Genomic DNA, 72,089 nt, shown 5'->3' on the forward strand with positions numbered 1-72,089 from the left:
CCCAGGTGGAAACTCCTGTGTGATCACACAGGTGCAATGAGGATGGGATTCCCATCCCAGGGGCTGCCTCAGCTGGCCAAGCTGCTGAAGGAAACACTAAATGGAGGAGTGTGTCAGGAAATCATCATTTCTCCAAGCCACAGATCTTTAAACTCACTGCTCATCACAGGAAATACTTATTAACCTTTTCTGTGTTCAAGGCCTTCACACATCCCTTTGGGTGAGGATGTTTAGGTCAAGCTCACTTCTTTGTTCCCAGAAACCAGTGTTAATATTGCCATTCATCCTAAGCTTTAGCACAGAGGACAGAAGACTTCTGAAGGAAACCCACAGCACCCTTACGATTCCAAATCCATATATACCTCATTCAGCAGAAAACCCCAGAGTTCTTTCAAGTAAGCCTCAGTTGTTCTTTTCTGAGGTGAAAGATACAGCTTTGAACATTTGGGTGGCAGCTCTGACACACAGTTCAGTGTTGCACCACCAGCACTATCCACACTCCTAAATGGAAGCAGCCACAGCTGCTCATTTCTGTGCTCAAACCACCTCTGTCACCATTAACAGAACTACCAAACCCAAGCCTTCAGGAGATGTTAAATTAGAAAGTCCCTTTTGTGACTTCTGATGGTGCTTTCACCATGCCAGGATATTCAATCTTGCCAAAATGGTATTACTTCTGAGTAATTTAAATACTACTTAAAAAGAAATTATTTACAAAATTGTGTCTCTGGATTTCAGAAGCCATGATGACTACAGATAGCCTTGCAAACTTTCAACTTGAACTGAAATTTAGGCATCTGAGTCTCACTTAAGGGGCTTGAGTTTTCCTTTACCCAGTACAGATGAGCTTGTTTATGGCTAAGAACTCTACATGACCTTGTAGATTAAGCAATGTCAAATGTCTGTCCTATCAAAGGAGTGGAGCAGCCCTGACACAGATGTAGTGTGGGTCAGCTAGCATTTGGGAGAGTGCCAGGTTGCATTTAATTCCTAGACACAGCTCAGCATAGGCCAGAGACTGCTTCCAAAAGTCAGCTTGGGAGTTTTAAGTGTAGAAGACTTCAACACTATGGACACAAACCCTGCCAGTTGCAAATATATTTAGAGCTAAACCCTCTAACATGGCAGTGAGGGCCAGACACAGAAATCCTTTTGTGTCTCAGCAACTATGTCCCACAGTCCAAGTCAGCAAAGCAAAGAGAAAAAAGTATATGTGTATTTGTTACACAAAGAAGGTTTGTCCTACTCTGGGAACTTTCTATTCTTGGAGACAAAAAAAAATTTAAAAATTCTGCTAATGACTGGGCATACCATATTCTTAAGCTATAGAGTTGCACTTGTAAAATGGAAACACAGGCTCACAGCTGATAAATAACCAGAGAGAGCATTCACCAAGCTGATTATAAATATGTGCTCAGATAGCTCAGGGACTCTGAGGATTGAAATCATGAGATAGACTACATGGCAACACGGTTATTTAAATACCTCCTCATCCACGGGGAGTTCAACCATTATTCAAAGAGAGGAAGCATGTTCACTCCTGAGTGCTCCAGACATGGGACAGTTATGAAAAGCTTTCTGAACAAATGAAGCAAATGGTATCCCACGGGGAGATAGAACAACAGCTTCTGTCCCAGCCTCAAAACTGACTGTACCTGAATGAACAGGGGCTGAAAGGTAACTGGGATCATGGACAGCAGCATTTATTGAAGCCTGTCCCTCCATCTCAAGGGTTACTTATGAAGGTTAACAACTTTGTACAGTGGCAATAAATACAGCTGACACCAAGAAAACAATTAGATTAACATATAAACAGTTGAGGCTATAATGCTATTAAAAAGGACGTTCAAGGAAACTGCAACCATTGCTACAGCTGTTTTGGAAAGTCTCTTTTTGGCAAATTCTCCTGGATTGTCATTCTAAATGTCTGTGCTTCCCATGCTGGTTTCCTGAGGAAGGGTTTGTGGACGGACTTGTTTATTTATGACATTTTTTTTACCCTGCTTAGCTGTAGCTGTGGATTCCCCAGCCTTGTGAAAGTAATCATTAGTTGCCTTTTTTGGCTAGGAGAAATCAGTAAAGAAACTGGCTCTTGTCCAAACAGTTCCTGGAATTTTCTACTAACCTTGTGTAAGAGCTTCATAAAGTCAAATTCAATTTTATGTAAGATTTGTTCCAAGGCCATAGGTGTTTTGTGAGAACAAAGAGCAAAAGGGCTGAAATTCTGTTTGCTGTTCTGAAGTAAATCATACCAAATGAAATTCACATGGAACTCGCTAAGGTGATCATCCTCCAACTGGAGCAAGACCACAGGTATTGGACCCTGTCATTTTAAATCAGAACCAAAGCAAATCAGCATCACCTACATACACATACCCTGACTCTATTTTGAAGGCAAGTTCCTTGGCTCTGCCAGCCTAAAGCAGCAATAAACTCCCACAAAAACAATGGACAATCACAGCATTTATGACCTTCTGTCCCTCTAGTGTTGACCTTTTTTTTCTCTGGGAAACAGAAAGCAACCTTTTCTTTAATGTTTTAAAAACAAACACTTCATCGCAAATGCCTCCCCCTCTGGAGGAAGGCATAGAGAGCAAACACCTATTGGATTTTAGTCACGTTATTTAATATGCACTAGAAGAAGAACAGATGCTACAGCAAAAAGTGCATTCTGAACCCAGCATAACAGCATAAAATGTAGTAAAATATTACCCCTTCAGAAGACATTTATGCACTTGGCACTGAACACATGAAGCTTAAAAAAATACTGCCTTACACAGAGTGCAAGTCCTATTTATAGAAGTTATGTCCCTGACCAAAGTATCCATCACTTTCTGAAGTCTGCATTTCTGTGCTGATTTTCAGTCACATCCATAATGTCAACAGTTGGTCACCCAAACAGTGCTGTACACAGCACAACCACCTGAATGCTGTTGTTCTGATCACTGATTACGGAGTTTGGCCTCTATCATTCCATACTTATTGGGTGAGAGCCATGCAAAGTGCTTATTTCTCATTTCAGCTGGCTGGAAGGACTTGCCCATTCCTGACAATCATCTGCTCTGAATAAATTACAACCCCTCCTCATGCTTCAGGATATCAGGAGCTGTGTAAAAGTTAGAAAAGCACCTACAGTTTGCCCATCTCCTCAAGGAACCGGAACGACAAGTTGACATCAACCCAGTGTTTCTTTCTGTGGTATGTTCACATGCTGGCTGATACCAGATTCCATTTAAGATCTTGTTCTTCAGATCAAGGACTGGGCCTCATATATCTCATGTACTACCTTGCTTGACAGCTTACCATGACCTAGCATGACAGCTGTGGTCATCAGTAATCACTGCCAAAAGGGAGGATCATAGGGGAGTGGGTGGAAAGGAAATCAGACATTTCTGGCAGCTGGCCTGCAGCTCTGAAGCTTCCTTTCACCAAACATCAGACTGAAAACAGATCTCCGCTTGCTGAAAAGTTTGGCTTCCACTTTTCAATCACTTTTCCTTAGTGCAACATAAAAATGGTTTCCTTTCTCTGAAAAGGAGAAGAGAGGAAAGGCAAAGGGAAAAAAATACATGTGCTCACCTGGCAGAGAGAAAGCAAAGGGCCAGAGAAGGCTGTTACTCCCTGGTTTTATTACTGTCATTCTTATTAGCAGCCGTAGATTAGGCAGGCAGGGAATGATGGCCATTGGAAAGCAAAACAGAGAAGTGTTTATCATATAAACAGGGAATTAGAGTTACACAACACAGAAAAGTTTTAACTTGTTTTTTGATGAGCATACTACACAGAAAATTATATATTACAGCAGAACTTAATAGGTGATTTTACTGTTAAATTTTCACAGATTCAGTAAATACCTACAATGTGGTTCCCCTCAAGGGCTCAACAGAATTGCCTCTACCTCCAAGGAAAATAACCAAAGCTTTTTCTCATAAATAAACCATCTGAACCCAAGGAAATTCTATGGTGTTTAGTCCCATAAACACTTCTCTTAGAAATGTGGAAGAGTTTCTGCTTGTTTGGCTAAAATTTCATCTTTTTTTAGGGCAGATGGAAGAGAAAGTAAGAAAGAGGAACAACCACTGACAGCAATTGTGAAATCACACAGTCTACCCACTGATTTGAAAACAAATAAGATTTAGTGGCTATGTCCACCATGGTAAAACCCCAAAATTCAAGAATTTCCCCAGCTTCTGGGCCTGCCAATAATTTCAGAACAGTATTGTGAAATCCTATGGCTATTTTTTCCAGCTGAGCCTGCTTAATTGGAATTCCTCAGCATTTAGACTTATTTCCTTAACAGCATATGATACAAATAATCACTTCTGGAGATAGCTGAATATATAACACAGGCTCTTTTAAAAAAAAAAATATTGTTATTATAAAAGACAATAAGCAAGACAGTTCAACAGATTTTTTGTCAAACCAAATGTGATCAAAACCATCCCAAAGTTTTTGAGGTTGTATGCACTGACGGATTAAAAGCCCTTCTCTAATCCCATCGCCACAACTCTTTCAAGTGCACAAACATGCAAAGACATTTCAAGCACTATGACAATGTTGACTCGGAGCATTGTTAACTCCTACCAAAAGGCTGTGGGAAGCAGAGAAAAATGATGGAAGATTTCGTTTATTAATCTGTGATGAAAACCAGACTTCTGTTGATGAAGGGGACAGGGGGAGGGGTAGAGATAGGCTTGTCTGTTTAATGCTTGGCCCAGATATAGGTGGTTTTTTTAAGAAAAGCAAGCAGCTGAGCACATTGCTTCTGGCTGTGTCTTTCTGTAGGTTGCCAGTTGCCAGCACTCACAAAGCAAAAGTTATGTAATGAGCTCCTATCAGGAATCTGAGTTCAAAAACATTTAATGAACTCCCATGCTGTTCTTGCTGGAGCAATTGTTGCTGATAATGAAAAGTCTCTATCACTCTGATTCAGCTGTCTTGGCCCTCTCCAATGGCGGCAGCACTTTGTGCTTTCCCTCAATTTCATCTCCCTCCCTCACAACAACCTCTGCTTTTTTCTTAAGGGGACTCTTCCCTAAGCCCCTTCACTGGCTTTTCCTAGAGGAAAAGAAAAATAGAGGAGGAAACATAGTTTTTACCCTCCCATACCTCTGAAACAAGCTGGTTTTCCATGCTAATCATTTGGAAAAACCTCATTTCTTTGGAAAGTGCAAAAGAAACACCAGGTTTACAATCACAATGCAGTATTGATAGAATAGCTCATCTGACTTAATTTTGAGAGTAAAGACCTACATTTCAGAGCAATCTTTCTCCCAGAAATGTGTTTATTCCTGATGGAATAATTTGGAGTGCTTTTCAGGAAAATTCTGCAATTTTTCACAGAAATAATTATTGGGTGACTTCCTGAATGAGGAATTTAATTTGCAGCCACTTTTATATCATTAAAATCAATCAGGCACATGGATAAGAGCATGCAAGTATTTAAGGGATCTAAATTAGAGTGCATAAAGAGGAAATAATGCAGGACACTCTTTCAGTCTGGATTCATTGGGAGTTTTATGCCAGTACATGAATGTATTAATATTAGTCAATATATTTCCTCAGGTAAATAACAAAAATCTACTTCCTTGGTTAAATTTAAATAGAAGAAATAAATTTAAATAAAATTACAATAGAGTTAGAAATAATGTAAAATGTCTGTACCAAGTATCTCATCAAAATGGAGTCTTGAACTCAAAACACTATTAAATTGTGCTTCCTTATGATTCTGTTTCCATTGTAGTGGCTAATATACTTAACAAACAGCTCATTCTTTAAGAAAGAATGAAAATTTATTCATATCATTGTGTCTAAGTAAAGACAAAATTTAGGCCAAAGTATCTTTGGGAGGTTTGATCCAGGAGACTCAGTGAAAAGATTCCCATATCTTGCAGCAGACATCAACACAGACACTTGAAATCAGGATATCTGGGCAAAAAGTATTTAATTTTAAAGTAAGGATTTATAAGGTACTGGAAAAGTATACTGATAGGAACCTTCAAAGCACAATTAGACTGACTGATAAAATACCCATAACATAAATCTCAATGCATTTCATCACATGCCTTGAAATAAAGGAGATGAAAATTGAAGAATATAAAAGTTATTTCTAAAACAGCAACAGAAAGTTATATTATTCCATCAGACACAGTTAATTTTCAAATAATTGTCTTACATGTACAAAGAATTTTTTCTCCGTTTTACCTTAAATTTCAGGGATTTTGTTTATTTGTCAATTCTAGTTTCCTCGAGTTTAAATGATGAATTATGGAAAGAAGGGAATAAAAGTTATCAAGCACAGTTTGTTTTTAAAAATTCAATCTTCAGTTCTGTTAGCCAAAGATCACAAGTACTTCTGCTCCATTAATTTGTGGTCTAACAAGTCTCAAGCTGTATGTGTGGAGGAAGATTACCCTTTGTTTCAGTAGAAAGAACCCTTAAAAGTTACTAATATTAAACATAGATGGATAAATTATAATCAAGGTTCTTTTCACTTTAGTAGCTCCAATTAATTCTTGCAGTGAAGCTAACACCAATTAATTTATACCACTTTGAGGCACAAAAACATTGACCATCTTCCCAAATCAATGAGAGAATCAGCAACTGCAGTCAAGTGCTACAGGTTTAAGATCTAGAATGCCTTAGAAATTAAACAGAAAACAAGAACTGCCTATCATGACTCAGACCTCAAATCCCACAATCACTTCAAAAACCTCATCAGTCCTGTTGCCATGAATTCCCAGTGAAAACCAAGCAATACTGTTTAACTGTAGGTCACAAGGCTATACAAGACCTGTTTCAGTTTTTATATCTGTAAAATAGGGCTAGTGACACCAACCTCACTTAAAAATGCTTTGCGTTTTTCAGATCAAAACAACACAGAGCTACACTGATTTTGGAACTATGCCTACAGAAATCAAACATAGTTCACAGATTTAAACAGTGTTCATCGGCTATGTCATTCCAATCTAGAGCTCTGAGAAAACTGAATTGAAAACGTGGCAAGTGTCAGCTTGCTGCTTCACGAAAAAGCATTGTGAATGAAACATGTAAAAGCAGCAGCTGCAGAAGAAAAGGAATCCTGGTTTTTAATTTACAGTCATTGAACGTCACAGCATAAGGAAAATAAAATAGTTATTGCTCCAAGGTCTTATATAATTTAGTTAATTTTCTCCCTCCAGTGTATTAAACTTTGAAATCTTAATGACTCATTATGTTGCACAGGCTTTGCAAAATAATGCCAATGAATCTACATAAAACAGCAATTTGCCAAAGATTTTGTTGTCTTTGTAAAGCAAAAGAAAACACAAAAAACACAGTTATTGTGTATGACCAAAAAAATTTTCAAGTCTCAAATACAAGTTGTGGAGTAAATTTTGAACAAATTGTTGATTAGCTGCAAGAGTTATAATATAATGTTAGCTAATACTTGAAATCTTGCCTGGTATGCTTGAATTTGCCTGAATTTGAACAAGGCCTATGTTGATGTTCCTGGGCCTAGTGGCATTACTACCAAGCAGAAACCATGTCAGCATTGCTCTGAAGTGAGAAGATAATGAGACCATTTGTGCTTTTAAAATACTCCTATGGAAAACAGAAATTAATCAATTTAGATGTTCACATGAGTAAGAAAGCAAGTTATGACCTTATAAACCAGAGTGAAAAAAAAATGTTCTGAAATAAACCCTTTGCAAGAAACCACTTTCTGACTGGTACCGTTGACTTCAGCAACAGTCATAGAGAGAAAGGAACCTGGACACTCGTAAAATTGTTACTAAAGGAAGATACTTTATTTCAGTACCTAATCAACAAAACATGATTAGAAATGTTCATAAAGTCTAACTTCAGTTTCAGAAAATATTGCCCTACAGCCAAAAAAGATAATAGATTTCAGAAAGCTGGGTGACTGGTGGAAAGCACTGTTGTGAAAGCAGTGAAAGCAGCTATTTTCACCAGTTTGCTCCACTCTGTTTTTCAGCACCACCTGTTAAGGTTCACTGCAAAGATTTTCATCAGGACAGATGCACAGCACAGCAACCTCCCCTTCCCTGGTAAAGTTTCAGTCTTGTATTCTAAAACAGAAATTTTCCCTAAAACATAAAACATCTTCTAAACTGAAGTTTCTGCACATTATGCAAGTAGCAGTTCAAGAACTATCACCAGACTTGTGGCCCTATCTTATTCTAATTCCCAGTCAATCACATTAATTCTGTGCAACTAGTCAATGAGTTATAAGGCATAGTTGTGTTTGTACTTCTGTTGAATCGAGACTTCTTTTTCATTCAGAGCCATATATTGAATTAAATCCTTCTACATGCCTCAGAAATATGTGCATGTCAGTGGTGTCAGTTCATTCCTCTTTAAGTCTCACTCCACGTCAGAGTAGTAGAAGGTATTTGAGCAGTAGAGTTGATATTTGTTTGAATGCTACAGCTGTCTTTGCTGGCAGATTTATCCCATCTGTTTTTACCTACGCAAAAGCTGGGTACAACCTCTAAATCTCATCTAGGATTCCTGCAACCTATTCATCAGAAAAAGATTAGGGATCTACCAGAGATGAATTATTCCATCCTAATTTAGGTAGTTTACATAGCTCAGATGAATCACTCCCCGGACACAGTTTTTTTCTGTTAATGAAAAAAGAAAGCTAAAAAAGAAAATGACTCATAGGCATCTAAAGTCAAATTTTGACCATTAAATGTTGGTGAAACGCATTTTACCTTTACTACTTGGAACTCCACTTATGATTGAGCGATCTTAGACTTTATCATGAACCTTCCTAGGCCATGGTAAGAAAACCTACACTAAATCTCCATCCATAAGTGAGAAAAAAATTTATAGATGCCAGTGACTTCTATTAAAAACTATACCGGTCCCTATGGCATAGTGATTCATGATACTGCATTGTTTATAGCATCTAAAATAAAGAAAAATCTGCATTCTCCAAAATAAACACTTCAGAAGTACAATATTAGAGAAGAATATAATATTCCAAGTAGTTAATAATAAACAGGACAAAAAACATGTCCGTATGCTGGCAGAACACCACCTCATGAATCATGCACCTACTGTGAACAAATATTTGTTGGACAGCTTCACTGGGATTTTTTGATGTGTCATACTGCATTCATAGGATTGACATCTGAGAAGAGAGGATGAGCAATGAAAGAATAAATGTTTTGGGTTATAGTAATAGCCATTTTTAAACCTTTGGCTAGATCTTCTCCAAGGCCTTCCAGTAGTACTCCTAGTACTCCAGTACAGTACTCTGTCCACTAGTACTCCTAGATACAGAAAGTACCAGTCCCATCCACAAAGACACCCAAAAAATAAGAGAATGATCTTAAAGCAGAATAATTATGCATCCCAATGAACTGGCAATTTAAACTCATTATGTAGGAATTGACAAATGCACAGTAATCTCAACATGTGGCAGAAAATTTTGTAACTACTATCAGCCTCATTAACTGTCTTCCTCCATAATCTAATAATCTTGTGATCAGCATAGGAAAGGCATAAGCATTGTCAGATGAAAGACCTGAGGCAACTTTCTGACTGTTGGCCAAAATCTCCCCCTCCTCTTTTCCTCTTCGTAGCATTCAAAGTATTCTAGCTCACTGCAATGAGGGTACATGACCTCAAACAAGAGACCTGACAGAAATGAAACAGCCATCTCAGAATATGGACACATCAGATCTCCTAAATACTTCTTTTGCCCCCTCCATTCTATGTTACTATTGGTAACAAAATACTACAGAAGACACATGAATTTTTAATTAAAATAAAATAAAATTTAAATACAATATATGTTTAAATATTTAATGAAAAGAATAAAACATAAAAGCAACTTTTAACACAATGATGCTGCAAATATTATCTAAACATGGTCTGAAAAGGTTGGAAATGTTACAACAAAATCAGTAGCAAAATAAATTTTTCACTTAACATAAAGTCTGAAACAGGAATTAGGGTTATAATAATGGCATTTGGGGAAGAGAAGACTACTACAGATAAGGCCTGAGAAGATTGTGCATACCCAACATGAGGAAAGGATCTTTCCCTCAGGATTCTTTCTGGCCCTTCCTCACAGTGCTCCTCTCCAAATACAGCATTAGCTGCCTGTAAAGCCAGTGAACAGGCATGGTATTGCAGGGAAAGAGAGAGGACAGGTCAAAGCTCAACCAGAGTACATTCTGAGTAGGAATTATTTTATCTTTGAGATGGAGAAAGGAAATAGTTACTCCAGTGGCTGAGAAAATCACGACTGCTGCAGGACTTTGTCCAGTTAAGACAAAGACCATGAAGTCCCTACTGGTGTTGTGGACTCTGTGCCTTCCAGGATGTGCCTATGTGGAGGCACCCAGTTCTGGCAACCACTGGAAAGATACTTTGAGCAGCATGATCTGAATTTCTTCACTAGATATTCTGCTAAACCCTCACTGAAAGTATGGAGAGGAGGAAATCCAAGTTTGTTCTGTGTTATAGTTCTTCCTAAAGGATGTGGGGAAGTGGAAACGAATTTCCACAGATACTAGTGAACAAAAAAGAGGCACAGCCACTAGAAGACTGCACAAAGGTTGACTCCATCTGGAAGAATGTCCTCATGTATGCCCATGATCAGATGAACAACTCAAGGAATGAAGAACAAAGGACACCTAGGAGGGATTGCAGACAGGCAATAAACAACAGCTTGCAACACAGCTGCAAAGATCAATACAACTCTGTGTTGAATGCACATATGCATCTGGAGATAGTGCAGACTGGACATTTTAACAGTTAATACAGTTCCCATATGATCCTACATGGAATACTACAGTCAGCTGAGCATCAGATTACCAGAACCATATGATGAAAACTAGTGCAGTTTCTGAGCCAAGCGATGCTTTGTAATAGATTACTATTTAATTTTCTGTATAAGCATATTTATAGCACATCTAAGAGGACTCAGAGAAAGGACTGTAAACAGCAGCCTGGTAGCATTTGCAATGTAAACACTAAGAATGAAGAGAGCAAATTACAACTCTAGGCAGAGAAAAATAATGCATCTATAGAGAAAAAAAAAACAACTATTGAACAAAAAGTATCAGGCTTTGGGAAAATGTCTTAAAATTATGAAGGAATTTTCATTGCATGAAAACTAGCAGAACAGAAGACCAGATGACTTAATAAGTCATTTTGAAAATATGCTTTTCAGATTCTACCCTGTACTCATTTTCTAACTATTGATTGGAATGACGTGAAACCTAAAGGAATTAAAGACACTCACAAACACATTCAACAGAGTAATGAGGAACATGTCTGCAATTTTCTATGTGGACTCCTTTGAGGGTCTGCTTGCCAGAAGAGCACAGAGACACTGAATCCATGGTAAGACATGTGGGGCTAACTCAAGGGCTCCAAAACAAAGCCTCATTAAAAAGTTATTCTGCAGTTTCTTCAGGCAATAACAGCACTTCCCAGCTTTAGAATTTAATTTTTTAAAGTTCTGAATTAAAATTTTTCATTGTTTTGCATCTTGTGGGTAAGAATTTCTCCAAGGTCTGTTTTTTTCCTATCTTAGGAGGATACAGCCTTAAGAAACACAGCGAGTCCCACAGAGAGCAGGCAGTAGAAATCAGTCACGCAGTACTTGCCTTCAGCACATCAGCTGACTGACTGTACCTGAAGAACTGATTTACCCAGCACAGAGATTTATAGATTCCATGTCAAAATTTAACTGTTGGCACAGCAAAATATGTTCCATTATTCACCTCATCGTCTGCAAAGACATGTTTCTGCAAAGGCAAAGGGATGCAACATGCATCGTCCATCTTCAAGACTGTACTGTTTGCAGCGCCTGCAGACTTCTCTAATCACTGAGCAGAGAAAAGAATTCTAATTGCTGAGAGCTTTTCGTTTCCCAAAATAGTTGACCTTCTTCCTTTTTGAAGAAAAAACTTTCCTCTGCCTTTCTGCTGGCCTCCCCACCCCCTTCCTGCTGGCAGACATGAGAAGAGAACTGTGTTTGTTTTCACGGTAAATGGGAGGCCGGAGCAGTGACAAGGCTGATCTCACAGTTTCCAGCTGTAATATTTGATTTCTTTACAATTGCACATATGCAGAACTCACAAACTAAACTAGTCCAGTAAGAGCAAAATGCATAAAAGTCTCTCAGCTCAAAAAAAAAAAAAAAAAAAAACCCAAAAAAACCCTGAAAGGTTTGAGTGGCGGCAGCATGGCTCTTGACATGAAAGCAAATACTCCAGCTAAGACACAAGGATTATTTGGGCAAAAACTGCTGAACTGCAGCTGAGCCTCTACTTCCACAAATTGGGATATGTCAGCTTTTCAGGTGTTGAAGATCCCAGATTTTACAGTTAAACTAGATAAAATTCGTCATTTTTAGATCACCCGAAACTGCCCTGGTAGGGCTCAGGGAAATAATTTCAAGTTCCACTTAGAAAGAGGAGATAAAAAACAACTATTATTATAAACTTTCCTTATCTCCCACTGACAGAGACAACTATGTATCAGTCATCATGACAATGCTGGTCTTCTGCTTTTACATTTGTGTAATTTTAATGTACAGAATCCTTGTCTTTAACATTACATTGGTCACTTTCAGACATTAAAAGGTTATTCTACTTAATTTTCATTATCATTGGACAACAAGAAGAATGACAGAAAAACATCTGAACAGATGTTCAAACTAGATAAACAGGGTTTTCAAAATAAACAGTTGAATTTTTTTAAGTAATGCTTTTATGAACCATAAAACAGGTCTGATCTTCTGCTAGAAAAAGTCAACATTCCTCCAAATGTGTAAGAGCTGAAGTCCGAGGAGAAAAGGAATTAAATAAATTAAATATAATCACTTGAGTGTTTTTGACAGGATTGTTCAGAATGTTTAGATTATGAGCATCCAAAAGTGAAAATCTGACACTGTACTCCTAGCCCTGGCATTAACTTCATCATCTTTCTAGTTTTTATTAATGCTAAGTTCAAGGTAGAATGATTAATACATTTATTTTTATTTTATTTTAACGAAAATGCTTCTCTCATCCACAGACTTTCAAATTGAGATTCACCAAGCAACACACTCTTCTGGAAGACTGTGAATTCCTTTCTTTTTCTCTCAACCCAGCAGCTGGCAGCCCAACTATCCTGTGGCCCCAGAAAGTTAAGGCCAAGCCTGCAGACCCACCAGCAGAGACATAGAAGCCCTGCGACCTCTTGGCTCCAAGAGAGGCTCCCAGGTTCTTGACTACAGCAGCTCCCAAGCAGACTGGCACGAGGCAGGCTGTGTTGCAGACCATTAGAAGGGTTTCCTTAAAAAGAGGCCTATTTCATCAGCAAGCCTTTCTCACTTCTAACAGACCAAAGCTGACCCTTTGTCCTAAATTTTGTTTCATTCTCTTCAGATTCATAGCAGAAGGTGATTTGTTGGGAAAGGCTCTGGACACCTCTAGCTGTCCCTGTATTCTTGACTTTGAAAGAACTTTTGGTTTTGTTGCAAGATCAGTAACATGGAAAAGACTTCTTCCACACAGCATTGTAATTCATGTGGTGAACCCTACTGTTACTCTGCAACTTAACCAGGCAAACCTGAATTTTGTTCTTATTTTCTAGAGACCACCTAGACAGAGTTGGTGTATGATCCACAGCCTGGAATGAGAAGGTTCGAACAGCAGATTTTAAGAGTTAGAACATTTCTGCAGACCGGGGTTTTTCCAGCCTTGCCACTACTTTCTCTGGAGCATTTTTTCCACCAAGCACTTCAAGTCCATGGGAGCTATTCTCATCCTTCCTTGGTATAGATGCTTGCAAATGAAATTAAAGAAAACATTCATATTTCTTTCAAATCACAGAAACCTTATTTCAATTTGAATTTTGGAAAAAACTTGGGAAGTACTAATTACTCCAGCTGGTTCATTCCAGGACAAGCAAAGAGAAGAGAAAAACAAGGCTCATCAGCTCTTTTTGCAAAAGAGCAAAGCAGACCTAAAGCAGAAGCATAAAGAAGCAGAGGTATGAGGTAAACTCCTTGGATGCGCCTTTACCAGACATTGCAGTGCACTTCTCACCCTCTCTGTCTCTCACCAGCCCCATTCTGACATCATAAAGTAGAGCAACTTGAGGTGACCCTGGATTAGGCCAGCTGCAAGCAGTTTCCCCATAACTGCACACCAGCTGGGAACCGTTCTTACACAGCCACATCCACCCTGCCCCCTTCAAGGCAAACTCTAGGAGGCCACTGCCAGAGGTGCCATTCCCCCACTCTCTGCCAGCAGCAATTGCTTTGGGTCAACACAGCTCTCAATTAACTCCTTGAACATCTAGAGAAGCAACATGGAGACAATCTAGGATGAACCGTGTGCCGCAAATACTGACCAAACATGTTATTAATTTTTCATTAATGTGCGCTTGCTCTGTAAAAATGTTTCTCCTGCATAATATGTGGATCAGGTTACTTCCACACTAAGCTTCTACTTATAGATTTTCTAGTGTGATTCAGTAAATTATTTACTCAGTCCCAAAACACTGCTTTCTTTCTAAGTATGCATTTGGCTATCTTTTTGGATGTTTACAGTTTGTAATCTTTGAATAAAATTATTGAACTGCAGAGTTCATTATGGTAAAGTTATTTTGCAGCATGTTATTCCATACACGCGATTTCAAGGAGACGATAAAAAGGAAAATAATCAGTTTATTTTGCTTACACCCCATCCATCCCATTTTGCTCATATCTAAAAGTACTAAGATTTTCTAGAATAAGAGGTTTCATAGCTAACCTTTTCCTTATCCCTTTTTGGCCCCAGTCCCCTATGAAAACACAATCTCCCACACTGACAGAAAGAGTCCTTATGAATACAAATGCCTGTGGATAACTTTTTATTTGGCAGCTGTATAGCATTATGGATTTATTATCCATGAAAGAGTTTTATTTTCCTCAAACTGGAATTAAAGTGCATTAGAAAACCAAGAAAAATGTTATTGCACATCACACTGGGTCAGGCAGCTTTAGAAAATCCCCAGAAGCAAAGGAGAAAACCATTCACTTTTTTCCTGTACCATCAGTATCATCTGACCAACTGCTAATTGTACTGCTGAGGTTTTAAAGACCTCTATTCAGGTAAGTGCTGGCTAAAAAAAAAAAACCCCCTCATTCATCAAAGCACAAGTACTTTCAAGAGTAGCCTAGTAACACAGAAAAGACTTGAAAATCCTCAAAGTCCAGCCACCTATGGAGTGATCATGTGAAAAAATGTCAAAGAATCACTTTTGTAAACGCTTAAGACAACTGCTACTGAGTGGTAAATACAAAATACTGTTTAATTGCAATTTTCAAAAATTCTTCCTGCTTTCAGTCATTATATGTCTGTCCCTGTGATAGAAATGGGAATTCTTTCAGTTTTCAAGCCTGTGCTCTCCTTTCATTGCAATGAGGACCTAATTCAGAGCTTTAAACTGTGTTCTGCAATGCATAATTAATCTGGCTTCATAGAGATCTGGACAAAAGACCCCATTCAATCTTCAGCTCCTTCCCCCTGAGATATTGTTATTTCTAAAAACTCCTGCCAGCTGGGCTGGAGGGAAATCTCAGCACTGTGGGAGAATGAACAAACTACAGGCCTCCAAGGGATTTGAAGTAACTATCTGACTAAATTGGATTAGAAAGTAAGGAAGGGGAGGGGAAGGAGGGCTTATTCTGAAGTCTACAAAAGCTCATAAAAAATTCTTAGAAGATTTTCATATGGTGAAGGAGAGAGAAATATGCAAGTTTTTATAACAAAACTGAGAAAGCATTTTAAAACATGCGTGAGCCAATACACTTGGGGATATTGAAGGGATTACTGCTGGTATTATTTCAGGAAAACTGTTGTGTCTGCCTTGGAGCTTTGAAATGGCATTTCTATGCAAAATCTGGGCTTCCCTGCAATCCAAAATAGTCATACTTTCCTTCCAGGTATTTGATACACATCCTGTTTGAACCTAAAATGTAACCTAACCATAAGTCGTTTTAAGTTTCCTCCAAAGCACATAGCAATTAAAAGCCTCTGCCTATAAGGATTTCAAAGGGCTATGGAAAAACAACTTCGGTCTTGTTTAGAGAGCCAGCACCCTGCTTTCGTTTCCCCCAGGCTTATCCTCCAAAGTGTGTCAGTGACTCTGCCCAGATCACCTGGCCATCTCTCACACTTTTCACAATATTTTTAGCAGGCACATACTCAGGAATATTGCCCCATTTCCCTTTTGGAAGACAAGGTGGAAAAAGCTCACAGCCCTGCTGGGAGAGTGGGTGCCTGGAGGAAAAGATGCTTTGAGCTCTCTGTCTCCTCTGGCTGGCCCTGCTGTCCCCCCTGACAGGGACCGGCTGCTTGCGGGCTCTCTGCTCCTTCAGCACTAATGCTGTGAAGTTATGTGAGTTTAGCCAGGACAAAACTTGGCTCACTACCTGCAGAAATATTTTCAGAAGTCGGGTCTTTTAGCCACCCTAACCAACACTCCCTATATTAAAACGGGCAACCCTTACTTATAACAGCAGTGACTTTTCCATGGTCAAAAAGAACAAAAATATTCCCTAAAAGTTGATCTACTTAGAACTCACATGTTGTTATAGAGTAAAAACTGTGGTACTTTTCAGAGGTCTGGCACACACTGAAGAGATTAGCATGTACAATGAAAAATGCACCATGCTGGATGATGCATCTGTGTAAAGATGGGTGCACAAAAATTATAACATATCAGAGCAATCCTAATCAGTCCTAACCAAAATCAAACATTTGTAATTTTTCATTATCATCATTTGCTATTTCTAGACTTATTGTCACAGAATAATTTTCTATTATCTCCCTTTACCCTGGGGAGGAAGTTCAGGGAGGAAAGAAGGGAGCAGGATTAAATAAATTTTTTGAAAAGTAGAAAACAAGATTCAGCAAAATCTTTCAAAACAGTAGAGGCTTTTTTTTAAGGGTGTCACTTAGTAAAGAAACACTTGAATGTAGCTTAGCAACAGCAACAACAAAAGTACTGGTAGCTCATATTCCAGACAAACAGAGAAATGTTTAAAACATTAAATTGTTATATAAAATACATACAGCCCCTTTCCAGTTTCTTTAATTCCTGGGGTGCAGGAAAAGCAAGACATCACCATTCTTTCTTTCCCAGCAAACATAATGAGCCACTTTGGATTGTGTGCAACTGTTATCACAAGTGGTTGGATGTTGTCAAATGCATATCGAGGCATTGCATCAAAAATCCTTACCACATTAATCTAACAACTCTGAATAACACTGTGGCATTTCTTGAAAGGGACAATGAAAGGTTTCACATCTGTGAAAGTGAAAGCCTGGTGGAGGTAAAAAATAAAAATAAAAACCCAACATCATTCAACTAAACACATCCTGATTAGTGGTAACACTACTTAAAGTAAAAGATCTAGCTAAATTAGCCCTGACTTTTCTCAACTGACAAAAAATCTCAAGGTCTCAAAATTGGCAGTGAAGACTGCAAAGAGCAAAGGACAGTCCAAGCCAGGGCAGAAAAAGTCAGTGTTGAATCCCATCCCCACACTCTGAACTCTGCATTGCACTCCTCTGAGCTTGATATCACAGTGAGAATCTGCTGGCAGATTCTCCTCCGAGGCTTACCCACCACGGTCAGGACCTCTCCCAGCAATGCACAAGCAGCCCGCCTCACTCCCACACTGGCCCATCTTCTCCAGGCCACCCATGGAGCTGGCACTACATGGGGAGCCTGTAGAAATTCTGAAGTGCACCCAGGATAGGAACAGAGCCAGAGGAACCATTATGGGTGTGCAAGCAAAACCCAAATCTGCTGCTTCAGTGAAAAAAAAAAATAACTTGTTCTCTCTGCAAGGATGACGGAACTTTGGCAGCAACACTGGGCAGGTGATGGAGGGAAAAAGGGGAGTCTGGCAAGGCTACAGATTTCTGCAAAAGAGCTGAGGCTTGCCCCTCCTGCAAGAAAGGGAAGAGGGTGTGGCTGGAAAGGAAAACAGAAGAGACTGGGATTTGGTATTAGGTGGAGAGGGCATAGAGCAGAGCTTGTCTGCCTCCTAAGGAAGACTATTCCCACTCCTGTGCTAAAGGTGGAGAGGGCATAGAGCAGAGCTTGTCTGCCTCCTAAGGAAGAAGGCCCTTGCCCCCAGCCACACCACTTCACAGAGGAGTGTGGCGTGGGTCAAGACTTTCATTCATACACCTCCAAGAGTATTTCTTCCTTAGAGAAGAAAACCAAGGCATGACAAGAAGCAGGATTTCAGAATCCTGCATCTTACAGAAAGGGTGAAAGAGGAACCTGAAAGTTTTGGACAACATGTCTTCATCCCTATGCATTTGTGCAATGCTAGGAAGCTAAACAGACATGCTGCTGCTCTCCCTGCTCCCACACGCAGGTGATGCTCAGCCCAGCCCCTGCCTCACCCTGCAGCTCTCCCTAGCTTGCCCCGCTCCACTCACACACACACACTCATCTGTGGATAAATACTCCAGCCAGCAGCTGAAGCAGATCAGCCAAGTAACACCGCTGCAATCTGACTCACTCTGAGCAAGCGAAGCAGCCGGGCCCGGCCCGGCCCAGCCCCCGGGCACAGCGAGGGCCTCCAGCCCGCGGCTGCCCCTTGCCAAGGCTCGCACCCAGCCCCCTCTGCCCCCACAGCCCTGACACGCTCGTCCACCATAAACACGAAGGTTTAGCCCGGTTTTGTTAACTCTGCATCAGCTGCCACATTGAAATTCCACCAAAAATTCCCTTAAAATGGGATAAGTTAATATCAAAAGAGGAAGCAGGGCTCTGCAGCAGTAACTTTGTCTGCTATGGGGCACTTCAGCTCCACTCCTCCAAATCTACTGTCTGCCTCATCTCACAAAAATAGGTCGTTAACTTCCTTTCTCTTAGTGCTTACTCCATGTTTTAAAAGTGTATAACGCAAATAACTCAGAGATAATTTAGTTCTTTCTTTTCCTCCACTCCTCTTCTTCCAAGCCTTGGGCTTTAATCAGTAATCTCCAGTACAAAGTAAGAGCACAACTCAAAAGGGCCTGAGACTAAGAAAAACTGAGGCATGAAAGGCCATGTTTTCCCATCACTTACTCTGACATCACCTTGGGTTAAAAAAAATAAATAAAAAAAAAAAAAAGAAGTTTGAGAAATTTTATTGTTATATCCTCAAGAGGAGGCAGAAGTCTGTCTTCTATATGAATTCCAGAGCTAAATAGCCCAAGAAATTTCCATGGAGGGACTGCCACAGCATAATGAACAGAAATATTCCAGAGCACACCTGGTTACAATCCTGTGTCCAACCTTAGGAGCACAGTACTGAGCATGCACTCTGCATAACCCCTCTTGTTTTCAGCTGCCTCCTTCATAATTTACAAAGGGCAGTGACCCACCTATGCCACCTTGTCCTAATCTCCCTGTTGAAACCTAATCCTTCAAAAGTTTGTGTCTAGTAAATGCAGTTACTTAATGTCATCCAAAGGGTTTAAACTGGGCATCAAAACTTCAAAATGGTGCTTAAAGGGAATACAAAAATGAAAAAACGTTTCTCAGCTATAACAATTAGTTGTGCATAGGAAATAACTCAGGATAGAAATTTCTAACTTTAAAGTTCAACAGATCCTGCTTAAATATGCAATATATAGAGCCATGCATTTAAGCATTAAAAAAAAAAAAAAAAAAAAAGAAAACAAACCAGGAAGACAGTGGTGTAAATGTAACACTGGCTTAAATTTTGGGCAAAAGCATTTTTAAAATCTGTCCATTTTGCAAGTGTCCAGTATCATAGTAAGAGCAATTATATCCAGAGTAAATATTTTGGCTTGTCAGCTCTAATAAGAGGGACATTGCAGAGACTCAGGAGAGCAGAGATCCAGGCCCAGAGACCCAAGCCAGTCTCAGACACACAATGCTTAGGTCAGAAGATTTCCATTTGCTTGGCTCTATTAGTATAGGTAGAGCAATCTGTTGTACTACAGCTTTGTGCCCAGTCTAGGAAGTCCCATGCAACTCCTGCTCCACCAAAACTGAAGTGAAATAAGAACTCTGTTATCAGAAATGTGGATAATAAACCCTTTAAAAACTTTATAGGCAGCATTTTAAATGAAAGAAGGAGAAGAGGTGGGTCCAAAGGCAAACTAATCTGTTTGATCAAACATTGCAAAATATTATCAACATCCAAATTCCTTTTTATCCCAGGACATGTTCTTCAGATTACATAAAGGCATTACATATCCCTATATTTCAGCATGGGTTATTGATGGTTCACAGCCCTAAAATGCAGCTTAGACCTCTTCTGCTTATGCTGTAAAAATACTCTGTGGTCTTGCTTAATAACAGTTGTGGAGAGCACAAAAATAGTCGGGGGAAAGAGCTGGGAGCAGGATGTACTGTCTCCTGGCGTGGTGCTCGGTACACGTTCCACCAAAGTGCAGCTCGGGGAGCTAATGGGCGATGACACAAACACACACGTGTGTTCTGCTTCCCACCCAGGTGGTATTTTTATTTCTAACCTCCCTTTCCCTGGGTTGCAGGGAAGTTTGACAGAGCAAGCGTCACATGGGATGCTCAGGAGCTGGCAGGCTCTGGCCTGAACTTTACCCACTGACCACAAAGTACAAAGCAGTTTAAAGCTTAGGTCAAAGTTTTTGTTAATGAGATGTCATTATAGATGGGGGACATGAGACTGGGAGCATGTGATGAAGCCAAGCCTTAGTTCTTCTGACGTGACAAATCTAAGTCAGACCTGCCAGCAATAACACTCCGCAAGAGGAAGGTTTGAGGCAACCATGTGGGCCCAGGTCCCAGGGCTTTGTGTCCCAGCAGACACATCCCCTGCTGCCATCCAAGCACCCTGCAGTCACTACAACAGTCTTGGTGATCAGTTGGTGCAAAGACCACCCCAGTTAAAACAGCCTTGTGTGGGCTGCTCAATGCACTAAAGCTCTGTATGAACCTGTGGTTTACTGACTGCAGCTCTGCAGGCATCAATCTTTCTCCAGGCAATTCATGGTGCCTACAACATCCAAACATTTAAAGAAAAGCTGTCATGTAAGTTGTGCCATTGTGTATTATTCCAGATACATAGAAACTGATTAAATGGCAGCTTTAAAAATGTCTTTTTCTAGTAGATGTTTCATCCAGATAATGGGTTTTATTTCAAAAATCAGTGCTAAAGGCATATATGCTTCCCATTCCTTCACCAAATTGGAGAAGTACTAGCACCAGAAGACACTCCACCAAAACAGAACCTATTTTCTCCTCTGGAACTATGAAACCACAGCATGAGACTCCTCCCATGTATACCCAGACCAACTTCACGGATGCCATACCCCTGTAACTCACACTGAAAAAGAACTGAAGCAAAAAACCTACTAGTGGAACTCTTACATTTTAAGAGGGGGGGGGGGGGGGGAAAAAAAAAAAAAAAAAAAAAAAAAGAGGATAAAAGGGAAGGGGGAAAAGAAAAAAAAAGAAAAACAGCCCCTCCTATGCCCAAGTTTCTGAAGATTACTGGGATCACAGAGTTGGATAATGAATGAAACTTTAAAATGAAAAGCCATCTACATGTTATTTTGTGTGCCCTGGTAGATTTAATTCCCTTTTCAAGCACCCTTAAAAAGTGAATTAGGAAATGGAGGTTAGATCAAAGTTGGCATGGGAAGAAACAAGAAAACAAAACATAATCAAACACTCATCTGCTATTGAAATGTTTAATCTAAACCTTCTTCTGGTTTAAAAATAGAAACAATTTATAAGACAACGTGTGCTTTAATCAGAATGCAAGAAACAGGCCAATAATTAAAAGTTCAAAATAAAGGTTTAAACTCAAACATAGTTTTGCAACTACAGTTACAGCCAGATTACAAAATTCCTTTCACACAATGCACATAGCACCCTTTGAGACTTAATGACATTCTGCAGCTGGGGTAGTATGAATCTGAGTTCTTTCTGTTCTGACTTATTTACTTCTGCAAGAAAATTCCCCATGGCAACTGGCCAAAGGGGCTTGTCTCCTTAGTGTGTGAAATGTGAGCAGATACAAACTTGACACCATATTTCATCCCCTCGCCTTCCCTCGTGTCTGCATTCCTAACTGTAAATTAGGGGGTGGCACTGACTTTTCTGGGGTAGCAGGAAGCAGCTTATTCAGAAAGATAGGAAGTGACAAAGGAAGGGGAAAAAAACCACATTGCAATGCTTCAAGGCAGTTTCTGAAACTATAGTGAGATTCTTCTCACCCATAATCAGGACAAGCTGAAATTGTGCAACAGCTGATTCTCTTCTAAAAATGTGACAGTTTTTCCTTTTATTGACCTTTTAGATATGTATTTCTCTCCCCATCTAAACAGGAATCAGTAGAAATTTGTCAATACTTGATAATGCACATCTGTACTTGCTGCAGCACCCCTCTCAATTACGGTCTCTTTTCAGGAATGCAAGTTGGGTTTTTCCTGTGTGGAGGGTCCACTAAAACACAGAATACTTCTGCAGCACAGTCTGCCAAAGCTGATTATGAAAGAGGCAATTTGGAACATGGAGCTTTCTAAAGCTGGACTTTAGAAAACAAGAGGCACCTGGGAAATGATATGCAACTCTCAGAGACTAAATACACTCTGGCAAAACCAAAATTCCCCTAAGGACCTCAGTCAGCCAAGGGTGAAACCATGACCTTGGACACATGTTTACCATTCTTGGAGCTGATATGCATAATACATCTGCTATTTCAGCTAAGGGATACCATTATCCTGGTTTTCCCTGCAATTCCTGACTGTACAGCTATGTTTAATAATGACACCAGTAAAACTTACTTAAAACGCATTTAGTTAACAAGGTACATTTTCTGAGAAAGCCTGAAAGAGTCTCAATATACTTGGATCAACTTCTAAATACACTCTAAAAGGTACCATAGTTATGGGTCTATGTCTAGCTATTGTGTCCTACATACTGAAGACTTTCAGGCTGCAGGCTGCCCTGGAGAGAATCATGTGATTCCTTCCAGCATATGGAGACACCCTTCCAATTCTGTTTGTAGCCCCCAAAAATGTCAGTGCTATGGGTATGACAATATTTTAATCCATTTCAATTGAAATGAGGATGTCTTAGTAGAAGTTTTAAGGAACAAGATCAAAACCAAAAATTCTGACAGTCCAACCATGTTTTGCTTGTTGCTATTTTAAATTCAGAAACAAACAAGATCAAAAACTTTTATTCAGTCCTGTATGCTCCACCTGGACTGCAGAGGACCCAGCCAATAGTGTCAAGAGCAGCTCACAGTCACTGTGCTCACACCTCAGTTCCCCACAGGGGCTGGGATCTTGTTCAGACTGGCTGCAGTGAAGAGGCATTCCAGGGCAGGGAAGCTGAGCCAGGTGAGCACAATCTGCATCCACTTATCCCAACCTGCACAGCACTCCCCCATGCTAGCCCAAGCAAGTGAGAACAGATTAATCTGTGCAAAAATTATGCCAAAAACACTATCAATGTAATTAACTCTACTCAAAATATTTGCAAGGTTTAGTGATTTAATTCTCATTTAAAGACATGGAAAACGAGGTTGGAAATTTTGAAGAAAAACCCAGGAAGCTGTTACCAACAGAAGGAATCAACAGGCCAAATCCTGAAGATTTTCCTCTGCCTGTGCTAAGGCCTGCTGCAGAAAGTCTACCATTAACATCTGTGTAACAGCTACTGGAACTGTGAGATGTAGCAATCAAACATGAATGTGATTAAAGCCTGGTTGGCCAGGGTTCATAACAGAAACAGAAATGTCAAATAGTGAATAGCAAATTAGAGCACCCAGATTATTTTTATTGTTTCAGTAGTTCTCTGCAAAACACAAAAACGAGTGATGTAAGCATTTTAAGAGGCTCAAACTGTAAATTCTTTTGGTACAGCCAGAGAAGTGTTTAATACAGTCCCTTATGCTTCTAGGACAACACTCCTGAAGCAACTGCTCACTACTAAGAGAAGTTAACAGCTAACAAATGAAAGGAAAAGAGAGAAAAGCAAGCAAGCTTTTAGTGCAGTTTCATTCCTGAGAGGGAATGGAGGTAGGTGAAAGAGAGGGTTTTTACAAACCATCCAAAACAGGTGACAAGGGGGAAGGGGAGAGAGAAAATGATTTTTTATTTTTCTCTGGGAAGCAGAGCAGCAATGCCAAGATTTGAGATCCTAGGAACAAAATGAAGGAGGACATGTAGTCTAGGGTATTTGTAGTTGTACCTTGCCATACACAGCAGTATGGCAAAAGTCATCACACAGAGTTTTGGTATTGCCATCAGTGCTGTAAGGGTGTGACACAAGATTTGTTTATTCTGGGAGGAGAGAAAGGACTTCTACATTACTCCTTCAGCTGTTTAAGCTCCTGCCATGAAAGAACTTGTGCATCTTCAGAACTGCACACCAGCTGACAGCTGGCAGAAAACTATATAACTGCTGTTATCTCTGAAACGTTTCCAAACCAGACCCTCCTGCTTCTTGGCTTTGAGGAAAGAGGGAGATTGTAGTACTTTACACCTAAGGAGGTGTAACTGGCCAAACTGTAACCCAATTCTGCTCCTTTACAATAGCAAATGGGCCAGAAAAGTAATAAAAAGTATTGGCTGGGAGGCAGAGGGAGAACAGCAGAGGGGTACATGCTCAGAGAAGTCCTGCATCAGTGACTAAGCAGCATCTCTTGAAGGACAGGGTTATAGGAATTTACATGTTCTCATAAACTGCAATAGTAAAAGAACATTTTGAAAGAAATTATAAAAAAAGAAGGAATTAGGGACAGACAAATTGTTTGTCAGCCCTAAAACAAGAATTTGGCAATACTAAGTCAGCTGTTTCATATCATTTCAAAATAGATGGGTTTGGGTTGCTTTCCTCTTTTCAAAGGTTTTTTTCCCCCCTCCACAGCACCATTACTCAAGTTCGCATAAGAGGTCAAAACAACTAACAAATGGAAAAAAAAAATCACAAATATTAGCTAAGTTCAAAAGGCAATTACTCTATTAGAACATGATTTTTACTTCTATTAAAGGGACCTGCTTTACACAAATCTTAAGACAGCACAGTCTGGCACTACTACATTTCTGTCAGGAGGGCCACTTTGAGTCACAGTATCTGAAGATCTATTCCAACTACTCTTAAGTTGAGGCTCTGTGGGGCCTGAATCTGTAGAGCTAGGATGAACCAGATACTTTTTAAATGCTTTTGAAAAAACAGATCAGTAGTCAACTTTTTCAAAACAGATTTCATATTAAAGAGTTATCTGTCTGGGGATGTGGGCTGTTGCTTTTTGGCTTTAGAGAAAATTTTCTAAAGAAGTTGGCACTTGGAGAGTGGGTGACATGGGCTGACTCAAAAGCATACTCTGTAGATGCAGAGTCTCAAGTATCAGGCACCATACCATATATTCTCAAATTTATTTAAAACACAAGTTAATTTTTCATCCTACAAAGGTCTTCAAATACACTGTGCAGCAACTAGGATTCCACAAATGACTTAAACTATCCAACTCAATGTACTAAATGTATGCTAGCTGTCCTAGGGATTGATACACAAGTCTCCCTAATTTCACAGCAGTGTGTTTTACACTTTGTGCACCATCCTCCCAGAGCAGCTTTCTCTCCCCACACTTCTCTCGCATTTACCACTTCAGTACACCCTTTGATTTCATGTTCCTGAAGGCCAGTGTTTCACATTCACTCCAGTACTTAGGCACATGATGATGAAAGACTAAGCTGCTAATGGTCTCCAGCACAGGGAAGCCTCTGTCCCTTTCCAAGTAACACAGGAAAGTGCTGTTCCAAAGTGGTGAAGATTCAAAATTTAAGCCAACTTTTACAATTCTTGAACAGCAGTTGTCAGGTTTCCCTAACCTGGGAAAGATCAGCCCATAGGGCATTACTCTCCCTAACATTTCTTTTTCAAAGGGGGTGAGATACTGAAACCTCCATAGCTGTTCACTGAGGTTAGGCCAGCCCCTCAGAGGTGTTCCCATCTTTTGATAACTCCACTCAAGCTCACTGGGATTTTGCCCTCAGACCCCTACTTCAGCATGAGTTAAGCCCATCCAAACAGGTTCGTTGAAGTTCTTGGGACCTCTATGCCTAACAGATTCAGTAAAGATAGAAAGATGAAAGTCCTTTGAGGAGCTTCCACTTCCATTCATTAACCACAAGCATCACACTGAGTAAGGAATCTTGCCTGCATTAGACTTTGTTTTTAAATTATAAAATAAAAAACAAATCTCAGGTCTTTTACTTCTGGGACAAGAGGGTGGAACAAATTTTGTGTAATTTTCACTCTTCTTGATATTTTCAGCTGGCATTTATACCACTGAGACCCATATTATCATCCATGAGCTTGGCACCTCAGCAGCACATCACAGCTCAGCAAGCAAGTTCAATCAAAGCTGAGGCTTTTATCTCAGCAACATCCCACCAGAGTTCTCAGACAGCAGAAATTTACACAGGCAGAAGAGTGAGATGAATGGCACTCTTTGAGACTGATTTTGAGAAATGCACTGGAGTTTAGGCATTCCCCCTCCTTGCTGTCCTCTGGTGAACTTTTTTCAAATCAGTCTGCCACATTTTACCCTAAGAAGGACACTGTTACTGACAGGAGATCCCAAGCAACATCAAGTCGCTGAGAAATCAGTAGAGATGTCTTCCTGCAGAGTGAGAGCTTCCTTTCTCACTCATGGTGTTATAATCTCAGCTGTAGTAGGATTTCAGAGTATTTCAATTTCCATTCTGACATGCAGCACAAGAATGCCTATGGAGCCAAAAGAATTTGGGCCAAACCACTAAGAGTTTTCATCTTTACTAGCATCCACTTGACCACACACTGTTGGGCAAGGCATGTAGTCAGCATTGCTTATATCAACTTACTGTAAAGACCACAGACTTGTAAATTGTGAAGTTTAGTCCCACACAGAATTAGGAAGGAAAGGATCTTCTGCTGATGTTGTGCTGAGTAGCATTTTTTTTCCCAAAAAAGGAAGTGTCCTCATAATAGTAACATTGTTGGATGTATTTACTATCAAGATCACCAAGGCACTTGCTTTTCCTTTTTATGTTATTTGTATCTTTCACCACAATCATACTAGCAGCTGAGCAAACATCATTCCAGCTTTGAGGGAGCAGGTTAAAAATACTGTCTCCTACTCAAAAAATTGTTCTCCTCATTTGGAGCAAGTCTATGCTACAGCTCTTCAGCACTTCACACCCACCGATCTCAAAGGACCTCACTCTCAGAGTGAGAGCATATGTAACTTCAAACTTCCCTTCTTAATAGATAACTAGTTTTGAAAGTGAAGAAATATGTACCAATTATTTTTAAAACTGGTAGCCTAGAGTTAGATTCTGGAAAAGCAAACAATATCTAGGTTTATTGTTTGCTTTTCCAGAGGTAGAAAACTTTCATTATGCATTTTCAAAAATGGATATTCAACACCTCTAAATTTAAGCACTTTTTTTGGTATTAAGGTTTATTTTTAAAATATTAACACTCATATCTTTTTCAGAGAGTCATCTAGCTAAATAAAAAGATAATTTCTGGTACAAGTTATTTATTTAGGCATAAACATTAACTAAGTATTTATTCATGTCTGCAAATAGAGATGTAGTGATTTGCACTGATAATAGGAAGACTAATTATCACTCTTTACAACTGAATCTTAAATCTATATAAACAAAGGTACCCCAAAAGAAGCAAGATGATCTACAGACACAAACACACACTTGTGCACACACATTTTTAGGAAAGGCACCAAGGACAACTACCACCACCCAGCCAATTCCAAAGATTGCTTTCCCTACCAAAGCCTTTTAATGAAGCAAGAAAATTGCAAAGACTTAAAAGAAAATACAAAATAATAATCATTCTGGGTATGTTCTTATTCTGGATAATAAGAATTTCATCCAAATAAAGTCTGGCTTAAAATTCTCTTGCCAGAGAACATTTAAAATGATTTATCAAAATTCTGCTTCAAGTATCAGAGTAGTAACAGCACTGTTACAATCCCAATCCCACAAATTATAAATATCAGTTTAAACTATAAACCCAAAATTTCATCTTATTGTTCCAATAAAGCATGTTCCAGTTTGGCTGCTTCCTGAGCTTCCAGGCTTGGAAAAGTTAGACTTGAAACCCAGCCTGAGCATATGCAGAGCTCTTCATTTTACCTCATAAACACTGTGCTCCTAGACATTAGTGGAATTGCATGTGAATGCAATATTCTGGGGTAAGGCAAATGCAATGAAACATTCCCGTATGTAATAATCACTCTAACAGTGATATTCAAGTACATATCTCCTAGTACCACGACAAGGCACAGCTATAGCCCATGCCAGGCCAGCTGGATGCAGTATTTAGCGTTATCTTGGAGGACATAGCTGGATCTAGAACACAGCTCAATATACAGCAAAATGAACAGGAGAGGGAAATTGTTTGCAAAAATGCAAATCAATTTTCTCTCAAGACCCCAATAATACCTAATCCAGGTTTTGATATGAGCCAATATCCACAGCAAATAGCACAAATTAATATTTTTGCACATGATAAAGATCAGAAATTGCTGTCTTCATAGAAGCATTCATTGTCTCTTGGAAAACCAGAAGGTACAGGAACTGCCAGATCTTGGAAGAAAGTTCAGCTTTCCATCATGATCCTCCAACAATACACATCTATACTTGCCATCTGCAAGGAGTCTACGTCTAAATACATCAGTCCACTTGACTTTTGTGAGCACAGTGAACAGTTTTCCTTTGTCTACTTGCTTATTTAAATTCTAGGTTATAAAAATACTAAAAATTTTTTAAAAACCTAAGAATTCTAGACTTACACTTGTTTTCTCCTCTCAAAGGAAAATCCTTAAATAATTTGCAATCTTAATTAGTACACAAGAGCATAGTAAAGTACATGGAAATAAAAAATCCAGCATGAAAAAAGCAGGATATGTGGAAAATATAAACAACTTGATTCAGTAGGCATGCAAGGGATTGAGGCCTGTTTGTCACCAGATCTACCCAAGCTTCCCCCTGGAGTGAAATTCAAGAAGCATACATGGACAAAAGCATGTCAGGGCTTGGTGGGGAAGCCAATACAAGAATAGATGCAGTAGTAGCAGTGTTCCACATTCATGAAGATCTTGAGTTACCAAGATAAATTCAGCTACGAGGCTCACCCTTGTGCATTCTTAACCCTTTCACTGCAGGATGCCGTCACACACGGCTGTGGGGGGAGTGCAGTGAGTGACTGTTAGAGAACCTCAGGAAAGGCTGTTTCTCCTGGCTGATAGTGATACATCTGCTATCACTCAGGTTTAATCTTTCTAGAAATTTAAAGTCTTATTTAAGAGGTAATGGATATTGCTGTGGTTATAAAGTACTTTGCCATTAAACCATACTGGTGTGATTAAATTGGTTGTTTTCCTCACATACTGAGGCATAAGACCTGCTTATCCCAGTCTCCACAAATGAAAAATTAAAATAATAATTTTTTAAATGCTTGTTTATACTTCTTCCCGGCCATTTTCTGAAAGATTGCACTTCATTCAACTAATAAAGGACATAATTTGAGGTAATGGCTTTCTTTTCCAGTTTCCAGATGTCCTGTGTCTACAGTGTTAACAGGCAGCAGCTGCTATTTTCTTATCTTTCTGAATTATAATATTACAAAATAATTATTTCAAAATTTTCAGTTTTATGCTAGCTGGAGCCTCTAATCTTTGTTTTCAACAGTACATTAATGAAGACAATACAGAGGAAAGAACATTCCATCACCTAGACATCTCATTAAATTTCTTATTTCAAAAAGACATTAAATAAGACCTCTTAATAAATGCTTTATTGTGTGCTTGACTGTGGGGTTTTTTTTAAATTCCTATTTGTATTTGTTGTACAAGAAGCACACATTTGTAATATTTAAAAAAAAAGTTTGTATGCTTTTTTTCTCCTGAAATTGATCACAAGAAATAGAGGAAATATTGCAACAAAGCCTACTGATACAGTAATCAGGTCCAAAATATACCAGTGGGTCAAGTTTCAAGCTATGTTTCTGTCAACAGAGGCTTGCTGCATTCTTGCTCTTCCCGAATTTTATTTTGTGACCACTCTGTCAGCGTCACTGCCTCATGTGTAACATGGGGATCCATAAATAGTTCCCTTCATGACAAGAGAACTGTAGGAATAGAGCCATGAATTTCGGGATAAGTGAAAAACAAGCACTGAAGGGCGACATGCAATTATCAAGACAGAAAAACTCACAGTAAGTATCAGGACTTGTGGTCCACTGAGAAGAATACAGAATTAAATCAGGTTTATGCCAGATAACTGGCAAGAATAGAGAACACTGAAAGCTCCTTGCGGCTTCTCAACAAAAGGGTGGGTGTTGGTGTACCTTTCTCCTTCCAAACAGCCTTTCTAGGGCTGCAGTGGAAAAAGCCCTGATAATAGACTGAAATCAGCACCATGTACAAGAGCTGGGAAGGCCAGCTCGATCCTAGCAGCAGTTACTCCTTCCTCACTCAGATCCAAGCAGTCAGGTTGAATCCCACCCTGAACTCTTCACCTTCTCTCCAGCACGCTTCCCCTCTAAATATAAACTCCACTGCTGACATGATTGCAGCTGGCACTAATCTTTTCAGATGTTTTCCATGTTGCCCTTGGTTTTGTTTGCTATGTTGAATCAGGCAAAATTCTGGTTTAAGCAACAAAGAAGTAGCAAAAATGTATTTAGATGAAACAAAAAATATAGATAAAAAACATAAGAACCAACAGATGGGTGTAGGAAGGGAGGAAGAGATTCATTGAAAGCAAGTGTTTGATGAACCTGAATTAAGTTGAGCTAGTAATATTCATCTGAAACATTAAATATCTTGCAAGTGTTAGAATCTCTTTCATCTGTAATTCTAATAGAAACAAAGCTGTACACTGTGAACAAACATGTTTGCACCAGAGATATTTGAACTCTTATTACTCATTAACAAACAAAGCTGAGGTTCCCCTGGTACTTGAGCAGCTAGAAGGAAAACCTAGAAGGAAAAGGAGAAAAATTACAGACAGCAATTGCCTGCAGCTTGTGTAGTTCAGTGGAAGTACACAAACTTCAGCTAAATTCTGTGTACACAGCTGTGGGAGTACATAAAAATTTAAAAATTACAAGTCTTTCTAAGAACTCACAGCAAAATGCAAACTAGGATGAATAAAAGCAGGAAAGCATTATGTACCCTAACAGAAGAATTCTCTCATGCTATTAGTTCTCTATCTTCTTCATGAAAACCCACCTAAAGTGATAGCAATAAGAGGCTGCTGCTTTCTCTGTTGCAGAGTGGTGAACACTGCCATGGTATGCAGACAATCCAGGGGTGGTTCAGCAATCATCCAGAATTGCTCTGTGTCACTCCTGATTTTTCCATTGCCATAAAAATAGTGGAGGTGTGAGTTTTGGAGGTGAGGCAGCAGGAACAGGGTTCAGAGTTCTGAGCCAAAGAAAGGGAATGGGGAAAGACCTGCTAAAAAATTATACCAACCCAAAACACACGTGAAAAAATGCCAATATTAGCTGAGCAACAAACAGACCAAAGAGAGCTGAAAAATGCCAGAGCCCTGTTTTCCCAATATAACCAGGTGTCACTAACTGCAAGCTTACAAAAGAACAAGGTTCTGTATCGAAGGGAAGTTTAGGAGACAACGTGCCTGCAGTGGCATCCACTGCATGTTACAGTTCCTCCCATACAGAGCCTGCGTGGCCAAGCTGGAGGGCAAATGGTTAAAAGGCAAAATCAATTTTCATTAAACAGCTGAAGCCCAAGTACCTACATGCTCTAGATGTATTTAGTTGTCATACTGTGGGCTGCTGTGCTTTTCATCATGACTACCAATGAACAAGCTTTTCCATTAATATTTTACACCATTTTCTCACAATCTCCCTCTTCTTTTAACATTGCATACCACTTAATTCACCCAAATACTTGTACAAACATACAGGAAGAGGAGGGAAGGGGGGTGGTGCTGTTTGAACTAATGTACTGTTCATTGTAAAATGTTTGGGCAGAAGCTAGTGTACAAAATCATGTAACCATATCAAGCCATAATAAGCATAAATTTATGCATTTGAATGCGTTTACACATTTGTTGCCTGCTCAAAAGGAAATTCAGACTCATAGCTTTATCACTGTGATACCTTCTGTTTCTCTTTCTTCAGATGGACATTTATCTCAAAGACTGACCCTATGCACGTGAAAGGTCATTCAGCTGTAAAGACAAGTGAGGAAGAGGGATGAGGTAACAAAATAATATTATCAAAACAAGAGGATTTTGTTGCTTGGAAAACAATAATAATGTCCCTACATCTGTAAAGGGCCATGCCCTGTAAAGGACCATGCCCTGTGAGCTTTGTTTTGCTCCCAGTCCAAGCAGCCCTCTTTTTGCTTCCAGGAGCATAAGGATAACCAACAAAATCCCCACTGAGGGCTACTGTGTGTATGCTTGGATGAATGAGGACTCTTTAATGAATTTAAGAGTTAGTAACATTATGTACATTATAAATGAAAAGAATAGGAAAGTTTTGTGCCTAAAAAAAGTCTCTAAATACTATGTTTCAGGACACAGATTCCCTTCAGTAGTCAATCTAATTTATATCCTCTATACCACATTATGCAATGACCAGTTGCTCATACAGAGCCTTTCTTGCTGGAAGGCATTAGATATTCATTGCCACGTGGGTACTAGGACACAAATTGCTGGATTTGGAAAACCACAGTTCCTGTGTTTCTGTGATATGTCCTTTAGCTAGCAAAGGATAAAAGAATTCAGAGACTAATGTCCCATTAACTGTCCTGTTAGATAACTAGTACTACACCAGTAATTTCAGTTAACTCTTTTTAATGGGGTCCAGAAAGAAACCCCATCCTCCCAGCATATCCGCCTGCACAAGGTTACTCCCTTACCACAGCAAGATCTGTAAAAGAAAAGTGCCTGCAGCTCTCCTATTTCATTGCAAATGTCAGTGTTTGGCTGCAAATGCACCACTTCCACTGGAAATTTAAGCTAACAGATCTGTCTGTGTCTGGAAATCACTGAGGGCACACACTTCTTTCCTCAAACCCTGCTGAGAGGGGAAAGCAATAGGCAAGAAGAGTCACAGCTTCTGCAGCTTCAGGACTGCTGCAAACTATTCTGCTCTCTTTTCTGTTCAAAGCTGTGACATCTGGGGTTGCAAACTAGCACCAACAAGAATTTCTAATTTGTCTCTAATCATATACAGGCAAAGGTATCTCAGCTCTATAAATCAAGATTACTGACTCATGCACTAGCTTAGAAGTATTTCTTTTTGTGCTTTTAAAGGGAGGGAAGGAGGAAAGGAGGGAGGGAACAGGGGGGAACGGTACAAGATTTCCCGTAGGCTATTAATATGCATAAGCAATTAATTTTTCCTAACTGGCTGAAAAATGAACTGAAATGGAGTAGAAAACCAAAATCTATTAAAAACAAACAAAAAGCATAAAGAACTTAGACCTTGCATGTTATATATATGGTACAACTGGGGGATTTTAGGTATAACTGTTGATAATTATTGCTGATGGCAGAAGTTCTATTAACTCTGCTCGGAGCTGGCAGGGCTCCTGCTCCAAGGGCAGATTTCTGTGGACAGCAAAGTGCGGCGCTAGACACTCCAAGTGTGCCATGAGGGGGTGGAAGGACTCTGTGTAATTACACTTCTTGCCAGCCTACAAAAACAACAGCCATCCACCACTCCAGCCCAAATATAAAATCTGGCAGAAGGAGACTAGACATTCACACTAATCTACCGGCCTTCTGTTTCAAATGACATGTGCTTGTAAACAAACAAACAAAAGTACATTTGGGGTTTCAGGCTATGGCAAGAAGAAAAAGGAGACTTTTTTTTTAATGCATGGGCTAAAATCTTAATATGCAAACCATCAGTCAAACTCTAATTGCCTAAATTACTAAAAATGCCTTGCAAAATTACGGCAAACACTCTACCTAATGGCTAACATGAAGATATTAAACTGCAAATTAATGACAACTCTGCTGTGACATTAACAAAGGAGACTTCAGAAAAATGAAAAATTAGATCATTCTGGAGAGCAGACAGGAAAATGCACAGCTTTCATGCATTGCCTACATGTTTGCAATGAAAACCACACAAAATTTGCCTGAGTTCAGATTTCATTGCAAACATGAAACTTAGCTCAAGGGAAAATGTGCTAATGTTTGCATAACTATTCAGTCAACTGGGGCCCAGCCTCAAGTAAAGCTTTATGATCTAAAGAACTATAAGAAATGTACAGTTTCACATCAAAACTAGGTGAAATGGGGAAAAATGTTTGACAGTTTCATTTTGATTTTTGATGAGATTTTAAATAAAGCTTCAGAGGCAAATGTAATAACAACACAAACTGCACGAGCACAAGTGAAGACTGAGGATGATGTGCTGCCTAAAATAATCATAACAATTTTTAAAAGTTTAATCTTGCTCTAACAAAACCTATCAGAATAAAAGCTGTTCTCATGCTCACAACTCACCTTGAGGGACAGAGCAAGGGGCACCCCCAGTTCCATGTTATAGGTAAGAAATTAAGGCACAATGGTTACACATGAGCAATAAAGCTTGACTGTGAACTTAATTCTCATCTGCACATCCTTCCTCTCACTCAGATTTTCTTCTGCATGCAAAGCCAATCACATACACACACACACCTGTTTCAAGCAGCCCATTAACTCCAAAGCCAAATGGAGTCTCACCAGTCTCACTTTGTGCATACTCTGAGCATGTCACTCAGATAGGATCCACATGCAGTTAGTCAGTCATTTGGATATCCTCACATCTTCCTATCAGCATCTGGTGCCATCTATTTGCATGCAGTACTTTCTAAAGCAGTTTGCTTCCATGTTTCTGCTTCTACCTTATTGAGTCATTCTGGGCTTTGACATCACTGTAGTTGAATTCAGCCTGGTGGGGATATTCAGTGATGGAAATTCTAACGTGCAATCAGACTGGCCTACAAAATAGTTGGCAACCCTATAGCTGCCCAGAAAATTGTATTGAGTGTGTTCCTTTATACAGTCACTGAAACACCCTCCCACATACTGCACAACCAGAGGCTCCCCTTAAGCGAAGAGAAAAATAAAAGTAAAATGTATGCTTTTATGTCAAAGTAGGATTTTACAATGAGATAAGTAACAGAAGAAGCATGGCTTATTTTTATCTCAGTATGCATAATTACAGTCAGACGTATAAACTGTCAACACACTGCTGGGGAGGAAGGGGAGAGTAGAAGGGGATTTTTTTTGGCAGAAGGAAAGGAATTATTTTCTGGTTTGCTTTGGTTTTACAGTCAGCTAGTTATCTCAAGATCCATAGTCTTATGTCAGAAAAAAAAATAATTCCCCATTTTATGGTGAAAATATAGCTTTTAACCTCCACCATGTGAAGGTAATGGTGGAAACATTAAGAGTCACTCTCCTTTGAGAGTAATTTATTCCTGGAATAGAGTAGGCTCTGCCAGCAAGATTACATTCAAAAGTGAACAATATTAGAAAATCCCAATGACAAGGACTATTTATAAATTTACACAGCTAAGAAGTATTTTCTGACTAATTTTGGTCCCCAAGTTAAAAAATGTTAAAAGGTTGAATTCCCCAAATGGAAAGATCACTTGGCCCAGATTAAAAAATACACAATAGCTTCTTCTGACACTATTTAAACCAGCACAAAGGTTTAAACAACTTAAGAGAGGGACATTATTATTCAGAAGCATTTTGGAAAGCCAGAGTTGCAGTTCTAAAGTCTGGGGTAGCATGAGCTCAAAGCAGACCTCCCCACACTCTGGTTCTGCAGAGAGTCACACAAGAACATCTCTTCAGCTACTCAGTGGGTCCTGTGAGATCCCCTATAGCACCATTCTAATCCAGCAACAAATTTTCCATTTCCAGCCCCATCTCTGCTAACATGAGCATTGTAGCCCCCACCCTGTCCCCTTCAGCGTGGTGTGGACATGTGCTTTGCACTCGGTATAAATCAGCTCCAAAAGCAGACAGACCCTGGAGTCACTTGGGCGTCACAACTTTAAATGATGCCTAAATTTCATTTTAAACCTGAGCCAGGGTCACCGCCTGTCCTCATTCACTTCTCTATTGTATCACCCCAGCAACAGCTGGTAGATATGCTCTGAGCAGTTTGTCTCTTGGCACCTAGTGGAAAACACACTGTCCTTGTATGAGGAATTGCTTTAATTCTTCCCCTTGCTTTATTCTGCGCAGGATATTAGGTGAGCCTCACAGATATCACCTGAACTGAGCAGGACATTGTTAATACCCAAAGAACAGAAATTCTGGTTCTGGACTAAAGCAAAGTGTCAGAGTGACCTGTTGTAAACCCATCTATATCACACCCTGAATTGAAGGCATGTGATTCTGTCAAATGAAGTATCAAGTAAAGGGGCACTGTCAGCAGCCACTGCTTTTCTAACCTGTTTCAATAAATCTGCAGTGTTTCCTTAAACATCTAAACCTCTCAAAATCCCTGTGCAATTTTCTTTTTCTACATGAATGGAATGTGATAGAGACAATAAAAAATAAATAACTCTTCCTTGAGATGATGGGTACTTGGCAACAACAGCTAGAGTTTCTCAAGGCAAATTCAAGAGCAGACAGGCTAAACAGACTGTTTGAGAGTCATAAGCTAGACGCAAATGTAAAGTGGCCAAAGGGAGCCAAAACCCTGACACAGGGAGTGCATCCAAATTTTAATGAACTAGTTCAATCAGCAAATCCTGGACATTCAGAATTCCCCCAATAAACTCAGACTTTGTCCCTCAGATGTCCATTAACTGACAAGACATTTTAAAAAGGCCTTAAGTCTTCTTGGTGTGGCCATTTTTTCCTCTCCTTTTTTTTCTTTTTTTTTTTTTCGGAAGGGAATGAGTAACTGCAAAGCACCAAAGGCCAACCAGAGCTACGTGTGTTTTATGTGCATAAGTGATCACAAGAAACAAAACACAGAGGACCATTTTATATTATTGTAATTACAGTTGATAGACTCCAGAAGAACAGGCTATATGACATGTCAAATAAAGATGAATATGCAAGCTTAAACTATGCACTTGGTGTGAGCTTCATAATTATGCACTCTGAGTCTCAGAGCTACAGGCCATCAGCCAAGAGCTACATAACTCATTTGGCAGCAAACAGGTACCAAAAAAAGCCCATCAAAATCTGTCATCAGCTTTTTTCTTTTTTTTCAAGGAATGGCTTCAAGGTACTTTGGAAATGTCTTTAAGTCCTCTGGCGGCCGTAGCTAAGTCACCTTGCAGCCCTGACCACTGTTTCTATTACAAGAAGGATCTAGAATGAATCTTTTCTGCCATGTTGAACAGGCTGACTTTACCTCATAAAACATCTTTTCTTCCCCCTGCCCCCACTCATTCCTCACCACAGTACTAAGTAATTCTATTTTTAGCAAAGAAGGAAGTGTCAAGAGAGACTGTCAAGGGTGGTGTACCACAGAGCTGACCCACCACATTTTTACATACATTTAATAAAACAATTACCTTCAAAGATCTTTGTTTTCTCAAAATAGAAGACTTCAACCAGGAAGCACGATGAATAATGGGGGAAAATGCAGTTATTGGTGAGAAAGAAGACAGTAGGTGTGCTGCTGCCAGGATGGGGCAAACATAAATGCTGAAAAACATTTCAGAAGAAAAGGGGTTCTTTTTTGCTAGTATTTATATAAATATTAAGTGGGAAATTTTTTTTTCACTATTTTTTTAACAGACCATGGCATCATTTCAAAGGTGCTGGTAAATGTTTCAAAACCCATTTGAATAAAGTAATGCAGATCTGAATTTAGACTTTTGTTGTTTTGATCCTGTAAACCCTTTTTGTGGCAAACGTTTCTCTAGCATCATTCAGGTCTGCATCTGTGGCCCTACTCACCTATCTTGCTTTGAGGGGAAAAAAAAAAAAACAAAAAAAAAAAAAAAAAAACAAACCAACACCACTTTTGAAAAACAGGCAACTAAAACTTTGGAGTTCTGATCTTGTACAGAATCATGCAGACACAAAAGTTTTCAGTATTGCACTTGATCATGTCCATGAATTAAATGCAGAGGGACAGACTGTGACTTTACATTCAAGAACTGAATTAAAATTAAAGTACAAGAAAGGTCTTGCCAAATCACACCCTCTCCACATCATCCAAATAGGGAAAGGGCCTGAATTATAGAAAACCTCATAACTTTTATCAGCTGTAATCCCTATTGTCAAAATTCCCAGCAGAAAGCACAAGTGAGCTGAATCCTTGGTATCTAGAGAAGTCCGTCACCTGTCATGAACAGAATCCTCTTGACATCTTGATGATGTCAAGTTCAAATAAATGTGTTTTACAAACATTGTTAATACCCTGATCTTTTGCAGCTTTCCTAAAACCACACAATATACAAATACTCCAGAAAGAAATTTCACGCGTAGAACCCACAGGTTATACATATGAAAAACATATAAAAAGCAAAGCACGTTTCTGCAGGAGCGCAGCATTTTTCACGTTTGCCAGAGGCACATGAGGGAAATGTATCCCTGAGATCCCTCTCTTTTGGTCTCCAGTACTCCTGGTACTCCTCTCAATACGCCAAAAGATCTCTGCTCCTAATTTTCCACTGCAATGTCAGTGTACAATATTGGGAAGAAGAGATCAGATGCAGAACTTGTTTTCAGTATCTGCTGCGGGGTTGAGATTTGAGAGAAGTGCACAAAACCCACATTACCATACTTTGTATTATGTAAGAGCAAATGCAGCCCACATTTGACTGGAGCAGTGGGGTAGCTGCCACCACTCCCCATGGCAGAGGCACACACCACCACCTCCAGGACAAGAAGCTGATATAAACCCAGCAAATCAACACCTTCGCAGAGTAGTAATTATGGAGGAGGCAGAGACTTACTAAATTATTGTAATAGTGTAATGTTAACAACATACCCCATAGCATGACATACTTTTCCCAACATGACAGTGACTCAGTGCCATCATTGTCACATATCAGGTTCTTTCTAAAAAAGGATAGGATGGGTTGGCTTTGCACTCCAGCAAGATATTTGAATTTAAGCAGCTGTGTAGTTTCTTAGTCTTTAGTCTGCCTTTGGACAGCATTTGAAAGTTAAAGGATCAGAACAATAAATCTGGATGTCACAACAAAGGGTTCATCTGTAAACAGCAACCTACAAATCTGACAGACTAGTCTGGCAGCTATGACAAAATAAGAAATGAAATCTCCATGTAGATCATTTGCAAAACTGGCTGCATGAAACTTGTCTCCATGGTGTCTCTATATGTTTACATGTGCATACATATATGTATAAAATCACTTATAACAAGTTTTTAAACTTTATTTTCAGCCACAAAAATTCAGTATCATTTTAGATAAACCACTAGCAGTGCAGAGAAAAGTAACTTAAGTTTAAATAAAGCAAAAATCTTGCTCAGACTTTTCTTTATGCTTCTCCCAATTTGGAGATAATTACTACCATCAAGAGAAGGATTTATTTCTTGCACTCTCATTTTAATAAATAGAAAAGCCTACATGACAGATTGCATAGAATTACCGTTATATGTACACAAAGTTCTTTTTGCATGCTCAGAACATACAGGCTGAACCATGCATCCTCAGAACTGCTCCAGCTTGCCAAATTCCAGGATGCATGTTGTAACAGTGGTGCAATGAAGCTGTAGTGCCCTATAGTACCTTGATAGCAGGGATGACTCTGGTACTGTTTCCTGTGTCAAACCACAGCAACATTCACTCATGACTATTGCTAGTGCAGATGCACAGTCATAGGGGCTCCAGGCTTCTACATTTATTCTAAAATGCCATTTTAAAAACTGATGTTGGCAAATCTCTTGGCTTCAGATGCTCCCTCAGTCCTTCTGAGTCTCTAGTAGCAATTATAATAGCTTTCCAAATGAACAAACTGGTAATTACTGGACCAAAAATACAGCACAGAAATAGTCCCATGGAGATCAATGGACTACCCAAAAGCATTAAATTTGGCAGGAATGGTACCATAGGAAAATTCATTTGTCTTCAGCTTGATCAACTAGAATTCTCACAGTCTTGAAAGACACATTTACTTTTCACAGAAAATACCCCTAATTCTTTGCTTTTCAGGGGGCTGAGGATAAAAGAAAGAAGAATATTCTATATGTAAGGAGAGGCTTTTAATTTTGTCACACTGAACTTCCAGGACACACAGTGGGGGGTTAAAATTCATCCATGACTTGGATTTGGTTGTTTCCAAATAGTCATTAGTTGTACCTGACTGTTGGGATCTTAAAAAAAAAATAAATAATAAAATAACAAAATAATAATATAACCACGCTTTATTAATGAGGCTTCAGATACATGTCAAATTCCTCAATTTGTCAGAAAAGCCATATACAGAAGAAACAAAACTCCCTAACTAATCTTGGAAACATCTTTTAAAAACTGCAATTTGCGTAAGTTATTTGTGATATGGTCAGGTACACCTCAAAATTTGATCTCCATTTAGATGTCAAGAGTACTGTGCATCAAGCACCTACTAAATGAGGAACAAAACTGTTTTTCTCTTTTACAGTTCAATATTAGATGCACATATCAGCTATGCACTGCTGCATAGGTATCATTAAAAGTATGTTCCCAGTCTATGTCCCCATTTCACAGCAGGGAAGACAAACTTGCATTGGTTTCTGCTGCATCTGCCAAAAGACTCAGAACAACACAGATCTTTAAATCAGAAAACATGTGATGTGCATTTAAAACCTTGCTCAGCTCTACTTGTTATTGCTAAATTAATGAATAATAACATCCCATTTGTGTGTTTCATTATGAAATATAATATGCTTACATAGACCTAATCATATAGTCCATCAAGTAAGCAAAATTCAGAGGAAGACAATAAAGGCTGATATTAGAGTACAACAATAGCATAAGAACCACAGGGGACTTCCCTTTGAATTTCAAAACTTCTTGGTAACTGCCCTACAGCTATGGTAACTGCAACTGAAGATGGAAATGAGCTGGATCACAAACCTCTGAAGAACAGATTTGCAAACCCCTGCCCAGGATCAACAGCCATAAGATCTTCCATTCATTACAGGACCATCTAAATAACTAGATCGAAAAACACTGCTCTGTTTGAAGACAAGTTCCCACAGAGATTTCATCCACATGTATGAGAAGAGAAAATAAGATTTCTTGTATGATGAGGGCAGTAAACAGAGAAAGAACAGAACTGTGGAGAGATCCATGGATCAAGGTCAGTTGAGAGGCTGCTCACTAAGACTACAGCAAATCATGATGCAGGCACGCACAGCCTGTAGTTTCCAAGCAGTTCAAGCAGGGACACTGTGTAAAGCCAACACCTTCCTGAGGCAGAAGCTGCAGAACAACCTCAGTACCTGGCTTTAGGAGGCCCAGACACCACTCCGCAGCCATGCTACAACTCCAGGGTACCTGAGCACCCTCTCCAGTGACTTTGGGCCCTGCTGTCTTTCACTTTTCAAATGCTGCTGGTTCCCTGATGGTGGTACAGGTCTTGTGTCTTTTGTCATATAAAAATACTGTTCACAGGGCCAGACAGGTGGGTCACCACTGAGGCAGAGCCTCTTACAATTCTCCATGGAATTTGTGTTCAACAGCAAGTAAATTATGAAAAAGAAAAAAATAAGCTGTATTACAAGACCTGATCCTTCTTCTGTTTAGAGCTTCTCAGTTGCTTATGATGGCTAAGGATCCAGTCCTTTATTGCTGTCCTCTAGAAGAGATTCATCAGTTCTAATGGCTTTGGTGTGGATGAAACTGCAGTGCTATGTCATGGCTATTTGCAAGGACCATTTCCCATCCCCAGCACCAGGATCACACACCATGTGCTTTGGCTCAGTGTAAGGCAGGAGAGAGCACGTGGCTTCAGACTGCACTGAGCACACAGCGTGTTCTGTAGCACTACCTACACTAACACTGTGGACTCCAAACAATAGTGCCCTGCTAGGAAAATTAATTTTCACCAACTTGCAACAGACAGGAGCAAACAGACCCCAACTCAAGGGTCAGAAGAGTATCTGAAGGGATGAGGAAAGCCTCACTACAGTTTCCTGCAGCTGTCACTGCAAGCATTGACGCGCCTCATAAAGTCAGCATGGTAACTACCATTTTCTTTTGAGGTCTAGTGATAGCAGCTTTCTCATGTAACATTTTCAGACTCTTGCACCAGCCATATCAGGCATCTCTGCTATTTCAACAGCATTAGCACAAACACTTTCCTAAGCAGTCCTATACTGCCAGCTCAAAAAAATGGATTTGTTTACTCATTCAGACTCATTAAACTAGCTAAATGTTGGCTTTGCCTTAGAAAATACCCTACGATTATTAGGCCACAAGAAAAATGAGCATCAGTTTTCCACAAATCTGAAATTTGTACTCTTAAAAAGACCCTGTTGGTTTCTAGTGTAAGGCTGGAGGGATCAGTGATAGACAGCTTGCAAGCTCAGGATACACATACTGAGCTATTTAATGAGCCTACACAATTCTGTCTTTCCTCTTAAATGTAAATACTCTAGATGCAGGGAAGAAAAGACAGCATATCTGCAAAGAGTAAAGTATCCTTCATTCTTCCTCTATATCTGCAGATATTTAAAAGACATCAACAGATGCAAAGGTCATTTTTCCTAAAAGCATTGTATGAGAGTTCATGAATGAGGAACTGTGTTCCAGAAAACTGTCTCTCACATCACATGCACCACCACAACCACCAGGTTTAAGTACAAACCCTTTTCCCTTCCAGCACTTGATGCCTTCATGAGCTGGAATACCGCAGGCAGCTGTACTTGTGGTTTGGTATAGCGACTCCATCCTGAATACAAAGCTTTAAAGAAAAAAGGTGACAGAATTTTGCTGCAGGCACTATAACTAGACAACTTTGCTCTGCATAGATGGAAAATGTGGGGAATTTGGAACAAGTTCGAGAGACATAGTTTGGTTTGAGAAAAGTTTGGGTGCTTTATTTGGAGTTCATTCCCAAATCTTTCTGATATTTTGTGCCTCTTCATTTCAAGACAGAACCAGGACATATGCACTGATTTTTATTGTGCATTCCAACACATTCCAATGTTCCCCACATTTTCCTGGACACAATACCACAGAGAACACCAGTCTTGGCATCAATAAAACTCCAGGTTCAAACAACAAATACTGCATGTCATCTTGCAGTATTTATCTTACATTTTTATTCAAATCAGCATCAGGTCTTCACACAGAGGTAATCATAGCTAGCTCCCACAAATACACATTTAGCAAAGGCGTAATGTAATATACAAAGAAAGAAAAGTGATCGGACAATCCTACAAATTAAATTTGTTTGGCCCATGTCAGAAATCAAATATTTGTGACAATTCTCACTCTGTTTAACACCTCTTATCTCAAATTTAAAGAGGATTACAGTTGGCTTGACATTTTATTAGCTTTATAAAGAGGCAATACTTAAATGACAAAGTAAACAAGTATTTATGGATATTTTTCTCAAGCTGACACCCAAAACCAAATGATGTTTTTATTAGCAATTTAAGTAGCCAACTAATTTTTTGTCCATTTGGCCTTGAAAGGAAGCATTGTACTCACACTTTGCTTGCCTCTCCCTCTGTGCAATGCCATTGATTTTCTCAACTGAAAACATGGTGCCAGTGGGCACAGCTCCTGGCCATGGCCAGTGAGTCAGTATACCTGGGAGGCATCAGCTGTCACTTGCAAAGGGTAGTAGATCATGTCTAGAGCAAAATGCATGTAAGGAAGTACTTTTTTTCTAGAGTTTGGCAATGTTACACTACTGCTTAAAAAGGATGGGCAACTGATTATAGATTAACCAATTAACTTGTTGCCCCAAGGAAAGACAAACTCTGCCTATGTCTTTCCTGCCCGATGGCTGTCTAATCTACTGGGATTTCTGTTACTGGAGGTCCTTTACAGCTTTCCCAGACAATTTTTACCAGTTCCTTACCATATATCTGTCTTTACCAGTAGAACCAACCTAAGCATTTCTTGTGCTAGTTTATGCCCTTTAACTTCCTCTCCTACCTGCTAGGGCCATGGTTACCAAATTGACTTCTTTGCAGTTGCTTGGAATGTACATATTTCAGAATCTATTATTTCCTTTCTCATGTAGGTTAAGAAAATCTTATTTCAATATTCCATGCAGATGTTTCTTCAATCCCTTGAACCTCTATTTTAGTTCTTCTACCCAACTGATTCTACCTGCAACAAAAACCTAAATCCAGGAGAGTAGTGTGAGGTCAGAAAGTTCATTTTATGCAGCTTGAAAAGACCTTTTAGAACCTTCCAAAGCACCTGCCTTCATCCTCCTTGCAATCAAGCAATCCTATTGATGCCTGATCATCTGCTTAGCCATGACTGTACCAAACTCTTGTCTATTAAACCACCTTCAATGTTGTCTGTCCTGCATCTGTACTGCTGCCTATTCACATCATCCTCCTCTGCACTTAGTCCTATAGAAATACATCTAATTTCTTCAGAATGGTTCTTCAATTTCCCTTCAAGTTTTAGATGTTCCTCAGTTTGGTTGTTACCTGCAAACTTGAAATGTGTCATCATCCAGATTGTGTAAATTTTCAACCAAACCAAGGTCCAGAGAAACCTCCCCAGAGCCCTGCACAAGGGCACGCTGTTATAACAAAGGATCATTGATAATGTCCTTCTTTCAATGAGTTTGTTGCTGCCTGCAAGAATCTCATCTTCTGTTTCCCTCTCTTCATTATGAAGGTGTCATATAAACCAGACTCATAACTCCAGCAAACTCAAGACATAAAGCATTTTAAGTTATGTAATGCCTTCTAGCTGTTTTTAGCCTTCCCTCCCCCAGTCACCACCCAAAAAAATACACCAGAGACACTGTAACTGGACTTGTTACCAGAAGCAGCAAGAGCTTGAGTTTGTGGTTACACTTTCAGCAACAAAACTTTGCAAATAATCTTAATCCAGCTCTGCTCTCAGCTGCTCATTCACACCTTTATACTGCTAGGACTAGCTGCGTGCACCACACTTCTGTGTGGTAAACAGAATCTGAAAACCAAACAACCCAAGTGCCTGTGCAGGACAGGAAAGAGGCAACATTATGGTTAGTGCCAAAAAATAAAAGTTTCCTAAACTACACCAGTATTTTAATTACAACATGAAAGTCAAACCTAAGCTTCTGAGACTGACTTTCTCATGAACTAACAAGTTACAGGTTTCAAAGAGAAATCCAGAGCTGCTTAAGCTGTATAAAGGTATTCATTTTGTCAAGAACCAGACAAGATAAAAGTGGAAACATTCTTGTGGTACTCCTCACCATCTTCATGCTAGCAGTCACTAAGCTAAGACTCACGAGAGCAGAGGTGCAAGGAAATTCAGACAGTTTCTTTCCACGTGCCAGTGAAGAGCTATGCACACTGCAAGCTGCCACCAGCGGGCCATGCTGAAGCATAAGGAGCCTGTCTACAGTCAACATGGTTAGATCCTAGACTGAAAAAAAGCCATCCTTTTTACAGTTTTTGTGATCCTCCTGAATTTCACCTCATACCACAACAGGAAATTAATAAATTACTTCAATTTTAAAGAAAGCTGGAATCTAAAATTTATAGCATATAAACAGTCCCTCCCTACATTAATGTAAATTTCTGAAAAGTGCAATAAGTTTGCATATATGCTTCAGAATATAATGCATCCTTCCACATATCCTGTTACCCATATAGCATGTATATAGGACCCAATTCAGAAAGCCATCTTCACAGACAATCATTGCAAGTACCTTCTTTTTCAAGCCATGGGACAATTTCACAACTGAATTTAAAGTCAGTGCCAGAAAGAGGATGACAGAACTTGTTTTTGTTAATGTGACTGTTCTCCCTGTTGCTGGATTAAATGGTAGATCTTTCAACATGCTGTCACCTCAAACATCAGAGACAGAAACATTAATTTGCCTTCTGCTATTTTGGACATGACAGCAACTATTTTTAATTACATTTCCATTCATAATCTGGCTTCCAACATGTGAGTTCCATGTTCTCTATTTGATTATTTTAATGGTCCCTTATACAAGCCAGCCAAGGCTATTATCACTTTTATTTCTTTGTGTGAAAAGGCAAAGAATCATGAAATAGCTTACATTCCTAAAGCCTGTTGCCATTGGGCAGGAGTGCTCTGGATCATCACCACTGGCAACAATAGACAGTGCTGTAAAAATAGCATGTACACATGCAGCACAACAGACCAGCTGGCCATCTTAGGACAAGGGAAATGCAGCTCTTATGACCTCAGCAATAGTTGCCTGTGCCAGTTTAAATCTCCAGCAGAGGAATTTAAATGAATGTTGATAACTGCCCGAATAGACTCTACCTTCAGTAATGAGATTAAGTCTTACTGTTATTGCCAGTTCTGTCTATAATAAAGATGGAAGGTCTTTTCAGTAACATATGGAAAGTCATTACAGCCACAGTCCAAAAGTAATTGCTCGTGGGCAGTGTGCTGTTGACTCCCTTCAGTTTGTTGCTTCATCACTTCACCCATGACCTGGATGAATAATTTCTCCTTTGCCAACATAGCAGCAGCTCAGTTTCCATACTCATTAGTGCCTGATGTCTCTTACAATTATAGTTCTCAGCAAATCCAAAAGTCATAGAACATCTTAACGTCTGAAATTCTGTGTGCACCATGACCATGTGGTACTGAATTCTTGATTAATGTTAGATTTACTAAATTAAATGATACAACAGATTTGGCTTTTGAAAACAAATTTGGGAGATGGAATATTCCAGTTGCCATGAAAAAGCCCAGAGAGAAAAATCATGCTGTATTGGCAGAGAAAGATATGGACAGCATGGTTAGAGAGACCACAATATGCATAATCCAACTTCAAACTTCCCAAAGACAATCATGGATTACACCGTCCATGAATGAGAGCCAGCTGCAAACTTTACAGCCCTTATGAAGGAGAAACAAAAAAGATCTGAATCTGTGGGGTCAATTCAAAGCCAGAATGAAAAGTATTATATCTTTCACTCTTCCAGCTCTCAAGATTTTACCAGGCATCACTTAGAAATGGAAGGGAATGGGGTTTAGCCGATGTGGCTGTTCCCCTAGTGCCTGCACCCCTCCCCATTCAGCTTGGAATTAGCTGAGCATTTTCAAGTTTAGACACTGGAGAGAAACCGCAAAGTTCTGTAAAAGCAACTGTGAATAAGAGATTTCATTTAGTGCTCTCTACTTGTCAAAAAGCAGGCAGAAAGCAGCAGCAGCAGCAAGTCCACGTGACATGGGGGCAGTCAACACAAACACCCTTCTGAACTAACATGGCACAGTAGTGCCTTGCTCAGCTGGGCTAACTAGGAGTACCTAGGGAGGAGAGAAGAACCAAAGGTGGTGAAAGGTTACACAGACATAGAAAATATTGGCTTTCCTAACCCTATTCTCATGAATCAAATTTGTTTGCAAGTTTAAAATTTAAAAATATGAAAATAAGATGAACTCAAACTGCCTTAAAATGCTATGGATTAAATGAAGCACAACAAATCAAAGTGACTTATTTTTATTTTTAATAAAGGAAATCACTGCTTAAATTCAAGACTGGACTATTTTTGCCTGTATTGTTTTTGAAAGATTTCCTCTAGTCCCAAACAGAAATAATTCAAGGAAGTCTTACATAAGTGATCTGATTAGGTGATCCCAACAGTCCTCTCTGTCTTCAAAACCTATGAATCTGTTTTCAGACACAGCATAAAAATCAAGAAACTGAGTCTCATAAAAAACATCTTGAGGATTCTTATTAAAGGAAAACTGGTTTGCATATTTCTAAGTCAAAGCACATACATAAAAAGAAAGTGCATATACGAAACAACTGAGAGATTTCATTTTTAAAAATCAATATTAAAAGAGTGGAGATAAATTCACATTCTGAGAGGATAGATGTATAGGCTTCCAAATTTTTCCAATGATCCTCTTGGTTATCCGTACTTCAAACCAGGCTACCACCCCCTTAAGCCAATATACCCCCCAACACTTGTACCTGTCCCTTGCAGTGAACTTTATGAGAATGTTCACGTGCAGTCTGACCTCTTGAGCAGGGCCTAAGAGGGTCCACTGTGACCTGTATGTCAGTATTCACACACCATCTGTTCTTTCACAGGAGGAATAAATTCTTTCTTTCCGTATGAACTCAGAAATCTGACCAGAACATGTAGCTACCGCCGCCTCTTGCACTGAGAGGTGTAAGGTCAGGGAGAGCGTGACCCCCACCCTTTTCCTGATAAGATGCCGTAGTTCAGTGTATCCACTCTCTGGTGCTCTACATGGAAGGGAAATACATTGTAAATGAGTATAGATGTTAGTGAAGCCTGGAAAAACACGATACAGAACTGTGTCCTTAATTTGCCTACTTGAGGAAAGAACAAAGGCTACTGTAAATCAAGTCCCAAATATACTGTTTCAGTAAAAAGTCTAGGAATTTTTCTTGACAGTAATTTCCTATACCCCTAATATAAATGCAAGGATGCTCGCCTTTTTTTTTTTTTTTTTTTTTTTTTTTTTTTTTTTTTTACTTTCAAAAAATTCTTCCTGTCAAGCCATCTGACTTGCTTAAAACAGGGTAAAACAAGACAAAATAGATCAAGATATTTTTAGCATTCCTAAAGGAAGCTTCTTCCAAATGTCATTCATTATAGAGCTACGTGAAATCATCTCTCTGGACATTCACTCCAGAATCCCGGACAAAGTGAACAACTTCAGCCACAGCCCACCCCAGAGAAATACTGGATTCCCTGTTCCAGCATTATGCATTCAATTCAAATTGGTTTGTTCTTCAGCCAAGGGACACAGCAACATAATTTACTATTTCCCTTTTGAATATCCAGTACAGAATAAATCTGATCTGCTGGGGAAGTGTTTTGACAGTCTAGCCTGAAAGCACATCATCTGTTTCCTGGAGCTTCCTTCCAAAGCTTCAGCAGCTAATTTTACACCATTACACCCATAAGGTCTTAGGAAAAGGCAGGTGGAAGGGAATTAAATTGTTTACAAAGAGTAAACAACAACAGCAAAAGGTTCTAAAAACTTAGTCAACAGTTTATATCCATTATCCTTTTGTTGCAAAGCACCTGCAACGTTGCACCTCAAAAGTAAGATTGTTAGCTTGCAAATATCATTCTAATACTTATTTTCTTGTATACCATCACACCCTAATCCCTCACAGCACTTTTTGCATTTTGAACCAAATCTCCACTTGTTAGTGCAAGGAAATACAAACCAAATAATATTGGCTAGCATCAGCATGACTCATCTTTCTCTATAGTCCTCTGTTCCTTTCAGGGTGGCAGTTTTCTGCCTACCCAATATTTTACAGACACTGCTACATGATGAACAGCACATAAGAAAAAGCAACATTTGGATTCAGGTTGCCTACCTGCAGTCTTCTTCAACTCCTCCCTGCCAGCTGCATATAAATTACATATATTGGCATCACATCACAGCCTCTCATGACTGTTCAGCTGTAGAATGATGCCAGTTCAGCATTCACTGACACTGCTTCTTCAGCCTCATTGAAATTTACATAAGTAGAAGTTGGATGTGTGGTACCTTTTAGGAACCGCAAGTACGCTTTTAGTCTGCATGTAGTTTTCTCTACCATGAATTTTAGGTGGTTTACAGAAAAGGACCAATTTTCAACACAATCAAGTGGGCAGCCATAGAGAGGAACAGTTGTACAAAGAAAAACTCTTGTATGGACAACAAAACCAGCTGTGATAAGACGCACTAACAATGGCAGGTCATCTGTACTTCCATTTTATGCTGTATGACTCAGCTGCCCATGTCTGACATTCACAGCACAGAGGTCTCACATTGCTAAAATTTGGACAGGAAAAAAGAACAAAAGCCGATATTTTATTCACAGTCACACAAAAACTGTGTTTTACTGGTTTTTTCTTGTGAGGTAGAGGAGAAAGCCGAGAGAAATTATAATACTTAACTAGCATGCAGCTCTGGAGGAGGATGCATTACTCAATGAATACCTTCATTTACAGTGAAGGATGTATAAAATACTTATGTGGACCTTTCCCAGCCATCAATTTTTTCAACCATTAATATTATTTCACTTGCATTGTAATTTATCCTTCATTTTTTTCTGCCATTTTCTATTTTTTCCTCATTTTCCTTCTTTAATTCCCTAATTCTGCTTTATCATATTTCAAGAGGGCTGACAAACTGACCCATTTGGACATGCTTTAAAAGGTTTCTCATTTTTTTATGTTTTCTGTCCATAGCAATGTATTTGAAGATAAGTAGAGGAACAAGAAAGCCTGATAACATTAGTCCACCTCCAAAATCAACTGAAGGTGGAATAAAAGTCAAAGAATTTATTTTTCTCTATTTGTCCTTTAAAATACTCCTTCTTTCAGTTGTTTTTCTTGTGGAATGTACAAGTTTGTCCTGCAGGACACTGGATCCCATGCAGTTCTGTCATTTCATCAATCAGACCCAGAATGTGCACCCATAGATGGAAGGAGGAGGCTGTTTTCAACCAAGTTAGTGGACCCATTTTGAAGCCCTGTATAATCCATAATTCATATGCAGATGGTTTAAGCAGATCTTCGATATGGCTGCTACCAAATACCTTAAGTGGAGGGAAATCTGTTAAATTGGCCCTTTCTGTACATATGTCACTGCTTGAACAAAATAAGCAGTAGTGGCAAAAGGACTTTTTAGCCACCATGTCTTAATCTAAATTTACCCAGAACACTTCCTGGATTATTTTTCTTTTTTATTATTATTATTGGTTTTTTGGGGTTTTTTTACAGCTCTCAGCCAGTGTTGGCAAAGCTTGAAAACATGGACGAGGCCTCAGTAAAACTTTAGGAGAAGATACTGTCAGGAAAAGTAAACCCAGTCTAGCCCAAAGTGATTATTTGTTAAATAAATAGAGTGTTTTATCATCCTTTTCAGCTGGGTAAGATTATTTTCCCCTTTTTTTAATAGTCATGAGGTTTTTCCAAATTAAGAACAAACATAGTATGAAGAATTTTTAGTACAATAGTTGTGTGGTTTTCAAGGCTGTCTGACTCAAAAGTAAGGGAGCTCATCCTCAGCCCTGTGCTTAAATATTGATTGGTGTCTAGTGAAATACAAAATCCTCAATTAGATCCCAATGTCCACTGTACAGCGCATCAGAATAAATTAGTGTCAAAGATGGCAATTGAGACAAAAGTGAGGCAACAAACCATCCAAGTTTGTCAATAAGAACTGCTAAAAAAGAAGAGATGCTGAACAAGATGATCGCCTGTAAAGGGGATTCACAGTCCTGAAACACCTCCAGCCAATAGGAAACCACACCTGCTCTCTATCACAACTACAACTGTTCCCACTATTGCCACAGCCCAACAAAGATGAAGCTTTCCTCCTCCTACCATAAGGGGTTAACAGTGAAAATAAGCTTAAAACATTTATGATTATGAAACAAAGAGTACAAAGCCTCCAGGTGAGAAAAGGAATCCAGGAAGTAGAAATGTAACAGCATTGAATGACAAGAGGAACTATGGCCTGTTGGGATCTGTATGTCATGTAGGTCATGAAACAATTTGTAAGCAGATATACAATGGTCATGTCTCAAGTCTCGAACTAAAAAGACCATCAGGAACCCTCTAAGTAATATAACCATACATATCAGATAATTTCCAAATATTGTATTTTCACTTGCTCAGGTAGGAGTCCAGCTGTGGATCACTTGGAAACTGTTGCTCAAAACACTGGGAGGTACCACAACCCAAAAGTGTGCGATGGGATATAAAATATTGGCACAGATTTGCCATGAAGAAACAAAAAAATGTAAATCTAAATTCTTCTGCTGACAAACAGGATATATCCCTAAGGAAATTATAGCATGTGCACCGTCTGCACCCACACACAAACCCTGGGTTTTGTGAAATCTTACTTGAGCCCACTAATATTCTCCTAAAGAGATTGGGGAAATAATTATGAGACAGACACAAAACTGGTTAGGAATAAAAAAGTCACTACTACTAAAAATGTGAACCAGGCCAACAGAGAAGCTCCCCAGCTGAAGTCTTAACACCCCCTTACCAAGAAACCTGGACTAATTCAACAGAAGCAGCTGTCCTATCTTAGACTGTACTGTGCTGGTGCAAAACAGCATATGACATATATTTGTACAGAACTTTATCTGTGTGATATCCCCAAGCTGAATGGAAAGGTTGTGAGGTTCTAAATTTGGGCATTTGCAAGGACCTCAAGAGAAGCATTCCAAATCCTGCCCAAATTCTCCATGCTGACTCTTTGGTCATTAGCTCCTCCTGTCTCAGGGGCTGAATCATCCAACTCGGTTACAGTTTCTCCTTGGTGGTTTTGTTGATTTTTGTGTTTTGCTGGGCTTTTTTTTTAATTCTCCTTAAATATTTATTGGATTCAGGACTATACCAGATGTGCTTTTAAATGTCTGAGGCATTGTTTGTAATCAAATCAAAGCTTTGTTTTAAGAACAGATGCTCAGGTGATGATCCTGAAGCAGCTTCTGCAACAACTTAGGGTGAACCAGTTTTAGGGAGATTATCCTGCAATCAAGTATTCTTTTTACTTTATTTCAAAGAACTACAGAAATCTTACATAGTTATCTACAAATTAAAATTTTAAATCATGCTTTGCAGTTCCATATACTAAAAGTTATGTAAGTATGAAATAAAGCAGAAAATATAAAGAAAGTTTTGTACACTGCATTCTATTTAAGCTCTGGATATCTTAAGTAAAGCTACAGAACTTACTTGATTGCTATGCATTACTATATAGGTTATTATGGCAACTCATGAGTTACGGATACAACATTGGTATCTATCAGCTGTCAGAGCTTCTGGAGATCCTGCTAAAATCCAGGAGTGCCTTCAGTTCCCTCAGCTTTGCAAAAGAGAGAACACGCATCTGGCATTGTGTGTGCTGCATATACGAAGTTCATGGCCAAACCCAGCATTTTTTAAACAGGAAATTCCTAGGGGCCAAATCTCAAAGCTGTTATTTAGCTCTATGTTGTGCCAAGAGTCTTTTCAATTCCAGCACAGTCCTACAAACCAAAACAAGTGTTGTCTCGCACGAAATTCAGGGTCCAGCTCAATGACTTAAAATTACTTATTTTCCTTAAGTGAGGGCCCCTCCTGGATTTGATCTCTACTGCAAAGACAAGGAGTTTTAGCCATTTGGGACTAACATAGTCAACAAGAATGAAAGTTACTCACAATCTTTGTCTTTCCCTATTTCACCATAAGGTGTCCAGCAATGTGGTATGGCATAGCTTTGAGCAAAAAGCAAAGCAGAGCGATGTACTGGTGTGCACACATCAAGGATAATATATTGGGGCAAAATCTTTGAACCCTACTATACCATGTAGAGAACAATCAACTTAACTCAAACATACATTGCAAGCAACTCTGGTATTGACTATAGCCCAGTGAGCTGTGTCTTACACCTCCTCTGTTATAGTTACCCTTCTTCTATAACAATTGTACAGATTACTTACCAGTCTGGAGGGGTGAGAGTAGCGGCTTTCAAAATAGACGTTCATCTCCTAGCTGACAGACTCTTGAAGCACTCACAGTAATCCATGAGATATTACTGTAGCAACAATGACAGGCTGATAGCAGAACAAAATTTGTACTGAAGAAGCACAAAACATGAATGGTGGTTGTTTGAAAACAAATGTTTGCAAATGTAAACTTCAAAACATAAGGGAGCTACAACTCCACATGCTACAACTGCATTAAAATCTAACCTCTTAACTACATAAGACAAATTTTGAATAAAGCTTGGAGAGTCTTCCTGTCTCCAGGAAAAAAAAAAAAAAAAAAAAAAAAAAAAAAAAAAGAGATATAAAATGAGGAATAATCATTCACTGTTTTATTTATTATGCTTAGAAAAGAGGAGATAGTGCCATTCCTCATGTAAGTATTTACACTCCTAGACAGTAAAATTACAGAGAAGCTCCTAGACAGTAAAATTACAGAGCAAATCTCTCTTCCAATATACACTTTATACAACCCCCTGCAGATACATAGACCTGCATGGGATATAGTATGACAAAGACATGAACAGCCATCTTAAATCCACAATGACAGAATATTCAAATATTTTTCATAGAGACTATAAAGAAATTACTAAAAAAGTACTATTACTGACTGGAGAATTAGCAGTTTTCAGTCCTTCTGCCTTTCAGGGTTGATATCATGTAGAATTTAAAGAGCATTTTTTGTTGTACAAGCATGAGTAGGTTTGTGTTTAGCCATTAATCTCTGAAGGCCTCCAGCAAAGTGTTGGGACACTGAATAGTAGCAATTGCATTCAAAGCAGCAAACCTTATCACTACTCAATTCACACACCTGAAGTGACCTCCAGGTTAAACATGCTCAGAGAACAGGGTGGCAATATGAACAACTTAACCTCCTCTACACTCCATGTCACCAGCAAAAAAAAAAATGTGATTTCAGTAAGAATTACACACAGAGGGAAATTTTGTCACTCTGGGCTTTGAAACAATGCAATGACCACTAGGATCTGTCACAGCTACATGCACGTGCTCACACAGTCCTTATCAGCTACTCCCATTTGCAGGAGGCCAAATTTCCTCAGGTGTGAAGACAGCCAGAAGTTGGGCTGGTGGAAAAAGGCCCTGACATCCATCACTCAGGAAAGAGATAAAAGCAAGGATACCTACACAGCTTTTGTTTCTCTGCAGTCCATCTACATTGAATATTGCAAAGGCTTTTTTCTCCAATTTCAGGGTCTTTCTTCTCTGGATCTCTTCTGCTCCACCCCTCCTTTATTCTGCTCCATTCCCACCACCACTGTGGTTCTGAGTAAAAGGCAAGCAATTGCTATTCTTCTTGTTTTCTTGTCCTGCATTCCTCTAGTACAGTATATTCACCTTCTCAATTCTTGATGGAGCTCTGATTTATTGGAGCAGCAGCTGTTCTTTACTGCTTGCATTGAACAGAAAAAACTAAGGACTCCACTTCTAATCACAAAGTTCAAATAATCCGGTTTTGCCTCTAATCTTCAAATTTTATGCATCAGGCTCCATGATACAAATTTAGTTGTACTTCAATGCAGTTATTTCTCTTACATCTTTCAAAAACACTTTCAAATAAATCAGTAGTAAAATCAGTTCCCTCTAAAGGATTCACTGCAGTAACCTTGATTAGAATTTAGGCACTGACTCCATTTCAGTGTCCATTTAAATTAGACCACTTTTAAACTTGATACTGAAGATACCTTCTAACTCAGAGGAGTTCAAATAGATGCTGTGTAGCCTATCATATAGCTATAGCCCGAGAAAGTGTAGCAAAGTTCACTGCATTTCTGACAGGAAAGGCTTCTTGTGAAGGAACAGAAGTATACAAAGACTCATAAAACCATCAAATCTAGCTTTTTGCTTTCAGGTCCTCCAAACTGTGCTACAACACCAACCTTTGCAGTGGAGTTCTGTGGTTTTTCCTTATCTATTATGCTGTAGCTGATGGTTACGTAAAATCATAATGCAACTTCTTTGGGGAAGAAGTTTTTTTAAAGTCTAATGAAAGATTTTAATCACAGCTTTAAATGCTCCTTTTGGACTTTTTGGCACATGTTAAGGGAGATGCTTGGAAGCTTGAAGCAAGATTGCATATTGTTGTCAGTCAGATTAGAATTATCAAGGACATTTTCATAACATTTTTGCAGAAAGAATAAGAGCACATCAGATTTAGGAGCTTCCAGTATACACATGTTGTAGCAAAGTATTTTATTAGTTTGCAACATCAGATTAGATTTGTAGTTTAATTGCAGAGACACCTAATTCATCTCAGTCTGAACTGAAACAGCCTTCTGCCTATTCAAGGAATTAATAGTCCAGTGAATCTTCATAGAAAAAAAAATCCAATAGACTCTGACAATCAAAAGAGATTTGACCTAAAAGCCAGCAGTCTTAGCCCCAAACGTGTCTATAAGAAAACATGAACCAGATCCCTGGGAATGTAATGCTGCCCAAAGAATGTACCCTGCCTAACCACAGTAAAAAGGGATTTAGTCTCCTGTGCTCTGGAGAAAGACCAGAGAACCCAAAACACACACATCAAATTATGACATACTGTGGGGAAGTTTTACTTTTGTGACCCCATAGATGACAAGTGAAATCCCCAAAGTATGGCACTATTAACCAAGCATACTTTTCTCTTTTTTCTTCTTTAATAAGCACCAGCAGGAGACATCTTTGCATTGGACGTGATAGGAAGTTGAGGTTCAAAGTTAGACCACTCAGGAACAGATGTTTTCTAGTGGAAAGCTATGCATGAGGGTTGAGATTTTCAAAAGGAGCCAAATAATCATTGGGTGCCCTTCCATTAATAAACTGTAACACTGTAATCATCATTAGTAATGCTACCAACCCTGAGTCCTAATTGTACAATCTTGAGTTAAAGCTGTCTTTGTTCCAGGATCCTTAAGGCTGAACTCCACTATTACAAAAGGCCTCATGAAACTCTGAAGAGGGTAATTTCTCAGGTGGAAAGCACCCCACTGACTAGTTCCAGTCTGATAAGTAATGGTAACAAGTCATCCTTTCTTCTAAAAATGTTTCTTCTAACACAGCCTACCCCTGAGTTCTTAAATTAATTTTAACCATGGTAAAATATGATTTTAACTGCTATTCTGCTTTGGGATCCTGTGCTCTCCAAAAAATAGTGCACGGTGATGAAATTTCTGATTAAGAATTGTTCAGTAAATTACCTAATTTATAACAAGAAACTAGACTGTCAAATCCATCCCCTATTCAAAGAGCAGATACAACATTTTGGAGTAAGACTTTATAAATACAAGTTGAATTCCTACATGAAGTACAAAACTGAAATCAACATTGACCACAGATCTGAGATCAGCTCTCAGTAACACAACAGCTGCAGACCGTGGTTATCATGTCCTCTAGAGTATTTTTGCAGATGCTTCTTTGCAACAAACTGGAAAATTTGATTTTTTGTTAATTGTACTTTCAATTTTAGAGAATATTATGGAGACAAAGTAATTTCTTACTATAATTTAACAATAACAAAATAGCAATTCAAAAACTGGCAGTTCCTGCATGTCAAACATTAGTAATTACTTGGAAAAGTCATAATAGCCAGACATGCAGATCTTCAGCGTTTTTCCTTTGCACAACTTAATTAGCGCAACAGACACTTAAATCTGTCCTAAAGCTGACAATGCCTCAAGCATTTCCTTAAGAGAGGGCAGTGCGAGTTCAGCTGTGTCAGGCCACACCAGCTGCCTGGCACGCCAGTCTGGGCACGGAGCAAAATAAAGAAAAAATACAGTAACCCCCAGCCTTCACCAACAGGGAGTCTAAGCTGCACTTGGGTCAGGATAACCTGGCAGCTTCTGGGGTGGAAAGTAGACAGAAAGGCAGAAAAACAAAGTGATCTCAGTGAACTGTGCTGCACAACAGCCAGCCAAACACCTTTGCTCAGGGCAGGTCGATACTGTGACTGTTCACTGTGCATTAGTGCCAACAAGCCTTAAATTTGCTACCAAAAACACCCTATACCTTTAATGGGAAAAGCAGCTCTTCGTTTCTTTCCCCATGTAGCCACACACCCCTCCTAGAGCAAAGAAACATCAAAAGCAGCAGACTAGATGCTCTATGGTCCTTTGTTGTAGGGAAGGTGGGTCAGAAACCAGAATTGGTTTCATAAGCAAAGAAACAAAAGACGTCCCAAGTGACAGGCTAGAGTTTGGAACTTTCTAGAAAGATCTGAATAAAGTTAACTTATAGACATAAAAACAGATTACACTGCTAAATGCATGTATTGTTCATTAAAACAGTAAAGCATTTAAAATATTCTCTAGCATTTAAGGTCTAAATTAAGACATCTCAAAGGATGGAAAAGAATACATTACCCCCAGTGGAAAACAAACAAATGCTTATGACCTTTATGTTCCTATGAAACACAGGAAAATCAACAAACTCACATTTCAGGAAAAAAAAAGAATACTTAAAATGAATAATTTTATATTTCCAGTTCCAATAATCCATTACAATTATAGATGATTACAGAGCTTCAGACGGAGGTCCTCTGCACAGATCACTGTACAGCAAAAAAAAGTGCTGATCCTGAAAACAGAAGCTTCCATTCATTTTGTCAAAATTCTCTGATAATCTCACATCTTGCGCACAAAGCAATTTGACTGCTTCCATCATAACTATTTCTGAGGTCAGAGCTCCCTCCATTACCTTAGACTGATGTTGGCCAAATAAGGTGAGTCTGTGGCACTAAAGTGTTTCCATCACCCCTTTCACCTAGGCTTTTCTGAGACAAGCAGCATGGACATGCCGAACCTTCTGCTGTTTGCAGCAATAAAACTGTTCTGCTGTACTTTGGCACAAGTTATTCTTCAACTCCTGCAGCTGTAACAGGAATTAATTATCTGCAGTTCTGTGTTCATTTGATCAGAAGCTTTAGTGCACCCATTCATAGTACTTAAGACAGAGAGTCTCAGCTAACAGCTAAGGGCTCTGAAGGACAAGGCGAGAACCGAGTGTTATGTACAGAAAGCCTTGTTTGTCTTCAGCATCTGAACTAATCTGTTACTGGATTTGTTTCACTTTTTTGTTTTCAGTTGCTCTATGTCTTTGGAAAACCAAGGCTCCCAAGTCATTCAGCAGTGTTATATCAACCAACACATCAGTGCAGTGGATGTCAACATCACCACACTCCTGGAGCACAGCCAGCACTGGACAAAGCATCCAAAAAGTAATGGGGACCACTTTCCTCCCTAGAAGGTTTCATTTTAATACCCTTTAAGGATGCCAATAGCTAAGTGATCACCACAGAGACAAAGTTCATCTTCAAATTCAGTCTTGTAAAACAGATGGATCCAAGTCCTATAGATTAAATAGTGACTCAGACTTGTACAAAATTAAGGAGAAAGATTCTACTCTATATTTTAACTTTCTCATTAATGATCAAGGAGCCTAGCCAAATTTTCAGCAGGAAGAGAGGAAATAATTCCAATGTCATCTATTACTTCCCATCTCAGTTTGAAACAGTCTTACTTAAGATTCCACTGAAATCATACCTGTGCAAGATCTAGCCCAGCAGAGAATGAGGCTCTGGCATTTTGCTTTGGGACATTTTGGATCTAAAAGTGAACTATAGAGCTCAGATCCAAGAGTTCTGTTTCTATCTTCACTGGTTTCATTTCTCTTTGGTTACTTTTTAAAACTATAAGAAAGGACTCCAATGAGTAACATAAGCAAACAAGCCTCAAGACAGACTAATTATATCACTCTTGCCCTTTGCTTACAGCAGTTTTAACTCATCTCTAAATTCCAGTCATCTGTTTCTAATTCAAGTACATTTCAATTTCCTCACTTAATATGAGGAGTAGCAGCACTAGTGCTCACCAGAGACCCTCACCAAGGGCAAGTAAGAGTCAGGAAAAACCCTGGTGCTCTGCAAAGAAAGTTGGCCTGGCAGTTCTCAGCCTGGGCTTTCAGAAACACCACTGGGATCCAGCAGCTTAGTAAGTATAGGGCAAGTAGCCCATATAGGGGCAGTTGCTAGTGAATACAATTTTAGTATTTCAAGTGAGTGTTCAGAACATAAGAAGAAAGATTTACCAGATTTCCCCTCTTTTATATGTTAGTACTTGCTAGAGAAATAATTCCAATTGATAGACAGATGTCTTCTCCATCAGCTGTTGTACTGCTTTGATGAATCTTTACTAGTAGAATATTACATTGAGTCCTGTAAGATGTTATACTTAAATGTCTATGTATGAAATCCATCCAGGGAGATGAGCACCAACATAGGAGGTTATGGGACTGATAGGGGGAGGATAAATTGGTAGCACAGCTGTGTGGCTACCAATCTATATTATTGCTCAATAGCTTATATTCCAAAAGTCTCCTTTTTTTTTTTTTTCAGGATGATAACAGAAAATGCAATGACCTCCAAAGGGCTTGTGTGAGTTATTTTCTCCTTAGTGGGGGAAAAAATAAATGTCTGTATTTATATTGCTTATTTGCAAGATGAAGCTGTTCCTAACAGTATTTCCCATTTCAAGGGTGTGTTACTTATAATAGGCTTTTGCATTTTCTTCAATAATTAGTTCCCAAATAGAAAATATGATGCAGATAAGGAAAAACTAATGTTTCTCAGACTTACTCTACTGACTATAGAGTTGAGAAAAGGATGTCTCACATGTGAGCCTGGGATGGGCTTTCCTGATAGGATAGGTGGCTGCAAGAACAAAAACTACAATGTCCTCATCACAGTGGGAAACTTTGAACAATGTGGAGAGAAGGAACTATTCCAAATAATATTCTTTATTGTAGCCACTATGTTATTACTTATTATTTTGCATTCACATGTAAATTAAGAAGAAATTATTAACTGCATGGGGACTTTTCTGATTTGGGGTCCCCCTAACATTTTTTCAACGAAACTTTTAGTCAAAAGAGTTAATAATAGAAACAACATCTGCAGCAAAAAGGGCAGAAAGGCAGACATTTTGCATACTTTGACAGTTCTGTGATTTCCAGATAACCTGTGTGAACTAGGCATAAATTTGTCAATGAAAATTTGAACTTAAAAAAGGAGCCAAATTTTACTAAAACATGGCTGCAGATTTCTAACAAGAAAACTTCAACGAGACAAGTCCAGCACCCACAGTTATTAATATCACATACCTTATCTAGACAGTTTCTCAATCAACTGCAAACAGCTAAATCTAGAGCATTATTCTTAACCATACTTCTCACAGAGGTACTAAAATCCTAAATTGAAATCCTACCAATTTTTTTGGTAGATTAGCACAACCTCTACAGCACATACCTAAAATCAACTTCACACAAAATCAGAACCATGTGCAAAACCTGCCAAGCCCCGAATGAAGAGGGATACTCTCAGCTTCTCTGAGTAGTAGCAGATGTGAAGCTCTGGCAGTACAGCCTCCAGTGAAAAGATTAAAAGGGGTCTTAACTCACATTTGCCAGCAGATTGAGGTGAGTGGGGCTACAGAAACGCCTCCAGTTGACTGCTACCTCCCATCTGCCCCCCTCCACAACTTCCCTGCTGGCAGCAGGCACAGCTGAGTAAGACACATACACACTAAATCACTCCGTGCTTTCGGCAGTTATGTGGAAAGAAATTGGTGGTACACCATTGGAGTGGCTTATTGGACACTCTGAATGCAGTTACCAGCGTTCAAGCAATCTCTTCATTCAGAAAGGGTTGAAAAGTCCCTATGGCTGTCCTGAGCTCCCGCTACAGAAAACATCTACAGAGCAAGGCACACCTTTTCCAAGGGCTGGACAATGCCCATATGCTTGGATTTGTAAGAGTACAGGTAATATTGCCATCTAGTGACTCCTGTCATGGCAATATTGGCAAGATTTTTATTGGGCTATACAAGTATCCTCAGCAACTATACAGTTCTCACCAATCTGAAGGTCCACAGCATGGAAGTTTGCAACCTCTTTCATATCATAGCCTGTTATAACAATCAAATAATTTTGGGTCTGTCTTTGACTCTAGCTTCTAGAAAAGCAGTTACAGCCCTTCTTCAGCCTGTTCATGATCAAGCTGATGACCCTCAGAAGCTTACAGCTCAACAGATTTATTCCATAACTTCTGTGATTTTCCTGGCACTAGGCTCTTATCTTGCATCACCAACTTGGGCTTCAACAAAAAAATGAATGATGGAATTTTTGTTAAATTCAATTTGCAAGGTGCAAAAAAATTGAAATAATATTCTCGTAGCATGCAAGCAAAAATATTCTGCAGCTGTGCTACATCTCCTGCACATTAGCCAAACTTTGATAGAGACATGCCAAAACCATTCTTCTCAGAATGACAGAAAAAGCTCTGTCTGTCATCTAACTCACTGCAGATACAGCAAGTCAGGACTGTTACCATCTTAATGCAATTGTGATGGAGCTGTGATCCAGTCTGAAGCATTTAGCAATCAGCAACTTTTTCTATACACTATAATGGACACTCTGCCTCCAGGGAGTTTGCTGCAGATCTGAGGGAGATGCCATCTCAAGACATTTGGGTTGTTTAGTGTGGTTTTTCTCCATTCATTCTTTTTTAACTGGAAGAATGATAGCAGTTTCCCTTCAACAGACCCATACTGGAGGCTTCAGGGTGGGGGAAAGGCGGTGGAGGAGGGGAGAGGACAATATCAGGAAATAATTTAGTAGGCAATCATGACCACCAGATTCAGGAACAGGTAAAGTGCTACAAATAGAAGCACGAAGGGCAGCTGTGAAAGAGGTGGTTGGGCTTGATTACAAAGAAGTGAAGGGAGAACAGAAACAGAAGTGAACAAAGTTTGAGAGAACTTTAACAAAGAAAAACTAGTAATACAGGGAAGGCATTAAAGAGAAAGAATGCGCACTCTTGGACAACAAGAGGAAAAATGCAGCCCTGAGTAGCCAGAAGACAAACAAGGCAATAGTCCAATTTAAAACAGGGTCAGACCAGATAAACACCTTTGACACTTATGGAATTTGCTAATGTCCCACTATGATGATGCTGCTTCATTCTGTATCGCTCACACTGACAGTCAGCACTCACTGGTCTGTTTCATGGATTAGACAATAGTGCAGGCACTGCAGACACAGCTTGTGCTAGGTATGACTTTAACATAAAACAGTTTGGAACAGCCCCAGTGCTCTGCTTTCATACCATTCTTGCACTTGAATTACTTTAGAAACAGCAGCTGCGTAACTCAGAAAATTGAGAAACCCTGACAATGCCTCCATTGCAGTTGGACTAGTTAAAACAACTCAGTGCCTTGGGAAGTTGGTCTGGCCCTTTGTGTCACCCCGTGTTGCCACTGGCCTCAAGCTCCATTAGCTTTTCTCATGCATTCCAAGATTTACTCTGTTATGCTCTGTGAAGTTTGTTCCACAGTGTGTGAGTACACCAGTGCTCTCGCTCATATGCACACAAGCCTGAAAGGTCAGAACTCACAGATGTTTTGTAAAAAACATAGAACCCATGACTTGCATGAGATCTGTGTCTTATTCAGAGAGAAGGATATATATCCTGCATATGGAAAGCATCACATTTAATTCATTTAAAACATGAATCACATTTCTCATTCTTGCACAGCTCATCCCAGCTATATAATGGCTGCTATCACACTGTTAACCTCCAGCTTTAAAAAAAATAAATAAATAAAGAGCTTATCACTACGAAGTACAATTCCCCATAGATGAAACTTTGAAGGCATGACCAATGAAGAATGTACCATTTCAGAACAGAAAAAGACTGAACAATGAAGAACACTCATCCAACACTTGTATCATACATGTATAGCAGCATGCCTAGATCTGATTTATGGGCTGCCACCCATATTGATGGTTATATAGTGCAGATTAAAACAAAGAATTGTTGCCTCAGAAGATTACAGCTTAATTCTCCTACCAATCCTTAGGTCAACTCAGCCATAGCAAATAACAATGACACATTCTGAAAGCAGAAATGGACTTCTTTAAAGATATGAGAACATTTTAAAATTCACTGAACCCAGCCTCAGGGAGAGTTAAGAATGCCTAATGAATGCTCTAGCTTATCTGGAAGTTTTGTAGTAATTATTCATTCTCTACCTTTTCCAGCTATACCTTAGGAGCACAGAGTCATCACATCCTGTTGCATCTTAGGTCTACTGTCAGTACAAAGGGAATGCCTACATATATGATTATGCCATCTTTTGCAGTGGTGTTTTTTTGGGGTTTTTGTTTGGGTTTTTTTTGGGGGGGATTTTTTTTTGGGTTTTTTTTTTTTTTTTTTTTTTTTGTGAAGGACTAGTAGCACAAAAGTTCTGTCACAAGCAAAGCTTTAGGCTTACTTGTAAGCCAAAATTTTCTTAATTGGAATTCGAATTTTAGAGCTTGTTTCAACAATGAAGCTTGAAGCCCTATAAGAAATGGTGTCGTTTTAGCTCCTTTTTTTGTTGAACATACAGAACATAGTCTGTACTAAGAAATATACCAATTCCTTACATGGAATTAATAGTCACATTTGTTGCCCAAAAAATCCACCTATTCTGAGGAAGTCTGATATGCTCACCTTTTGCAAGAGTGGTTTCCTGTCCATGGATTGCCCACACTGACTTCTAAATAGGCGACACAGAAACAACAGTCCAGGACAACAACAGTTTGCAGAAACAATACGCAGCACAACAGCTCTTAGTAACGTTTTGGTTTGGGTTGTCTTCTCCCTCCTTGGTGAGGATTTAGATGGAATAGCACAAGCTGTATGGAGATATGTGGAAACAGCCCTGAAAGAGAAAAGCAAACTGGAAAAAGATGAAGATAAAATCTTGGGGACAAGCCACAGCTGATAGAAAGGAAGGGGAAAATGAAATAAAGCAGCTCAAATAGATCAAATAAGATTCAGTCAGGTCCACACAAAAGCCTGCAGCAGTTTGTTTGCTGCAGGACACTCCTTTACAACAATACATTTGTTTGGGCTTGCCCCACAGGGCCTGGCAAAGTATTCTTATTGGCATGCAATGTCACCTCCTGAGCCACTGAGGGTGTGACCCAGACTGCTAGCCCACCTAAGTACTGTGGCCTCACTGGGCAGATCATAGGGAGTAGTTAATTTGCAGCTGCAGTTTCTTCCTCCTGCTAACACAGAGCATACACAGATGGTACAGGAGCCCATAGGCACAGCAAAAGGCTATGAACCTGAGCTGTAGCAAATATTGCAGCAGAAAAGCAGAGGAAATGTGGGCCTGGAAGCTGACTTTGTCCATCCAATACCAGCCAAAAGTGCACAGGGTGACACACATCTCCAGCATGCATGAGGCTTACCCCTCCAGCTGCCCTCCCCATGCAACAGGCCTGTGTTATCCTTGCAGCCACACTGGGACTTGATTTCATGAGGAAAAGAAGTGGGATCTGAGCACAGGGCTCCACTGAAGTGAAGTACACAGGAGAGGTGAGAAGTCATTGAGGTAAGCTCAAACAGAGGACAGTGGAGGACAAGGAAGAAAGATGACATGGCAGACGTAAAGACAGCCACTGAGAGATGGTCAGAGACAGATGCCACAAGACTTCAAATGTCATTTCTGTCTGAAGGCTAAGAAGAGCTGGCATTTCCTTTAATATGAGAGAGAGGGGCACAGCCATATCTGAAAGAAATCAGGCTACAAAATTTGTTCTCCATATATAATTAACCTAAGTTTAGTTAAACACCAGGTATATTGCAAGAGGGATCTCTAAGACTGCTAGAGAAACTCTAGAATTTCCCTCTTGATTATAAGGGAACTCTGATGAGGTATTTGGGTATCTGAGTAGATGTAGCAGACATGCAAACTAGCAGTCACACATCAGAATGACTAGGTAAGAAACTTCAGCTTTGAAATATACTGGTAAAGACTAAAATCAATTAAGATACAGAAATAAGTAATATTTTACTGGAAAAAGATAAAATAAATGGTCCTAACACTGTAGAAAAATAGCAAGGGTTCCATTAGAACAAACCCAAGTTTAAAATGCAGTCTTGTAAACACATGTGCAGAATTTATGCAAGGGGGAAGGGCTTTTACAATGGTGCTAGGAACAACACATCACACTAAAGAGCAGGGAAAAAAAACATGTACTGGGTAGTAGGAAAAGTTCCTTTTTTCTTAGATCTGTGACTCTACAGGATAGTCTAAAATAAGCATGCTGAAACACTGCTAAACAAGTGAGGCAAAACCCTCTAAAAATTCATGCCGAAGTGATGACATTTTTAAGCTTTCCACTTGTGAATGTGAGTGCAAAAGGAAGGATTTTCACTGAAGCAAGAAAAAGCTGGCTTTTTCCCCCACCCCTTCTGCTCAGTGACCAAGATCAGAGGTCAGGAAATACAGATGTCCATGCATGTGTCTTGCAGGGACCCGCATACCAGACCCATCACCCCAATCAACATACTTACTGCTTAAGCATTTCTTTTTTTTTTTTTCCCCTCTTTGCAGTTCCTGTAAGTTTGATAAGTCTTGTTTGGGGTTTGTTGAGGTTTGGGGTTTGTTTTGAAAGAAAAGCTCAAGTAAGCTGTGCATGTTTTATAGTCGATACATCCATAAACCAAACACACCAAATGCTAGAACAGTTTGCTAAGAGTCATTCAGGCGAGCCCTAATTAAAAAGAAAAGAAACCCTTGCAAACAGCATGTCTTCAAGAGGTGAAAGGTCCTCATGCTGCTTGGTGAGGAAACACCAGGGCCACCTTTAAACTTCAGAGTTTTATTAGTGCCTTTGTCAGCAGCATGTATCTGTGTGTTGTGTTTTAATCGAGGCTCTGAATTTGTCTGTGACAGACTCAAAACAGGAAATTAACACCCTGCGGTGTGGCGGCAAAGCCTCAGAGGAAGCAGCAGTGGGGTACATGAGGCCGAGGATGAACAAAGACCCATAAACATAACGTCACCCATAAAAGTCACACTTGAAGGCACAGGAAGGATACTAAACAACACTTGGCTGCATTACACACTTGCAGTGAAAAGAAAGCCTCGGGTTGAGAGGCATAACATTTGCAGGGCGCTTATTTTTCGAAATATTTGCTGCGGCTTTTATTTTGAGCAAGGCAGTTCAAAGTTAGGCGTAGGAAATACCCAAGGAGCTCACAAATGTTACGTTTCCACTCGACGCGTGGCTCAGGGCTAAGATTGTGCTTTTTATCTATCTCCCTGTTTATTAGGGTTGTTTCCTCTTCGTAAGGGGTTCAACTTTTCTGCAGGCAGCTGGATGGATTTCCACTGTTACCATGGCATTGCTGACCTTTAACATGGGGCTGTTAACATGACCTTTGCTTCTTTCCATTCCTACAAGGATGTTTCAGTGTAAATAATGTGGAAGCCAAACAGCACCGGGAGATTCCTCCTCTGGGAGTTGGGAATGCAGCTAGCTCAGCTAGGAGAGGAACAGGGCAAGAGCTGCAAGCTGATAGCTGACAGCTAATAGCAACACAAAACTGTCTCAAACAGAACTCTTCTGCCCCTGAGAGATGTCTGGCAACTACTTTTACAATACTTAACAGTACCTGTGAACTGCCCCATCTTGAAAGCAGAAGATAGGACAGACCATACACAATTGCAGGGGCCCAAAGGCAGACTCTGCAGGGCAGAACCGTCGTGTTGACTGGGGTAACAGAGCCTTAGGATGAAGAAATATTGGCAATATTGCTTAAGATGGCTATTGTAACTCCAAGCATTTTTAAAGCCTGAAAGGCTGTCAAAAACAGAGGGGAAGTTAGCTTTTTAAGAAAAACATACATTTTACAGAATTGCAATTAAAACAACACCAGAAACCACCTAATTCACTATAAAAAAAAAAAAAAAAAGGAAAACCCTCTGTTGTAGCCTTTATCTAATATATTCTTTGCCTCAAGCAACTCTTAACATAGTTATATAAATTCTATTAACTTAAATGAAAGGAAAATCCAAAGTTTCATGGGGCAGTAGAAATTGCTGCTGCAAATTAGACCAGTCTGCAGCCTACTGTACTGAGGGGAACTTTAAAAGATTTCTGCCAGACTCCTCAGGCATGAAGTGATATTTTGAACATTGTAACAGTGGCTAGAAGCTTCAGGAAAAGGTGTACATTATTGGGAAAAAGTTTTGTTCACAGTGGGAGTTTCCTCTAATCCTGCACAGATTTAGAATTAATTTTTCAGGAGAGACCAAATAATACCCTAAATTCCACTAAAATTCGATAGGATTTATGTGCCTAGCATCCTAAGTCCTAAGCTTTTATGGTGGGCTTATGCAGTAGAGCATGAGAGGGAGATATTTCATATATAACTCCAGCAGTTCAGATTATAGTCAAGTAATTCAAACCACCTGTGGATCACTGCAGTCAAAAAGTTGTAGAGAGAAGGGTTTTTCCCCCCTTTTTGATTTTTTTTCCGGTACCTTTAGGATCAGAGCAGACTCCAAAAAGCACAACTTCTGAGCGAGTGTCAGAGCAGCCCCAGAGCTGTCCTGGTGCTCGGGCTGGGGGCTGGTCCACAGCTGCAGCACTGTGCTCATGCAGAAAGCCAGCTATGCAGAGACAGCACCAGCTGCAGAGCTCCCTGTGCCTGGGGAATCCCCAGCCAGGAAATGCAGTCAACTTCGAATTCTTTGAGCTGTTGGAGCAACACATGGGTGCTAGTTCAGATTTGGGTATGGTGTCCCAGAATTTCCACCCAGTACTAACACAAAATGTGCTACAGAGTTCGAATAATTTCACTGACTGTGTACAGAATGTCTAGAAGTGACTTAAGATTATTTTTTTAAAAAGATAAAATCAAATTACTAATATAAATCAGTAGCATTTTAAGGGGGTATTTCTTGTGGATTCCTAATTACTTTTTTTTTTTTTTTTTAATACACAGGACTAAAAACTATAGATAAGTTCACTTGAAATGTCATCTGAACTCTGGCAGCTTGAACACATGGTTTCTCACATACTGGTTTCAGACAAAACTATGCTCTTTCGGATACTGATGCAAAAATCTGTGAGAGAAAAGTACCAAAATAAATGTAAAAGTCTTTCACTAGCAAACAGGAAGCTAGAGCAGCACCAAGAAGTTATGCTGTTCACTGAGGATCTGTTCAAATCAGATGTTGAAGAGATTCAACCCAAATGAGGACGCTGTGAAGGCAAGTTTAAGTACATGTCACAGATTCAAGTGGAACCTAAAATTAGTACAGAGTGTTTTGTCTCTTCTCTCTATATTGCTGTCCTATGTAATGAGATCATCTTCTTGTTAGAGCCAAATGCGCTCTCTCACTGCTGCTGCTATGAGAGGCTGACAGAAGCTGCCAAGACCTCTCGTGAGGCATTTTAAATGAAAATCCATACAAATTTTTAACTGTCTTTTTCATCACCATACAATGGTGTTAAGAGTTAAGAGTCTGATAATGGCAATTATTTACCTTGCAAAACCAGTTAAGCTATGCCTGATTTCACAGCATATAGCTGATAAGTGGGTACATATAACATTAGAAATGTTTTGTTGAGAAAACCTGAGATGGAAGTTGGTTGCTATGGGCTTTTGAGGCACTTATATAAAAATTAAAATTGGAATAGACTCAAAGGCCTCATTTGTCTTTCATTTTTACAAGTGACAATCCAAATGAGCCCCCAAATGCCAAATTAGCAGTCCTAGAGTAAAATCTAGTGTGACAGGAGGCCAATTAGGCCACCTTAAAAAGTTAATTTTTCACATGAGTAGGAACTTCAGAAAAATCCATTTTCAGCAAAATAAGTTGGTTGTGATAATGTGTTGTTTCAAAACCGAGTATCATTCATCCTAGGAGAAATATGCTGTAAATATATTCCCAGAACTGACAAAAAAAGAGTTGAGAATATATTGAGACAATGGCATTTTAACCAGCTGGCACTTCTCAATAGGCAGCTCTACAGTCAAACCTCAGGCAGTGCTATTTCTTAGGTATGCACAGAGAGCAGAAAACAGATATATCCCCTCTGAACTGTGACTCAATCCCCACCAGCACAGCACTAAAGGAACACTGCTGTTCCTTTAGTTTCTCAGTCCAGTGTTTCCATTGCCAAGTTGCTCAGACAATCCAGAGTTACAGTAGGATCTGCTGGTGCTGGTCAAGCTGCATCTGCCATTCTTTTCCAGTGAGGAGGCAGGATTCAAAGTAACTAGGTAGAGACCATAGAAGGAAGCCTAGGTGGGATCAAGGTGTAATGAAAAGGAGCTGGATGATTTTGGGGTCAGATTATTGTTGTCAGTAATAACAGACAGTGATCCTGCTCCCGATTTTTTGAGGTCTTTCTCAGTTCACTCATTATTAAATTCAGAGGGCAGACAAACACATATACCCAGAAGATCAACTGTGGAAATCTCAAGACAACTCTCCTTTTTCAGAGGAAAATTGTAGCAGTGCAAGGGACAATCTCCAGGCTTCATCTCAGCTTTACACTTCTTTTGCTGATACATGAAAAAAGTGAGAGGGGATAGGAGAAGACAGGAAGAAAACATTAAACAAATGACAGCCAGATGGATTAAAAGAGATTTAGTGCTTTTTGACATAGTTTGCAACATTTCTTAAAATTGTTTCATTCCTTAGGTACATTGAGGTTAATCTTGGGAAAAAGGCTGGTGCATACAAGTCAGTTAGAAGACAGGAAAGGGGAAAGAGTTGAAATTTATCACCCAAGATCAGAGACGATCACAATCACAGATGCAACTAGAATTCAGGTTTGCACTATCTTGGTTTTACAGTTGCATTTCTGGGGCACACTGTGCCCAAATGAACCTCTTTGACTTTACATTTACTATCATAATAGACTTCTTCCATTTACAAGACACTCTGATTACCCTACAACACAAAGAGAAATAGGGATCACATTTGCTGAAATCAGAAGGACATGCATTGGTAGCAAGTGTTAGGAGAAGCAGGTTTAGTGTTAGGGTTTTTTTCTCTTAAGGAGTCTTTCCACAAAGTAACAGACAATCTTCTAAAGTTTACATCTGAGCATTATTTTTGATCTGTTAGAGATAAAACTTAGTTGGACTAATTTAGACCAAAGGGGGTAGGAGGAGTGTTCTAGACTGCCTACTGAAATAGAGTAGTACCTGTGTTCAACAGCTCATTAATAACTTAAGCTGTCATACTTCTGGAGCATAAGGCTTCATAAGATTTCAAACAAAGTTACTCCAAGACCTAGAGAAGACAGCTAAGGAAACACTGCTTCTGAATGGATTGCATAACACTTTATAAACCTTTTTCTTAACTATCACCTTTGCCAAATAGCACCTCATTGCACTTTTTTGACCTTACAGTAAAAATACAAAGAACCTGTTAGGTCACTAACACAACTCACATGAGGGGAACTTCCATCTTGCTATATAGAAGCATCCTCTAAGAGGTTTAAACCACAAACTTTTACTGCAATATAAAAAAGGGACTGTGCAGGACTTTGCAAAAACATTTCTGTAAAGTATGAATAGCTGCCTTGGGGAAACTCCCCCATATTAATAGAAATAGCTGTTATTGCCCACGCTGAGCGATGGCTCAGAGGGAATCTTTACAAATATTCTTGCAAATTATTCCATTTGAATGCAGTAGTTTTCAGGAAGACATCTCAATAAGCAGGGAAGTCAGAAAACAAGCTGACAAAACAAAAAGTAGCAGCATTTCCCAGTACAAACATTGGCAGCAAGGACTGCCTTCCACCAACACAGGAGTTTCTGCTCCAGGAGTTACCAGCATTCTACCCTGTGCTCCATGAGATCAAATTGCCCCTTTGCCTAGGAATTGTTATTGAAGCAAGACCATTTCTCCGTTTTGTGGACTGCACTCTGATTAGCAAAAGATAAGCCCAGACCTTAAGGCTGTCTAAAAAATTTAGATCTAGGATAAAGAAGGGGGGGGAAATGTAGACACCAACATAAACCTGGATTCTGGCATTAACACATGGCATTTCTTAACTCTCATCAGAGCAGAGACAGCAACACAAACCTTGTAACTCCTGAAGGCATCAGCCTTAGTACCTTCTCTCGTACCCTTGTCCCCAGAGTCTTCAACTATAATTTATTTCCTTTTCCTATTAGTTGCTCCAAAATAAAGGTCCCAAATGACTGACAGTCAACCCATCTTTACAATATGCCTCCAAAGAAGCAGGTGTAAGAATGATTATTTAAAAGTGAGGAATATTTAAACTTGCTGTTATTTATGCTTCTAGAAGGTTACAGTTATTACCAAATTTTCTTCAGTGTTTCCTAGACACACTTTTTCAACTTTCAAAAAATTTGACAATGTTATCAACACCAATAAAGGAAGCAGCATGAGAAAACCCAAAACAGGAGAAATTATGAATTTTTTTTTTTTTTGAGAGAGCCATTTACAAACAAAATGCTGAACTAGAACCACATGTAATTAAATCTTCTAACAGTAGAAGCTTTACACTTTTCAGGAATTCTCATATGCAATAGGGGCTGCTTGGGTAAGAGAA

Source organism: Pyrgilauda ruficollis, unplaced genomic scaffold (assembly GCF_017590135.1).
Source record: "Pyrgilauda ruficollis isolate IOZ18807 unplaced genomic scaffold, ASM1759013v1 scaffold4, whole genome shotgun sequence".
Taxonomy (NCBI): domain Eukaryota; kingdom Metazoa; phylum Chordata; class Aves; order Passeriformes; family Passeridae; genus Pyrgilauda; species Pyrgilauda ruficollis.